A 72,089-nucleotide genomic window follows, 5' to 3' on the forward strand; every position below is an offset into this window, starting at 1 on the left:
GTGCAAAGCTTTGAGTTAGTTAAAAAAAAAAAAATAACCTACCATATATACCGCACAATCTATCCGTATATTATTTGATACGCGGTTATTTGAACTAAGTAAACTTGTTTATATAATCCTCATTTGAGTTAATTATAAGATTAAATAAGTCCAGTGACTGTTATCTTCTCATCAGCGAATCTGATATCTCTATGTTTTTTAAGTGGTTGTGTATAGTTTTACGTGTGTATCATACAGACAATAAGTACTGTGAGTACAAGTATCCAAAGACTCCCTTTTGTCATTTCGTCAGCCAGCGTTTCTCTCCACTTCTGCACGAAAACACTTTGTACGATTTGTGCTTTTAACAGTTGAGGGCAAGTTCACGCTGCTGTGATAGCTACTACCAGGCGTAATTAATATTCGAGCAGGCGTTAGTTGAGTTGCCTATCTCACGGATTTTGTACCTCAAGAATTTCAGTGGCCCGCTGTACATGTCAATAATTATAAGATATTATGTCAAGCTTCCACCTCTATCCGATTTACTCTCGTTGTATATTTTGACAATAGTTATGCAAATAAAGCTTGATAAAGCTTTCATTGAAAAAAAAAAAAAAACAGCAGTAGCATCATGATTATAAAAGTTACAAAAAACATTAAACAGTAATCCCTTGTTGTAAGAAACTTTTTTGTTGTTTACAGCATGCAGTATACTAAATACAATACAAGCGATGCATTATTAATTTTAGGTTTGCTTGATTTGAACCTGAAATAAGAAATACTGATTCTAGTTTCCAAAAAGTTCATGCAACATCAATAATGCATATTTTTTTTACGTAACACATAATAATTGTACATTTATATATATGAAGATAAAAGAATATTAAACATTATTTTCGTAACAAATTATATAACATGCTAAACGGTACCACAATAATAGCTGCCTACCAGATATCTATACTGGATGACTTTAACATCACAGTATTAAACTGTCATCACAAATTACTAGAATTTTGTGGTGTTATGAAAAAAATTTATTGAATTTTGACTGGTTGAGTTTGAACTTGATTTGCTAAATTTGAATTTAGTTTTATTTTTTAGGCAACTAAGGCTTAGGTCGCGCGAGAAACGTAGGTACAAAGACGTAGAAAAGCAGAGTTCTGGCCGTACATCTTTATATGTAACTTCTGAATACTTCTTTATAGTTAAAATCTGATGAGACGATCCATGACCTCAGTGCTTTCTTTTCCCATATTATCTCTACTTTATTCATTAATAAAAGTTAAGGAGATTTTTCTTTTATTTTGATTTTTCGCCATGCCATTTGATTTTTCTTTTTCCGTGATTAAAACATAATTTACTATTTATACTAGCAAGTAAGAAGGTAATAATATTATGTATTTTCTAATTGAAAATTTTAAAAATATGCTAATTAATTACAAGATAATTACTAATTTATTATTTTACTTTTTAGCCCAACGACGGAAATTTAGAAGTTATTCTTCCTCTATGGCTTAAAAAATGAAAAGCCTCATTTACAAACATTCCTCTAATATTAAATTTTTAATTACGTGATTCTTGATTAATTCAATTAAATATTAAATATTAGGCGAGTGTTTGTACACAAAGCTTTGCAAATTACTTTAAGTCGTAGACGAAGATAATCTTAATCAATTTCTGTAGGGTTGGTTGTTATAATTTCCTTTGCTAGGCTAAAAAGTAAAAAATTAAATTTATAATTAGTTAACAATCATCTTGTAATTGCTTAACATATATATCTTTTTACGAGGGGGAGTCAAATGAAAACCATAATTATTTTTTAAAATATGATTTATTGGTCACACAGGGTACAGAAGTAAATCACTTTTCAACATAGTCCCCTCCTCGTTCAATGCAAGTCCGCCAGCCAGTGGCGTAGCACACTTTTGCGCCCCCCCCCCGCAAAGTATAGAGAAGGGGCCCTAGTTGTAAAGCCGACAGAAGTAAGGCTGAAGTTCTACTTCTTTAAATCTTTATTCATCGCAAGACTTCAGGGCCCCCTATACCTCGGGGCCCCCCCGCACTGCGGGGGTTGCGGGGGCAGCTGCTACGCCACTGCCGCCAGCGCTTCGGAAGAACCTGTATACCTGCAGAAAAAAAGTCTTTTGGGCGACGGCGCAACCACTCGTGCACCGCGTTGCGTACCTCTTCATCGGAGTGGAACTTCCTGCCGCCCATTGCTTCTTTGAGCGGACCAAACAGATGGAAATCGCTCGGTGCGAGGTCTGGCGAGTAAGGGCGATGTGGGAGGCATTCAAATTTCAGGTCTTTGATGGTCGCAACCGTTGCACGCGCCGTATGGAGCCGTGCATTGTCGTGTTGCAGCAGCACACCAGCTGACAGCAATCCACGTCGTTTCGTTTTGATGGCAGGCCGGAGACGATTTTTTAGGAGGTCCGAGTACGTAGCACTCGTCACAGAGGTTCCACGTAGCGTGTAGTGTTCCAAGGTGATGCCCTTTTCGTCCCAAAAGAGGGTCAGCATAACCTTCCCTGCAGACGGCTGTGTCCGAAGCTTTTTGGGTTTCGGTGATGAGGAGTGGCGCCACTCCTTGCTCGCTCGCTTTGTTTCAGGCTGATGGTAATGCACCCATGTTTCGTCACCAGTGACGATTCATGACAGGAAGGCATTACCGTCACGTTCAGCACGCCACAAAAGGTCTTCGCACGCATCAACACGTCGCTGTTTCAGTTCAGGCGTCAGTTGTCGGGCACCCATCTTGCAGACACCTTATGAAACTGGAGAACATCATTCACAATATGATGTGCCGATCCATGACTCATGTGTACACATGCTGCAATTTCGTCTATTGTCACACGGCGGTTTTCCAAAACGATAGCTTCAACGGCTGCAATGGTCTCTGGAGTCACTACGCGCGAGCCTGGCCGGGGCGTGGAGCATCGGCCACAGACGTAACACCATTTGCAAATTTCCGGCACCATTCATAGATTTGTGGCTGTGACAAACACGCATCTCCATACTGAACCTCCATTCGCCTAAAAATGTCAATCGGTTTCACACCTTCACTTCTCAAAAACCGAATCACAGAACGCTACTCCTTGCTGGTGCATGTGGCTAGTGGGGCTGCCATTTTGGAACTGTTGTTGTGCCGGTGTTTGTGCATCTGCCGGCTGCTTCCATCTAGGAGACATCCGGCATAATATCGTAAACAGGCATGCCAACTTACAGCTCACTGGCGCCATATGCGGATTTTTATTTCTACTTTTATGGTTTTCAGTTGACTTACCCTCGTAAATTTCAATTACAAAGTTCATAATTGTGTACTTTTTTACTTACAATTATAAACTCTAGAAAATATGTTTTAATTACGGGAAAAGAAAAAAATCACAATGGTGGCAAATATTATCTTAAAGCACATGGAAAATCAACTATTACGATCCTTTACTGTAGTGGAAAGTTAATTTCATGAATCGTTGTTAAAAGTAACATAGGCCTACCAAACTTTGCCATAACACCACAGAATTATTACATCCTATGAAGATTCTCTAGTGTTGAGTAAAGAATGCATTTTAACTGAACATACTTAAAGAGCTTATGGAACAATGAATTTGTTCATGGACAAAAATATCAACTGCTCGGCATGTTCAGGTGTAAGAGAGTGTCTGTGATCTGTCACTACATTACGTCCACAACTAAATACTCTTTCACCAGGTACACTCGTGGCAGGAATGCTCAAATATTTTTTTCCAACTGTGCTAAACTGGGGAGTAGAGAAGAATGATTTTTCCACCAAGTAAGTGGATCTTCTTCCAATTCAGCGTTTCCAAGATTAAAGTATCTATTCATTCCAACGATTTCACTTTGTTCAACACTACCTTGTTCAACTTTTCAAGTAACCTTGTTCCATTTCAAGTAACTTACAAATCCTTTCTTTCGAACGTTTCTTTGAACACTACCAGAATTATCCTTTGTGATCTTTTAATTCTGCTAAAACAGTGGCCTCCACTACATCGATGCTGTTTCCTGCTGGTTCAATTTTAAATCTTGGGTCGAAAAAGGAACAAATCTTAAGAAGGATTCTGATTTCTTCCTTGGTGTCATACCTATCATGCAAAGGTTCTAAAGTTACGGTTTGATATGAACTTAAACATCTTTCAAAGCCAGTTTCAGTATCACTTCACTACCTTCTACTTCTTCTTGAAGAGAATCATAACCAGACAAGTCAGTCTCGCTGGACGTAAGCATTTGTTCATCATCATCATCATCATCATCTGCTTGAAATTCACTTTTTACTTGCTCATAAAGAGGATGGATTGCTGAAGCTGTCACGTACTTTCTTTTAAATGATTCTCTGCCCCTCCTTCAGGTAGTTATTCTTAATGATGGCCATACATCTAAGGATATGCAGTTCAATTTGTTGTTAGGGTTCCCTCGTATAAATGGAAAAGGTACTCTCGGTATTCATTTAAAAAAATATACGAATGGTTTATAAAAAAGGTACTTTTTGAAAGATTAACCAAACAAAAGGGAAGAAGTAGCTCGAATTTCTAGGTTCCAATTTCTGCACCAAAATCACGGGATTTAAACTGAATCACTTATGATTGAGACTTTAAGGATAACCAGATAAAGTTTCAAATCTTATGTGCAATCGTTCACAGTGAACGGATCTAGAGAATGAAACAAACCAGTTGTCGTGAACCAAAGCTCCTTCCTTCAGCATAGCGGAATCAATATCCAGTTTCGAAGCTAAGCTTTGCGCACACCTCTCAGTTCGGGGTAACAGCAAAAATTATTTTTTCAATAAGAAGTTCCGAAATTCCGAAACGTTCCGGAATTCCGGAACGTCTTGAAACTGTGTTCCGATTCCGGTATTGGAATTTCCGTTCCGAAAAATTCCGGAATTAGAAACAGCCCTAGTTTGTACAAGTTAAAAGTCCTTTGTATCATAATAAGCATATAGGACAATGTGCTTTAGAAGAAATAGCGACTGAAATCTCTGTTTTTGGCAACACGTCTGCTACGATAAATGCTTCCATCTAAAACTAGCCTAACATGTTAACGGGTAACGGTAATCATTGGTGTATATCGATATCCCATACATGAAAATGTTTTGCGTGATCCTCTTTACTGTCTTTAGCAGAGTTTTATAAAGCTAAAGTTGATTATTTGAGAAACAACAAATATATCATGGCATGCCAACGGGCAGAGCCGAATTAAGGGAAAGACTTAGGGGAGCTGTAGACCTGGGCTTCTAGGTGGACGGGGGCCTACAGCTACTCATTTTTATTTATTACATTTATATCAGGGATGCCCACAAGGGGGGACTATGACGCAAAGTGCGTCATTGAAATATTTGGAGGGGTTAAGAAATCTGTATAAATATGTTTGAGGGAGTGTAAAAATTAATCAAAAAGAAGATTTTTTCATGGAAGAACATCTACGGGTAGACAATTGGGGGGTGCGTCATGGACATAAGGGGGGTGGGCACCACTGTTTATACAATAGGTTAACTTTGTGTATTTTTTGCGCATTTGGAAAATTCCTTTAGGTACAATATTATCTAATGTATGGCAATGCAGGGGTGGATGCTGGTGGGACTTCTTGGGGGGTTGTAATACTGTTACTAGAGCTACTTTTAAGAGCTCCAAACTCTGAGATGGATTTTATTTATATATATAAAATAAAAAAAGTTTCCTTTTCTGGGGGGAAATCGCCGCCCTGGATCTTCCCCTGGCATGATTGATGTCGTGAACTACGTATATTTCTTTAACTTTCCTACTGTACTTTCACAGAAATGTATTAGATGAAATCAGCAGGGGTAAGGGCGCCGATTTCTCTGTAAATTTGGGGGGATTGAGATGCAAAAGATATATATATATATATATATATATATATATATATATATATATATATATATATATATATATATATATATATGAGGATTTTAAGACAAATTGCATTCACATTATGCAAAATATTGTATACGGTATTCATAAATACAATACGGGGGCCCACATGGGCTTTGGGGGGCCCCGACTTCCAGAATCAGCGCCCTTATCAAGGACCACATATTTCTCCTAGCCCCGGGCCTCCAAATGGATTAATCTGGTCCTCCCAACGGGTATAACAGTGAAGTAAGCTTTAATAGAAGTTTGAGGTAGGAAAATGGTATTAGATGTAAATAATTGAAATTTACATTTGGTAAACTTGATTAATAGATTTTCAAAAGTACGTATCCCATAACTAAATAGATATCCGTATTTTGCAGTGTAGTAAAGAGCTACAATACTGCTTGTAGACGATCCAAGAAAGCTTGAACAAGAGTCTTGTTCAAGACCATTGAAGACTATTTGATGAAAAAGACGTCAGCACTGACGTCATTTTTGTCTTGAATTCAATAGTTTCGTTCAAGAAATTTCGTTTCGGTCCTGTTCTAAACAATCCAATTCAAGAACGTTCAATAGCCAATCAGCGCTCGAGTTGAGTGCAGGAAAATACGACAGATCTATGATGGCGTAGTGACAGAACAGCAATTGTTGAATAAATATCTTTTCATTACACTCTTCCATAATTGTCTGATGTTCAAAGTGTCCTTATAATAATAAACGAAGTCTAATATCTGCCCTGGAAGATATTGTTAGTATTTTTGTTGATAATATACATGATTTATGTAGTTACAGTGCTTGCATGCCCATAACGATTGAAGGGGAAAGGGGGAAAAAAGAAGGAATGTCACAAAACTGCATTTTCGAGAAAACTACGATTTAATATTGAAAACCGCGTAAGAAGAATAGGGTTAGTTACATCTTTTGCCCCTTTTTACATGGACATCTTTACATCTACGTATGCATGGCATATACAGTCAAATAGTACCAAGAGTCACCAACATATAAAACAAAGCACCCAAAAAAGCACATACATGGACATTCCTTGTTTTTTCCCCTTTAGCCTTCAATTGTTAAAATTTGTGGCAATGATATAAGTATTAATTTGAGAATTTAATATACGAGAATATCGGGTGTAGATTAAGAAAGAAGAGTCAATCAAATAAAAAACATATATATGCGACTTTTCTTGCTTTAATCAGACGTTTTGTACTGTTATTAATCTGGGATAATTAAAAAATAATAATTGCGTACAGATTGATAATATGCTTGCAAACTGAAGTACCGTGGAAATGATTAAATGTTATCCTATTATAAGATTAGAATTATTTTATTACGGAATTCACACGTAGCATTTCAGAAGTTATTTCTTAAGATAGGATTTGGTTTCATGCGTGCAGGTTAATTTTACGAGGACTTTCTCGTAATTTACAAATGCGCATCCAGACATATGCCACATATACGAAAGTAAAAAAAAAAAAAAACCTAAAATCGAAAATGCTATTTAAAAGAACCAGGACAGGAACATAGAAAGTGGACCACGCGGGAGTACGACCGTAGGGAGCAGGCGCGTCATCGACGGAGGTTATACTGGGGGGAAACATAAGAATAAGAATAGTGCAACAAACCCTTCACATTATATTCACTCATTTGAACTTAACTATAGCCCTTGTAATGATTTGATACTGGTAACATTAAACTTCTAAACATAAAATACTTGTTTCCTACATTATACAGGCATGTTCCGACAGTGGAAATTATTATACCAAAGAGTCATCTTTCATACGCACTCACATATTTCAACCGTAAAATTACTATTTGTCTGACGGGTTATTCTTAACCACTACCTAATATGGGATAGGTTTGTGAGGAAAATGTGATGCAGATATAGCCGGTAAGTCCAGTGGCTGAAAGAAATATGTTATCATTGCTCCGTTTGGTTTTTGCGCGTTTTCAGCCTTTTCTCTAAATAATCTTCGATATCATAGCATAAATAACATCTAGAGGTTGTCATTGCCTCGTGATACAATTTTGGGAAACAGTTCGATTTTTCTTTTTGAGTGGGATTCTGGCATCAGTAGGCCATTTGAAGAATCAGATTTTTAGAAAGCTTAGTACAGGGATTTTATATCTAAGCAGCACTTTACTTTTTTTAACTTAAGCTAACCTAATCCGCATTTAATGTAAGACGAGCAAAATACTCAGTGAAAATTCGAAGGGGGTTGCTATAAAATCAATTGACCTGTTTTCTAAATGATTGACCGGTAATCTATTAAATTCCAAATGCTTGCAGAATGTTAGGAAATATATGGTAATATTATAGCTATTCATGCGAAGGTCTGAACTACATAAGTACGCAGTTTCGCTTTCATTTGTTTTCATAGTTTCAGTCACTTGTTTTGGACTGTCACCTATCAACAAGTATATAAAACATGATTCAATACCTCTATGATCGTGTAAAAGTTGTTTTAAGACCATTCGGGACTCCTGTTCAAGTGTCTTGAACAATACTCCTTTGAACGTGTAAATTTGAGATATTGAATGGTCTTGTTCAAGCTTTCTTGGGTCGTCCACAAGAAGCATAATAACACGTTATTTTACTCTATCTTCCTGGCCAAGGGCTGAAATCGTTTGCAGACATACCTTTGATGTGGACCAATGAAATTTCGCTTTTTTTCTTTTTTCGCGGAAAGTTTAGACAGTATTTCTCTCTCTGACATCTCCAAATATTAAAAGCGCTTTAAGAAATATATTAAGGTACAGTACATTTCGTATAATTATTTTTTAATTTAAATTTTAAACCTGCATTTTAGTGGAAATCCCCATTAGAATCATAAGCCGTGAATTATTTGGCAACGATGGTTGCAACTCTGATATGTCTGTTTGTATCACATGTTTCAACTGGGCTGGTACTTGGAAAGAATCAGGAGAGAGAAATTAAAATAGGCAAGTTAATAACGAACTTTAATCAGGATGTAATAGTCGAACTGAAGCAGTTATCCAAATACAATGTGTCTGTACTAACTATATCGACATTTAGAATATTTTCGTAGTGTAATGTGATTATGCCACTGGACGATAAAGGAAACTCCAAGCATTCTGCTTTTAAAGTACCAAGGTTGTACAGATTTGCAAAGAACATCGTGAGAGAAGTTTGCACAAATGGAGCGAATGTAAAACATTTGGTATACACCGAATACCAAAGAAAACATAAAGTAGGTAGATGAGAGATGCAAGGTTTTTTTCTGATGCTTGTTATTAATGATACATGCATGTTTACTTTAGTAGAACCACTAACTTGGAAAATTTAGAGATGAAACATTACACGGTGCTGAAAGAAACTCGTGTACATTACGATGAAAATGTTTGTCCGTGCAGGTCAAGTTTAGACACACCGCTCGAAATAATTGTTGAAAAGTTATTTCACTACTTATTGCTCTCCAACACGGATGGCATTTAATATCTCACCCAACTCCTTTCATGGCTCCAGAATTTTTTTTTCTTTTTTTTTTTTTTAATTGTGATAAATGTAGAAAAAACGCCATGCGGTGCTTCTAACCCTCTTCGCTCGCTCAGCTATATTTTGTGAAGTAAGTAACACCAGAAATCTTACATGTGCAGGATTGTGGGAGATACTGAATATCAGCCTGCAAAACATTTGCGCTGGGCGAAATGACAATATCCTATTTAATAGATGAAGTTTAACGGCCAACCAGAAGAAAATGTTAAAAAATTACAGTTTTTTCATTAGTTGTGTATGAGAAGATCATACATATGCCGTAAAATTTAGGGTAAAAGACAGGGCTTGCCGAAGCGGGACGAGCCCGAAAAAACCCGCCGGGTTTTTTCGGGTTGGGCCCACCTAAAATAAAACCCACTGGGCTTTTGAGCTTTTTGTTAGTATATTATTGGTACGATTAAGGTGATCACATTGAAAGTGATTTTTTTTTTTCTCCAGATTTTACTTTCCTTGGGCAAATTATATGCTTTCATGTTAAAGTATACAAAAGTTCTGAATGTACTGAATGGATAAAAAGAGCTTACCTTAGCTTGAGATAATTATAGAACAAATTAATGTATGGTTTGTGTTTATAGCCTGTTTGAAGTAAAATATGTAATTTTATATTTTAGAAAATAATTTCCGTGAATAGTGTGCTCGGCGACGCCGGAGGACGTTATTCCTCATACATCTGACGAGTTTAAGGTCATAGGTGCCTGTACCACCAATAAATATGTAAATACGTTACTAAAACTTTTAGTATTATTCCATACATTTGATGGTAACACAAGTATTCTTTAGTAAAATTTGGTTTTACAACAACAGTAGTTTAGTTCAGTTATTAGTTGCTACTCTTCAAATAAGCATTCTGTAGAAACAACAGCAATAGCGTAAAAATTCTTGTCAAATTTAAGAAGCTTAACGCTCGGAGTTCCGAAGACTATGTAACACTACTATTTCAATTGCTGAATTTAAGTTTTCATACTAGTAGGAATGTCGATATACAGTAAAGGAAGCTGCATTTTCGGGGAAAAGACGTTGTGAAAGAAGTACTCGGGAAACTCCCGCAATTGAACGCACAAAACATCAGAAGTAAGTACTTCAACAATAAAACTATTTATTTTAAGCTAGAAGATAATTTCATTTAAGACATTTCGAAACATTTACTTTATAAAATATGAATTCTCTCTTTGTTAATTCATTAATTCATTGTTTTAAATTCATTTTCGGGAAAGAACCGTCTTGTTAGTGCTAGGGAAATTCCCGTAATTGAACGTCCAAAGTATCGGAAGTGAACTTCAACAACAATACCATTTATTTTACTCTGTAAAATATTTGCCATATAAGACATTTTGAAACAGTTATTTTATAATACATGAAGATATCTTTGTTTTAATAGACTCTATATTTGGTATTCATATTTGGCGAACGTTACTAAGGCTCCTATAATGACTCAATCTACATTTGTCTGCTTGTACCACACATTTTACAGGGTATAACTTTTGATCTTTTAAGTTTAAATTTTCAAGGTACAAGCACGAGACGCACTAAATTTTCTGTATACACTTTTGCGGCATACTAACGTAAAATTTCAAAATGGCGGCTTTTTTTTTTTTTTTCAAAATAGCGGGGGTGTCCACGCTACAAAGCACAAGTAGGAAATTAAATCTAAGCGGCTTTTTTTCTTTTCTTTAAAATAGCGGGTATCCACGCTACAAAGCACAAATAGGAAATTAAATGTAAGTTTTACGTTCCATGCTTATGCCGGCTAGGCTCAAGGAGATGGTGATTATAGGAAATGAATGAATGATGGAATGAAGGAGGTGGGAGGAAACTGAAGAACCCCAAGAAAACCCACGCACACGCCTTTTGTCCACCACAAAGCTCACTTGACGCGAGCTGGGATTGAACCAGAGCTGAACGCTCTAAGGGACAAGTGGGATAGGGAGTAGGAACGGGTTATCTTAAGGTTGAGGAAGTTTTGATCCATTTTCATAAAAGTGTAATCTCTCGTTTCTGAGTGAGTATACGAGTGAGCATTGTAAAGTTAACTCTAATTCTGTCGCCTGCAGAAATTTTTTCCGTATATGTATTTCTTTTCAGGCAGAGTATTGAACTTTACCTGTAAATTTTGCAAAATGTGGTGTGCCTAAGCTTGACAAACACCTTTTTATCGCGCTCAAAAGCCATTGCTGTAATAAGTAGTATCAAATCGGTTGTGTGTAAATCATCATATAATTGAGTGATTGGGGTCTACCAGATACCAAATGCAATTTTACTATTACTTTACAGAAATCGATGCGGTTGGTCAGTTCAGTTTTGGACTGATCCACTGCAGAGATAGTAAAACAATATGTTTTACCTGAAAATTTCCTAAATTTTGACATCTGCATAGTTCAAGTAAACCTTTAAAAAATATAGACATCATACATATCGATCCTAACACATAATTTTATAAGCGTTTCCTTTTTCTAGGAAAAATAAACTGATGCCGTAGAACTGCTTACTTTGTATGTCTATCTATAGCAGCGGGGTTGGCAAAAACCTTGGTTTTTATTGAAAAAAAAAACAAAGAACCATTTTTTTCTTTGGTTTTAATAATTTGTTCTATGTATTTATATCACATATGGACAGAAATAAGTTTGTTTCGTCTTGGTTTTATTATACAACAACCAGACTGTGCTGAAAGGGGTTACATAAGATTAAAGCGGAGTAAAAACTGCTTTTCGGCTTACATCCGAGAGAAATTGTCCTTCATTTGAACTCAAAGCCGGGACTAATTGGCCGTAAATGCGATACGTCTGCCGACTCACTCACGAAGGACTCCTGATAAAAATACGTTGTACTGATCTTTACATACTTGTTAATATAATTGTCAAGATTCATTTCAGAAGGACAAAAAGATAAACAGTTGCAGAATTGAAACCATTATACAGAATTACATATGGACATTTTCAAAATACTGCAGAGTACAGAAGAACTAATTTAGTGCAAGTTAAAGAAATACCACGACTTAATTTCAGTATCAGTAAGAAAAGTGAATAAAGATACGAATTATTTGAGTCTACTTTGGCTTTGACCAATTTATACATAAATAGATATCAGAGATACTTCTGATTTCAATAAATGCCTCTCGTGAGGTTCGTATGACCCCCCTCCCAAAAATGTACGTCATTTCGATGTATTTTATCAACAGTAAACAGTATTAAGACGAAACAATATTTAGAATTTTCTTCGATTGGAATTGCATAACAATAATAACAAACTGTAAAAAATCACAGAAGAAACATTCATAAACTAATAAAAAGAAAACAAGAGTTGCTTTTGTAGTTTAATATTTTTGAGTAATGAATGGGGAATTTAGGTCTGAATATAATACTATAATATACGAGAGTGAAACGTGATAATTCGCAAATTTGTGTTCGTCAAGATTTTAAGAACATTTTTCGTTTTTTGGTTTAAACCAGTTGGGTTTTTTGAAAAAAAAAAAAAAAAACAGCTGGTTTAAACCACCTTGGTTCAAACCAGCCAACCCTGTATAGCAGTGTCTTTTTCCTACCCTTCATTGTGTATATCGGCAGTTAGGTTGATACATATGTGGTGATAAGTATAGTGATCGTTTTATGGCTGCGAATTTAGTGTTCTCTGTGTTAATTTTCTTCTTTTTAAAAGTCTTTTGTAAGAAAAGTTCTTATCTTTAAAACTAATACAGGGTGTCTATCGGTCACGAATTTTACGAAAAAGTCACGAAATCAGAAAATGGTCATAAAAGTCACGAAATTTAGCTTTTGGGTCACTTTTTTTTTTTTTTTTTTTTTTTTTTTAACTGTTCAAATGTAAGTACAGATCGGAGAATTTTGTTCTATAAAACGTCAAAGTTCATCACCATAAATGTCTATAATCAGCTTTAGACGCTACCAAATCGCAAGCAAAGTACGTTTCTATCGCATGGATGAAAATTCGGCCTAATTCGCTCTTGAAAATTTTAGGAAATTTTATGATTCGGTAAAGAAAAGGTCACGTAAAAGTCACGAAATTTCACTTTGGGATTTTAGTAGACACCCTGTAATATGCTAATGCCGTTATGTTTTGTCCAATAGTTACTAGGCTCCATCCTTTTATAGGGGTGCATAGATTTGTAAAATTTACGGAAGAAATGTAGAATGTAATTCCACAAGACTAAGAAACCAACAATGATTATATGTGAGAATGTAAGCTCTGACATTCTTATTACTGTTCTAAAACTTAATGATGTAAATTGTAGTTATAGTCAACTTTCAAGCCACAATGAAGACCAGTACTTATTATAAGGATAACATAAGCTAATACGTCGATCACAGTATCTGTATACTATTTTTGTTAATGCGTGACTCACTTCACTAACTTGCTTGCTCCTTAGGGATGCGCAGGGCCACCAGCATACCCTTGCCCCCTGATTCGGTTAGATACTCTTCTTGCTTTTAAGAGGCCACCTAGAGGCTGATCGATGTTTGCTTTGCAGTTTTTATGGCATATGTCTGCACATTGTACGCTGCCCTTCTAAAGTGGATCTGCACTCACGAATCCACGATTGCAATTCGACCCCAAAGAAACAATTTATAAGGAAGTTTGAAATAATTTCATAAAGAATAAAATGCATAAGTAAGACAGAACATCTTGTCATATGTTTGAAAGGATCCATCATCGCAAGAGAAATATTGTATATTGATTGTAAATTACTTCTCTCTCTCTCTCTCGTGAGCGATAGATTTAGAATTTTGCGTTGTTTGCTCTACGGTTTAGATATCTTAAGCACTGAATAATGAAGATATTCAGCGCGTGACATGCCCTTCGTAATCCCCTCTAGTTACTTGAGAAGCTCGCTGTTCACGTGTGTCGTAAATGATCCCTTTTCCTGAACTCTATGGGGCCTCCCGTAAAACTATAGTGGGAGAATATCCCACAACATTGCACATCCGTTTAGTGGAAATCAGAATGTTTGAGTATTAGTATCCAACGAGGTCATACTTCCTATTGTACTCTCAAATTTGTCATTGTGTGTGATGGAGCATTTTCTCTCAAGAATACGCAATGCGTATATTTTCATGTCGCTTTCTTTGTGCGAGATTTGTTCCGTTCTGCTTAGTAAATGACCAGTGTACCACAGTATCTCTACTCTGTATGTAGTAATTTTAGTTTCTTGAAGTTACGCCAGTGATTGGCAGTCAATCTATCTTTTTCATAGCAGTTGTGAAGCTGTGTAATATTGGTTTATAAAGTGCATACCAGATGTTTATTTTTTTAAAAAAATAACTTCCAAGTATAAATATTTTGTTAAATATTTTCTCGTCCTAATAAGGTTTCTAAAACAATACTGAAATACTATTAGAGAGTATTTTCATGAAATGAGTTTTGAAGTAGGCTGGTGACAACGCATAAGATAATATTATTTGCAACAGAGATCTATTCTAAGTCTAATTGATACGAAATTAAATAAATATACAAGGGCTGGAAAGAAATAAGTACTGAATATAAATCTTTAGAGATCCATTTATTGTACGATCATGAGACTTTTACAGGCCTTCAACGTTATCGCCTACAGCATGTATCCGTTGCTAGATGTGGAGAAGTCGCAGGATACCAGCAGCGGTGCTGTCTTTGTGGATATCTGCAAGAGAGCTCCCTATAGCTCGAAGTATGGCATCCCTGGTGCATCAACGCGCATCCCTCGCAGTGGTTCTTTCATCTTAGTAAACAGATGAAAGCCACATGGGCTCATGTCGGGTGAATAGGGTAGGTGCTCTAGAATCTCTCAACCCGATCATGCAAACAGGTTCCTCATAGTATCTGCGTTGTGACAACGGGCATTGGTATACAGAACAATGGGTGGATCCCTTATGAAGATGGGTCGTTTCTTGCGCAGTGCATTTATGTTGTTCGAGAAACCTGCGGTAATACATTGCATCAGGGTGTCTATCGGTCACGAAAGTCATAAAAAAAGTCACGAAATCAGAAAACGGTCTTGAAAGGCAAGAAAAAGTCATGAAATTTAGCCTTTGGGTCACGAATTTTTTTATCTGTACAAATATAAGTATAGGCTGGAAACTTTTGTTCTGTAGAACGTCAAAGTTCACCACCAGAAATGTCTGTGGTCGACTTTAGACCCTACCAAATCTCAAGCAAAGCACGCTTCTATCGCATGTATGAAAATTCGCTATTGAGCATGTTACTAAATTTTATTGTTTGGGAAAGAAAAGGACGCGAAATTTCATTTTGCTATTTTAGTAGACACCCTGTGCATGTATAGTGATTGGAGGAACTGCATGCTTCACCCATCCTATACATGTGTTGCCAATAGCAGCTCGAAAAAGAAAAAAAAAAAAAAAAAAAAAACGTGCGCGGGGAGAAAACAATATTGCCACTTATTTCTTTCCAGCCCTCGTAAATAGAAAAAGACTATGAAATAGATAGCCTATAGAATGATGTGTTAAGGTTTAGATATCAAACCAAAGGCACATATTTTTCCCGAAGCCGATGACAAATAATTGTGATGATAATTATTTTAGCACATATCACGTATACTTATATCTAGTAATTTTGTATTTACATTTTTTCATAACAATCTGTAATAGAAGTTTATCTGCTTTTTCCAGAATTTAAAAGGTCTGTATGCTCTAGTAGTCCGGACTCTTCAACATGGTCAAGAATTGAGCACAATCATTGACAGGAGTCAGATACTAGAAGAAAATAAGTATTTAGATCCGTGGTTAGCCAGAGTTTTAATCACTGAATTATTATGGGGAACAGAGCGCATTCCGGGAAGTAGCAAGCCTGGGCAAATAGTTCAAAACTACGAACATCGGCTTCGGGAATGCTTGAATGATAATAAAAATGATAATGCTGATGAAGAAGAATCAAAAGGTAATTATAATTTCTTTTAGAATCTTAAAATATACTTCTTTACCTTTCAGGTAACAGGCACAAGGTAAAACAAATTCTTGGAAATGGAATCGCTTCCAAGAGCAGACTACTCCAAGCACGATGACGGTTCAAGCACTGTGAGAGTGCTTCTGACGCTGTTTCTTTATAGTATGGCCATGTTCACACTTCCATTTCTCGCATATTCTGGAACAAAATACATTTTGGAAAGGGAATTTCACGTAGAAAGCTTTACCAGTTCTGTGTGGGGAGTGGTCGCTGCTGTTGTTATGATACACGTGATAATATTTATGTACGCTTACAAAGCATATCATGAGGATGATGATGTGCCACCACGAACTCATAAGAGTGATTTAAACATGAAAGTGGATTAGGGTGAACTTAAAGTTAGTGTTTATGTCTGGTCTTTACAAGTACAAGAATAAGAAAAACATTCCAAGGATTATTATACCTCATTAAGTGTTCAAGTATTACAAATTTTATTTAATAATATGTTACGGTGTGGAATTTTTGTAATATAGTATTATGTAGTGTGTCATACTTGAATTAATTTTTCAGATATGTTGATCGACAAAGCATAATTATATTTTGACCATTAAAATAGCTTTGCTTTAAAGCTTGTGCATATTTATTTTATTTATTTATTTATTATTGATCGAGCGATAAGGAAGTATAGAGAAATTCATATCCAGTCAGCTGTAGGAACTTGTTGAATAATACTTCTTACTTAAAAGGAACCTCAGCATCCACTTCTCTTACAAAAGGTCTATTTTCTTATCCTTAGACAGAGCTTACCTTGAATAAACATAAGCTCTTGTGAATAAACTCTTGTTACTTATCTTGCTTTTTTTTTGTTTTATATATATATATAATATATATATATATGTGTGTGTGTGTGTGTGTGTGTGTCTGTCTGTCTGTCTGTCTCTCTCTCTCTCTGTCTGTCTGTCTCTCTCTCTCCTGTTATGGATTCATTCATAAAAACATTGATCATTGAATTCCTGCCGACTATACGTCAGCATTATCAAGATATAAGTAAAAGGGGGTTTAATGAGGAATGGATAAATAGAAATTAATTACATTGCTTGTAACTGAATACACTAGCATATTATCAGCTGTGAATAAAAATATCTTGGTTTCCAGTGCAGTTTTTTACAGTGTACAGATTTAAATCACTTTTGCTTTTGTTTGTTGATATGATGATGATAATGTCAATGATTCTTTTCCAACTTTTATCTAGTGTCCGAATTGGAGTTTAACCTTGATTATTTCGTTCGAATACAAAGTTTTCTGTCTTTCTCGTATGTACGATTTTACTTTTTGTCATGATCATATTTGTGGCTCGGCACCTGGGGGGAAAATGCTATTACATTATAGAATCGTATATTTTATATATTAAAAATGGAAATACAGTACAATATATTGCAGCGCTTCTCAAACTTTTTTTTTTTTTTTTTTTTGTTTTTAGTGGAAACCTCTTCTATTATTAGTCAGAAGGTTCTGTAGACTACCCTATTCTTGTCCCCCTCAAAAGCAAACTTATATGTATAATGTTTTAAGCCTACTCTCTACATAATAACTGGCTCACAAGCGAAAACAATTTAACGGCTTTGAGGCTACTGCGCAAAATGGCACCGTTTGTGGCACTTTTGGTGCATTGTTAACATAAGTGTCTAAGTTACGTTCCACGATGTTGAGAACGTACTGTCATTCTAATAACTTGTTTCATTGTTACAATTTTTTCTTTTATTATAGTCCTAAGTGGGACACGCTGTATGGGGTGAACCATTTATCTTCAAATGTCCTAACTTTTAAACTATTAGATAAAAATTTATGAAATTTTGTATCATGCAAATATTGGTAAGCGGCATTGTTTGACAGACTACGCAGTACTATCCGATTAATAATGTTGCCAACTCAACATAAAATTAAGTATTTTTTATGAAATAACACCACAGCAGATTATTACATGTTTCAAATGATACCTACAATATCACATTTGTTGTTCATTGTTATGAAGTAAGGACGTTATATTATTATTATCTGCATCAACCACTACTTAAATGAGGTTTTTGTGTTGGAGAGAAGCGAAACAAAGTCTGCTTTATTAATTTAAAGCAGAATTTTGGGAAAACACCAAAATTTCCCAAGCAAAACAGCGAAGCAAAAGAACCGATTTTTTCCAAAACAGCTTGTTTTTTCCCGAGTTGTTGCATATCTACAATTATTACAATACCGTATATTACAGGTTTTATGATATTACAATTAAGAGTACAATATTTTATGTACTATTACAACAATTTTTCAATATGAGAATATTCCAATGTGCCACAATTTATATTTAATACTTAGTGGCATATCCCTTTGGTTTAATTGTGCATCGATCCTCTGAGGCATTAAATCTATCTGACTTGACAGTTCTTCTGATATGGAAGACCGTAAACCATCTGTTGACGATTGCTACAAGCAACTCTCTCATGTTGCTGGGATTTCTGTGCAACACCAACCTCTTCAGCTTTGGTTACAAATTCTCTATTGAATTTAAGTCAGGGACCAGCCTAATGTAATAATGTGTTGATGTCATTAACAATGAACCATTTCTTGTTGTTTCGTGCAGTATGACGTGGTGCACCATTCTGCTGAAAGATGCACTGTTCTGAGTTTCTTTAAATCATATGACGGATTGAAGATAGCAGTTCTGCTGGAAAATTTGTTTTCTGTATGTGTCGGCAATCATGTTACCTTCAAGCACTGCAAGACGCCCTACACCTTTCCATGACATGCAGTCCCATATCATAACATTCTGAGGATGATTTATTATAGCTGTAGTGCATTCATATAAATGGACTTCCCCTAATCGTCGACATACAAACCTCACTCCATCACTGCCGAAAATAGAAATTCTTGTTTCGTCACTCCAAATGACTTGAGCCCAGTCGTCTTCTGTCCAATGTATGTGTGCTAAAGAGCCCATTTCAACGTTTCCATTTCTGCTTGTGGTTTAGATATGGCTTTTTTCGAGGGGTTCTTGCACGTGATTTTTGCATAACCTCTCTCGTCCGGTCAGAAATTTTAGTCCTGTTGCTCTTAATATGCCGGTGATATCCTTTGATGATAACGGTGGTCTTACGATGATGATCTACAAGAGATAGGCGGGAGATTCTGCGGACATCATAGTCATTTTTTGTTTTCTGCCGGTAGTTTTGGGGAAGTTTTTGTACTTTCAGTCTCCTCATACTTTTCTAACGTTTGCATATTCTCCTAACTCCAAAATTTGTGTCGTTATACTTTTTTTTTTTGGGGGGGGGGGGAGGGGGGCAATATCTTCGTAGGTGTATCCGTCTGTAATTGTCTCCATTCTCTTACAAGGTGACCAATCTAAACGTTTTGTCTTTTTTGGCGTCATTTACAACACTTATCACACCACAGCACTCATTACAAACCAGTCTTCTATGAATGCCAGTGCCAAACTGAAAGAATCAAATAAACTGCTTTCAAATTATCCCCTGCAGCACCATTATTGACGATTGTCGATAAACATAGCAAAACAGCCTCATATATACAGAGCGAGAGTATATATATATATATATATATATATATATATATATATATATAGAGAGAGAGAGAGAGAGAGAGAGAGAGAGAGAGAGAACGACTTGCGTGACAATGTAGACCTGTAAGGGAGAAAACATTTGGTATTTGTACCTGGCCAATCACATTCCTTTAGGAAGTTACGTATATATGATTTATATTAATGTACTTACTGATTGTTTTTAGGCATCTATATAACACACAGTAATTACAGTATACGTATTGTAGACGTTACGTAACAAAATGTAACCGAATATCATCCATAAATGAACAAAATGAACACTTGATAAGACATTTGAATGTAAAAAATTATATTTCACAAAAGTGTTCATGATTAATGCCATAGATAGATAGGTGTCCCTACATAAACTTCAGGTGTGAATTCCTGAGGCCCAAAGGAGTGAGAAGCTTCATACGGACATGTTTAAAAGGCTCTGAAAAAAAAAAAAAGATATTGAAGGATATATATATATATATATATATATATATATATATATATATATATATTTTTTTTTTTTAAGTAAATGGTAGCATCAGAATTTATATTGTTCGAACATTGCAATGTGTAACAAAAATATTTCTGTAGAACATGACACGAACAATGTTATTTAGTGTTTTCAGAAAACCGCATGTAAGTTGCCGATCATTTATTGAATTTTAGTGAAATTAATTGTGGATTTTAAAGTACACTTCAGGCTACAAATAAGACCTTTAGGCGCTTACGTATCATAAATGTAACATTTGGAACTGTTCTCAGCGTGTGGGGAGGTGAGTAAATATTTATTTGTTTTGCATTTGAATGTTATGTGGTATGAAAGGGCCATGACATTTGGGCGCGGCCGTTTGGCACGAGACATTTGGCCGCAAAATTCTTTATCCAAATAGGTTAACCTACTTACATATGTTATAATAAATTCCATAACTAGAGTCCGGATGTTTAGACACTAAAATATGAAAATGGGCACTGGAAATTTTTAAAAGCTTCCACAAATAATTTTGCAGAAGCTATAAATAATATCTTGTACACAATAAAGTTTCTGCATCATGCACAACTTGACTCTATCAGTTGAAAAGAAATGGGAAGAAACCGCAGCAAACTATTGACTATCCGGTTTCGATACTTCGCGGCTTAGTTTTAAACGAATATTTCCTTTTAATAAAATAGGATATATCTAATAAGGACATCTAATTTGTGCAAAACGACGTACGTTTTTCGTTAATGTTTAGTTATTTTAAAGATGTGACTACATATTCATACTGCACTGTGTACTTGATTTTTGAATCAGACATTATTCAATTTATCTTAAAATGTGTACAATTCTGTACATATTTTCCTTTTCTATAGTAAATTATTAAAATGCGTGGTACAAAATATAAGAAATGTTTATTAAGTACTGGCCTGTACCAAGAGGTCAGAAGAAACGAATAAGAGCTAGTTTTGGAATAAAAATTGTGATTCAGGAAGTACTATGTAAGTATTTATTGATTTTTTTTTTTTTTTTTTTTTTTGTTATTTGCCTATTAGGCCGGATAGTTGATACTCTATTGTATTAATAGAAAGTTATTTCAGATTTCATAAAAATAGGCACTTATAGACACCAGCTATACATTGAAATAGGAAGAAAATTTACTGTAGGCAGCCAATGACACCACAAAACAAATTTCTGTCCTTTATAATATATTTAACGTAAAGGAAAGATACGATTGGGCGGCATAAAAAGAACAGCATTATCTCCAATAAGGACATGGAATCTGTGTGACAATATGACAGAATTCTTAATGACCAATTAAGAACGAACAACCACGCCGAAGCAGCTCATCGTAGACTACTTTGCGCCCAAACGTCCTGCTCCGGTATGAAAGGGCTATCACATGAAACGTTAAGATGCCATACACAAACGAGCAATTAGGAGACATTCACTACATGTACAACTTGACCGATGGCCATTGTCACCAAGCACGAATGTTACATCAGCAACGCTTTCCACTCCGTCCAAATGTTCGTACGTTTCAAACATGTCTGGTCAGGTATATCAACCACATAAACACCAAGGTTGATCACACCATCACCCTGTGCACCAACAAAATAGGTTTCTACGCTCAGTTGAGAGAAATCCTGAAGTTCGTATTTGACAGTTCGAGCAGCAACGAGAAGTATCACGAATGTCAGCATACTGAATGATCCAAACATGCACCCATTTCACATACAATGTGTGCAAGGATTGGGACTAGATGATTATCCGGCTCGTGTAGACGTCTGTGATTGGTTCCTTTAGCAACGACCCCTCCAGATTTTGAATGGCGATTTCTCTTTACAGATGAAGCAACATTCACAAAGGAGGAATCTTCAACATTTACGATCAACACCATTAGGCTGTCAACAATGCCCGTGTCGAGCAGTCACCAAGTGTAGTTTTCTTTGAGCGTATGATGTGTGGCATCAAGGACATTTCTACCTTCGTTTCCTGTGATATATTAAGCAGCTAGTGTATGAAGAACTCATTTCTAATGTCATCTCTTAAACATCCGTATTCATATGAAGCTTCTCGCTCTGTTGGACCGCGGAATTAACACCTGAAGTTTGTATAGTTTTATAAATATAGGAGTGTTCCACTTAACATTCCTGGCACATGTTTATTGCGATCAGTCTGCCTCTCTCTCTCTCTCTCTCTCTCTCTCTCTCTCTCTCTCTCTCTCTCTCTCTCTCTCTCTCTCTCTCACACACACACTCACACACACACACACACACACACATATATATATATATAATGTGTGTGTGTGTGTGAGAGAGAGAGAGAGAGAGAGAGACAGGCAGGCTGATCGCAATAAACATGTACCAGGAGTGTTAAATGGGACATCAGTAAAATGTATCATTCACAATGTTATTGTGGGGGCAGTTATTTATATATTTCAACAATATACTTGACAAGAAGATAAATACTCGTTGCATTTCTTTATTAATTCAATACCACAAATTATATTATGATTGCAGAAGTTTCCATCGATATACAGGGTTTCTCTCTGTTTTAATAGTTTTCCTTTCTCATTCTATTTAATTTTCCTTCGTCCTTTTTGTGAAAAGAGAAACGACTTCCTTACTGTTCGTATGATATGGAAGTAGTCGAGTAGTAGCATTGTAGATCTATAATTAAATGTTTGTGAATTTGTTTAGATTTGTAATTAAATGTCTAGAACCTCTCACTCCGTTTCTTGATATTTTATCACACGTGATAAAAAACATGGTGCAAAATGAATCTATAAACCAGTTTTTCGAGTTCATGCATACGAATTGGTGGAAAATCAAGAAAATATTTTTGTGAAAACATGGACACTGGTTTTGCTACATACACTCCTTTTAAGAAATGTCAATCAATAACGGATTTGAACATTTTGGATTTTCGCCGGAATTGCTGAAAATACCTACAGAAATTTGTTCTTAAATTTCAGCAGAAGTAATTTTTAAATTATTAATTGACTAGAGCTTTTTCATGTTTGGATCTTAATGTTTTTGCAGGGTCTAATTTTGGAGTGAATCGCTTGAAGTCTTTAGTTAGCTAAACTAGTTAAATATAATTGGATAGGTAGCAGTAGGACAGATAAATTTCAGGCAATTCAAAGAGTTTTTTTTTTCTTTATCAAATCGAAATTGTAAGAATTATGAATCAATATTCTAGAACTGACCAGTGTGTAAATGACTTTGTTAAAGAATTTGGTTCTTCAGAGTAAAATTATTTCAAAGATGTTGTTAAACCGGTCTTTACTTCTTTTCACGAAAATACAAATCTAGGAGGAGGATTATCAATCAAAGCACAATGTGTATCAGACAATTAAAAAGAACAAATTTCAGTAGCACTCAGACTTGTGTAAGATTCAGAAGTTCTTCAGATGACCTTGCGAATAAAATTCAGAATTTATTATGCACGAAATGCTCGCACTCGTTTAGCAGAAGCAACAAATCAGTGACGAGGGGAAGAGGAAAAGAAACAAAATGAACCTGAGGATATGGAAATAAAGATTATTCTGAACTAGTTTGAAGCTAAGAAGTCTGAAGATAATGGAATATATGCGCAATATTGGTGAGGAAAAACATTTGCAGAAGTGAAATGAATCACATAACATTTTTTGTTAATTTTTTTTTCTAAAGATATCTTGTTAATACACCACAACCAGTTCTACGGACATACATATACTCTTTTTTTGGTGAATGTCTTACTAAGACCCTTTCCTTTCATATGTGATGAAACTTTCATCATGTGACTAAAGTTAAGTCAAGTTGCGGGGAAAATATTTAATTTATTGCTTTGTGCAGGAATTTTTATTAGGCAAATGTTCTGTAATTTCATAATAAAATAAATTGTATTTGTTTTATATATACAGTAAAACCTGTCTTTAGCGGAATCGAACGGAACTCGCAAAAATTTCCGTTAAAGATAGGTTTCCGGTTAACAAAGTTAGACTTATGCAAAAAAAAAAAAAAGTGTATATGATAGACATACCAAGATAAAATAACATTCTGTACATACCTGTAATATCCTGTGCCTAAGTCAATTTACTGTATTTATTTCTACTGCGAGTTAATACACGCAAAATTTACAGTGAACAAGAAAAAAATGTACGCAAGTTAACTTAATCTTTTTCCCATAGTCAAGGAGAATGTTCTGTTTACATTACTGCATGGCCCCTCGACTTTCCACAATCAGTTTAACCTGAGAAACCACAGTAAATACATCAGTGTCATTTTGACGTAAACAAATTGTCGCAGTTTCTTTAAACTTTTACCAGCTTCTTTATCCTACATTATTCTTCCGGCTGAATGCCATATTTCTCCTATTCCTCTATCTCCTTTTCTCCTTTCCGCATAATTGAATCAGTGAGTAGGAAAAGGAGAATATTCCCCAACACGTTACTTTTGAAAAACGAAAAGTAAAACTGCTTACCGGATATACCATTGTTTACGTAAAAATATCTGTATGCGAGACTTGTAATGTATGTTAAGACCTTCCATCTCTCAAAATTGCAAAAAACGTAATCAAATTGGATATTTAGTTATAGAGAAATTGTTGTCGTGGAATGTTATCCTTTATTTTTGGAATGTTCTCCTTTTTCTACTCACCGATTCAATTCTTCATTAAGGCATCTATATCCGTTGTATCTGTTTTGGTTTGCACATGAATTATCTGTTTCGCTGACAACGTAGTGTATTATGTACAGAGTGGCCCAGAAGTAGGTATACAGATCAGCATCGATCAAGTATGACATTTTAATTTATTAAGGCAATGAATTTATTTGCTTTGGCGAACTTAAGGTATAAGTGAAAATAAATTAAGATCAGATAAGGAAGAAACTAAGTCAATACCTATATGGATAACAGTAAGTAAATGATACAAAATGCCATGACCGATCAGTACGGGATCCGCGTACCATAGTTTCCGTTTAAGACAAGTTTCCGTTTAATAAAGAATCTGTTATAGGCAGATTTTACTGTACAGGAAAAGTATGTTACTTGTATATCAACGTTGTCATGTTCCTTGGTCTTGTTTTTCCATCAAGTCTGTATTTCGTACTCTGATTGTTTATTTACTATTTTGTTTAGTAATGTGACTTGATACATGTTTATTTCATGTTACAAATTTCTTAGTATCATCCTCCTTTAAACCTATTTCTTGATCAAACCATTAGTGTTTAATTATAATAAGATTATTAAAAAACTTATAAATATCTCTGAGAATTAGCAACAACGTAACTTGTTTCTTTTAGTTGTGAAACCACGATATGTGCGTGTAAACACATTACGAACTTCAGTGAAAGCTGTTATTAAGTTATTCCGGAAAGAAGGTTGGTCATTTAAGAAATATGATGATGGCAGCGTATCATATACTGAGTTTCTTGAGTTAGTGAAAAGCCTGGGAGAAAATGAATTCCTTCAAGATTTTCATATCAAGGAAATACTTATATTTCCTCATGGAACACAGTTTCATGACCATAAATTATATGCAGATTCGTCTATATTGCTCCAAGATAAGGTAAGTAAAATTGTTATAATTTATAAGTCAGAGATTAGGAAGTATATATTACAGTTCAAAAGGTCAGAGACGTCACACTCTGTCTATATTAGGGATTCATGGTACTATAGAGAGTTAAGAAACTAACCATAAGTCATGGCAGAGCATACTTTGATATAACTTAATGCATCTGTAGCCTATTATATTATATTGTTGTATTGCATGAACTCTAAATCCCAAATAAGCGTAGTCCCTTCATTATTGAGAACGACTACTCTGTTACCTTGACAATTAAGAACTTCAATAATTTTCCCTGATTTTCTTGTACAAAAATCAAATTCCCTGGCTTTCCCGATCTGTGGGCACTCTTTACATAGACGTCATATCTTGTAATATTGGAACAACAACTTTTGGACCCCTCCCAACAAAAGTTTCTGAGTGCGCGCTTGCTTCACTGTGAGAAACTGCGTTTTCCATGCTGCAACGAATACGGATAACCGAGCACAATACAATACATCTGCTCGAGGGAGGGATAAACCTAAAAGGTTACAAGTTAACAAAGTTAGCACCAAATTTTAGGGGAAAAAATCCCTCTCAGAATCAGAGGCACTCCATTGAACTACTTGGAAAGTTAGTAAATAGAGCTTAGATGTTTTTAAAAAATTATATTCGTAAAATATTTATATTGTGACAAATCACGAATTTTCAACACTAAAGTTTTCTTTCAAATGGAACGAAATAAATACAGGGTGGTCATGCATCAATGACGGGAAATTTGAGAGGTGAATCTACAGGTAAAAAACAAGCAAAAAATGTCATATGAATATTGGGTGAATGCGGCTTCATTTGGACGCTAGAGGCATCTGAAATGTCACCTTCCGAAGCGACAATTTGCAATATCGCAAGAACGGAGAGAAATAGGTGATGGCGAAACAGTGGCGGCACTAGAGGTGGCACAAAGAAAGTGAATGAAACGCGGGGAAAAGTCAATAATTTACACTGAAAAATTCTGGGAGGGGATGTTACATGGACCATGCAGCAACAAATGTTAATGAACAAAACCAACAATGGCTACGTTGTATGGACACTATGGGAGTCGGAATGTAGGGAATATGTTATCTTTGTCATGGAGAGAAATAGGAATGTCGGGTAAGAAGATATCAAAGGAAACCACATCCGAAGAATCCAATTATGCATGAGTAATTGCGAAGAAGTGGCGGTGCAAGGGGTCACAAAGAAAGTGAATGGAACACAGAGAAAAGTTCTAGCAGAGATGTTGTTCTCGGATGAGGTATTCATAAGGGATGGCATCACAAATGTCCACAATGACCATCGATGGGCACCCAACAACCCGAATGCAATTGTAGAGACGAAGCATCATCAGCGTATCCAATTGCATGTGTGGGCTGGTATTATTGATGACAACGTTGTAGAATAACACTTCTTACCACAGTGATTGAACAGTTTACGCAATATCGCATCTCCAGTTTCTGACCCAGGGCCTACCTATTCTGCTTGAAGACGTGCCACTGAGGACACGACAGTGTATGTTTATGCATGATGGCGTCCCTTCCTATTCATTTTACACTATTCGTGCATATCTGAACGAAACATTTTCACGCAGGTGGATAGATCGTGGTAGCAGACGAGCATGGCTCCCACGTTCACCCGACCTGAATACCCTAGATTTTTTTCCTTTGGGGTTACGTGAAGAATCTCATGTATACACGGCCCGTGCATGACATTGAGATTTTCCCCAGCGTGTATGAGCTGCACTTGCTACACTACGGCAAACGCCAGCGTTATTGCCACCAGTCAGAGAATCCTTACGCCATCGTATAACTGTCTGTCTCGAAGAACAATTAGGACATATTGAACACATTCTGTAGGACGGCATTATGTTGACCACGGTAAGTGCAATACTTCTTGGTTTTACAGTACACTGGTTTTTATTTTCCATACGTGTTTTGTACGATTTGCACGTTTCATCACTAAGAGTGTTTAACAGTTTCTTTGTAACTCCCATGTGCCGCCACTGTTCCGCAGTACATATAATAATTGGACTCTTCGGATGGGGTTTCCTTTGATATCTTTTGACCCGACATCCCTATTTCTCTCCGGTACAAAGATACTGTATTCCTACATTCTGACACCCATAGTGTCCATACTACGTAGCCATTGTTGCTTTTGTTCATTAACATTTACTGTTGCATGTTCCATGTAACATGCCCTGCTACAGTTTTCCAGTGTAAATTGTTCAATTTTCTCCGCGTTTCATTCATTTGCGTACGCCTCTGGCTCCGCCACTGTTTCGCCATCATTTAGGCATAATTGGATTCTTCGGATGGGATTTCCTTTGATATCTTTTGACCCGACATTCGTATTTCTGTCAATTCTTGCGATATTGCAAATTGCCGCTTCAGAAGGTGACATTTCAGATGCCTCTAGCGTCCAAATGAAGCCGCATTCACCCAATGTTCATATAGTATTTTTTGCTTGTTTTTACCTGTAGATTCATCTCCCAAATTTTCCGTCATTAATGCATGACCACCCTGTATTTCAGTAATAACGTATGCAATTGTAACGTGTATAATTTAATATGAACAGTTAACTGACAAGCTAATTCTTTTTATAAGGTTCAGCTTTTAACAATTTCTGTGCAAATGCCTGTTTTTAGAGTATATAACAAATGAAATTCATTTGCAAAAAAGCCCCTGCTCAATGAATTTACTTAGTTTTTTATTAGTTATTCTTTCTGAATTAAGTCAAACTCATATGAAATATTTACTAAGACTGCCAATACAAACAAACCATGTTTAAAATAGGCCATAAACAACAAAGGCATTCATGTAACATGTATTGTCTGTCTAAACCGATTACAATTCTTATTTCTCATTGTAAAGGAGATAGTTAAATAAAGCAGTAGAAGATTTCAGATCTTTCCTTCTTCAAAACTTCGGTTAATACTATTACTCATGTAACTTTCGAACTTTCAATCAAAAGGACCCCGCACTTTTCTTATGGAAAGTGGCTTTCGGCTAATGTTGTTGAAACTTCGCTGGTTGATAGTTCTTAACATGTGGATCAAAAGTCTCAATGGGCACAAAGACCGAAATCCACTCCTTCCCCCCAAAAAACCGCCTCCAAGTAGCTGGGGGGAAGAACTGATTTCAGCATGTAAAACAATTTGTTGTTTTAATCAACTCAACAAGGACCCCAAACAACCACATGTTAGACTATCAAACTACCCCACTTGACACCGCCCTTTGCCCCCCACATATCCCCTCCCCGCGAATTACCTTACGGATGTTCCATATTACTGTAGTTTATAGTTGCGCGTATGTGTTGAAATACCTACAGTTTTGGTCTCACCGACGATATAATGGGTTTCACGTATCGCTGATTACGAATCTGAGGTGACAGCTCTAGAATTCAAGATGGAGGATCAATATGGCGGATCAAAAACACGAAACTCCTGAATGTAGCCACAAATAGCTGTTTACTAGGGTATTTTGGGTCGTTGGTTACGAATCTGAGGTCAAAATTCTTGAATTCAAGATTGCAGATCCAATATGGTGGATAAAAACGTCGAAGCCACAAACCGTAGTAGACTAGAGTGTTTTTAGATCGCTGTTTAAGTACGCAACATTCCTTGATACTTCAGCCACCATGTAGAATTATTCTGCACCCTTGCCCTTTACCAAAACCCACCACAGATATCTTAATGCTGAACGGTGTTAAAATAATTCATCAATTATCTGTTCATTATTTTCATCATTTCGGTTTGCAGCATGTAATGTGGTATTTAGCAATGAGTCATCGGGATATCTAATATTCTGTAAATGTCGTGCATGGCCTAAATACCACAAGACACTTGCAACGTGCGCATATGTACCTAATGTACGAGCACCGCTTTGACATATACAGTAGTAACCTTGAATAACATTTTGATCATAATCCTGGTCATTGTGTTAGTAGACAGAGGATACCGCGATGCAATTCCTTTACTGGAATATTTAGGAATTGATCATAGAATGCCCGCACTCCTACTACCACGTGAAAGACAACTATCAACAGAAGATGCGAATACTTCTCGACTAGTTACTAAAAGTCGATGGATAGTCGAGGCAAGAACGGGGATCTGAGATCTGTTTTTAAGTTTCTAGCACAAACGTTGAATCTGCAACATGCAAAGAAACTGAATAGTTTCTATCGCATAGCTGGAGCTATTTTGAACAGATACCATCCCGTTATTTTCATGCAAGATGCAACCATTGAATTAGCTAGAGAAATAAGAAATACGTCAATCATGCCGAACGTTGTTAAAGCAAGAGTGGAGGTAGATAATCTTATTAGAAGGAACGGTCAATGGGTACCGCTGAATGATCAAGGCCTAATTGATTTCTCTGTACTTAACTTAAACTACTTACGAGATTTCACTGTAGGCACATATCAAGTAGATCTCTCATCCTCTTACGTCCAAGATAAACTAATACGAGATAAGGATGAGCAATTCCAGCTTGACGAAAACGTAACTGAACCGGGATTCTGCGCATACGTCTCTACTCAAGGTTCCGCAATGCAACTAAGCATCAAGTTTTCATAGCATATGTAGCCAATGATGAAGATGACCAGGATTATGATCAAAATGTTATACAAGGTTACTACTGTACATGTCAAAGCGGTGCTCGTACATTAAGTACATATGCGCACGTTGCAAGTGTCTTGTGGTATTTAGGCCATGCACGACATTTACAGAATATTAGATATCCCGATGACTCATTGCTAAGTACCACATTACATGCTGCAAACCGAAATGATGAAAATAATGAACAGATAATTGATGAATTATTTTAACACCGTTCAGCATTAAGATATCTGTGGTGGGTTTTGGTAAAGGGCAAGGGTGCAGAATAATTCTACATGGTGGCTGAAGTATCAAGGAATGTTGCGTACTTAAACAGCGATCTAAAAACACTCTAGTCTACTACGATTTGTGGCTTCGACGTTTTTATCCACCATATTGGATCTGCAATCTTGAATTCAAGAATTTTGACCTCAGATTCGTAACCAACGACCCAAAATACCCTAGTAAACAGCTATTTGTGGCTACATTCAGGAGTTTCGTGTTTTTGATCCGCCATATTGATCCTCCATCTTGAATTCTAGAGCTGTCACCTCAGATTCGTAATCAGCGATACGTGAAACCCATTATATCGTCGGTGAGACCAAAACTGTAGGTATTTCAACACATACGCGCAACTATAAACTACAGCAATATGGAACATCCGTAAGGTAATTCGCGGGGGGATATGTGGGGGGCAAAGGGCGGTGTCAAGTGGGGTAGCTTGATAGTCTAACATGTGGTTGTTTGGGGTCCTTGTTGAGTTGATTAAAACAACAAATTGTTTTACATGCTAAAATCAGTTCAATCCCCCCCAGCTACTTGGAGGCGGTTTTTTGGGGGGAAGGAGTGGATTTCGGTCTTTGTGCCCATTGAGACTTTTGATCCACATGTTAAGAACTATCAACCAGCGAAGTTTCAACAACATTAGCCGAAAGCCACTTTCCATAAGAAAAGTGCGGGGTCCTTTTCCGTACGAATAGCAGACAAAGGTAATGTAGCTAAATACCATACTTCAAACCATTTGCGGAAGTTACTTACACAAAAATTATATTTCAAAAACACATAAATATTATTCGTATCCAAACCTGCTTTTCAGCATTCATTTAATATATATATATGTCTTCAAAATCATAATACCCATTACACACACTTAATACGTTTAAGTCCAAAATACTATAGATTGATTAAACACTTTTCCACGCGTATTGAAGTTCCATTCTTTCAACTTCCCAGTCGTAACTTTGCAATTAGGAAAGCTACACCATTCACCACAAAAATTACGTAAGGTATGAAACTCAGATTACGTAACAGCTAAAGCATCTATCGGCTTACTCTCTCAAAACTATAACCAAAACGCAGAATGAGGTGCTGTCACTTGCGACTTTCCCCAAAACTATTCCAAAAGGAAAAGGACTTCTCACTCACAATTGCATGTACACATTTTTTTTATTAGTTTTTATTAGTTCATTTTTAATTAGGGGCTTGTTACGTACTTTCTGTAATTATTTGCACACCGGTTCTGAATTTGGACACCTGCCCTTGCGAATGTTGTTTATTCTTTTCATTCTTTCCTTTTAACATGTTCTGTTCTATTTTGTCTAGCACAGCATTCCATTAACTCATGACTTACAAGCCTGCTCGTCCAATTTACCTACATATCCTCCTCTTAATCCATTGAGGTTCATACCACTTTTCTATCTAATTTTTCTTTTCCCCCTCCAGTCCTTCTGTTCTTTCCCAATATATTTTATGTTAGTTCATAAGTTGTACTAAGAAAAATGATAGCTACAGAATCAGGGAAAATCATAATTTGTCATGGAAAAGAATCAAGGAATTTAATTATATAAGGTTGGTGTACTGAAACACTGGTCTGAAGGCAAAATTTATTCTAAATTGCATCATAGTGAATTCATAATCATGAGAACAATAACATATTCTTACAACCGAGCGAAGTAGCTCAAGTGATAGAGCGTTGGCTTCGCATTCGGGAGGTCGCGGGTTCGATTCCCGTTGGCGACCATCCTGACTGGGTTTTCCAGGGTTTCTCTCAGTCCTACTAGGCAAATGCCGGGATGGTACCTACTAAACAGGCCCTGGCCGACACCTTCCCAAATCCTTTCCATTGTTGTTGTTGTTGCTGCTGTTGTTAGATATTCAGTATAAAATGGCCTCTGAACTGTATCTGGTGATTGTTAAATAAATAAAATATATAATTAGAAAATGGTGCATACTGATGCCGTATGGGATCAATGCAGAACGTTTACTACCACACTATTTCCATCTAGTGGTAGAGATCTCGCTGAGAGCACATTAAGCACATGGAGAAGAACAAAGCGTATATGCTTTTGATACTTGTAGAATAGATCACAAATCCATCTTTTCCTTACCTTACATCAAAATTAATTTGTTTATAATCTTTCATAATACATGATTTCTGCTGAGATTGGCACCAAACTTTTCTTCACTATTGTAACACTATGATGGCAAATGGCATCCATCTGGTAACTGGATACCGCCCAAACTATATTATTTACATTTACCTGTGTAATGCATTAAAGAAAGAAAAAAATCAGCACAACCAAATTAATTCGTACATTAAAGAGTTAATTTGTTACATGAAATTGGAACAAATCACTCATTCTCAATATGTTAATTCTATTATTGAGTAAATATGTAAATATAGTTCTTTTCTTGATAGACAAGTTGTCTTGCCTCTTGGCTTCTGTCACCTGAGCCAGGAAGTGTGGTTTTAGACATGTGTGCAGGGCCAGGAATGAAGACGGCACATTTGGCTGCTTTGATGGGAAATAAAGGGTAAGTTTTTCAAAACATTATTTATTAAAAAAAAAAAAAAAAAAAAAAAAAAAGCAGAGTAAATTTAGTTGTGATAATTTATTAGTAGTAATTTCCTCTTGGGATCATGATAGTTGATATTGAAAAAGGGCTTATAGAAAATGTGTTCGATTCAGGATCGATTTTCACAATCAAACATCCTTGTAATCATGTTCATTTAGTCCCAGTAAGCAAATACTGGAATGTTAGCGTAAATCAAAGAGAATATGATGCTTACTTCGCACACAAAGTAATACTGTATGAAGTAAGAATTAAATGGACTTGTACTATTGTAAATTTTATTATCTATAAGGTATAGTATTTGCGCTGAAAATAATTTCAGGTAAAATTCACATCATCTTTCATTTTTTTCATAAAAACTTTTAAAGTAAAACTATAAATTTTAAAACAGGCTGTCCTAAACCTTAAAAATGTTATAGGTATCTGGTAAGACTTCCGGTCGTATTGTTTACAATTGAGATAAGGTAAAATCAGGATATGACATTATAACAGGTAAGTGTAATCGTGACGTATATCTCAGTCGTAATTCTGGTCTAAGGACATTTACCTGTCTAGTACCAGAAGGTGGGTGGGAAGTAAATTTGTAATTTAAAAATTTTGTGTATTACTTAAAGTGTGTAAAATTAGAAGCGCATATTTTTTTTTCACATGTTGTTTATTGCATATTACTTTTCCTAATATATAATTTCAATATTTTTAGCAATTCTCTAAACAGACAGGAACATTTTCTACGGATTTCCGAAGGACATTTAAATAGATTTGAAGAATAATTTAAACAAATTTATTAAAGTCAAATCATTCTATTAATATTCCTGTCCATTGAAAAGAAAACAAAAAATAATTTCCCATATAAATGAAAAGGCTAAAAAGCAAAGATGGAGGTATTCATAACCGCTTATTGTACTTTTTTGAAAATTACAAAATCCATTTACTTATATCTTGATCAGTTTTTACCTGATGGGCCTGCAATTTTCACGTGCAAAAACAATATCTGGGTTCGTAATTTTTGTTGTTGGAAATTGTTCATTATTTTCGGAAACGAGGAAAGTATAAAAGACATTGCAAAACCATACTCAGATATTCTGTCATTCTTCTTACAGATTTCTGTAATTCCTAAATTTTTATAGCTCCAAGCTTTCGACTCTTTCCTGGAGTCTTGGTCACGGAGATTAAAAACAAGAAGAAAAAGAATAGAAACATTAAGGAATAAAAAGGAACGGACTTAACCAAGGGAAGAGTTGTGTTGTACAAAAAACGCGATGCCCAGTGCGTCAGATGATTAAAATACAAAGGCTTTGAACAACAATTTTATATCATAAACTTTATGAAAGAGATCTAGTTAACTGATTTATTTAAAATACTCGTACTTAAAATGTTTGTCTCTGTTAAACGTGAAATCACACACAACCGTAAATAAAAGATTTGAAAGGCATAGTTATACGTTGGAGCTCGGGCGCTTTTAATTGCTATTGTAGCATTTTAATAGATAGACAGTATCGAAATATGTAACAGAGGCCAAAGAATTAGTTTTCAGAAATATTAACCGAATTATAATGAATACAAATTTTTGTTAAATTTGTGGATGCTTAGTCGCAAACGTAAACTGTGATTGTAACTGTTAATAGTTGGCAATACTTTCTAACATCTCCTATATGGTGCTAACAAAGACGAAATGAGCGTGATAGACAGTCTAGTACTACGAGATTTTTCCTACAAAGAACTACTTAGTCATTTCTTCAGTTTTGTATGTAGCTAAGTTTTTTTTTTTTAATATTTTTTAGCTTGAGTAATTATTTTAGATATGTATTTTTCTGTGTCCCGTATTGTGCTAGAACTTTCGTTAGAGTAAAATGTAGTAAAATATTGTGGGTCGTAAGTAATCCATCCCCTCTTCTGCAAAACTCGAGATTTTGGGTAACTCGATACCCCTTTTAGTCCGCATTAGGTCGAGTTTTCAGGACCTTACCGTATTTGCTAATTGATCCGGAAAGAAGGTGCACTTTTTAAATTCAAATAAGTGTCAAATGTTAAGGTGTGGCTTAAATTCGCTATCTTACAAGAAATTGGCTTTTACTAGCACGTTCCTTTATATTGTATGCTCTTCAGAATTGTGCTGATTTCTCTTTTTCCATCCTAACTCTCGCTCTTACCGTATACTTCTTGTCTTTCCACACACACACATCACACTGAGGTCATGTGGACTCCAGTAAATTAATGCATAGTATTTCAAAAACTTTTTTTTTCTTCTCATAAACAATTATAAAGTCTTAAAATCAGAAAAATCACTTTCTCCAATTTTAGTGAGCAAAATGCAATATTTTATTGATAAATAGGTAATACGTATTCAAAAGCTGCAATTTGATATAAAGCTCCAATTTACTACATCTAATAATATATCATTATCACAACATAGGTTTTTAACTGGCAAATCTACTGATTCTGCATTTTCGATTTTCTTAGTACTGTTATGCACGCGATAAGTAGTAAAAAGTGGGCAATTGGACTCTTTGTTGATCTTACTAAGGCATTTGACACTGTAAACTATGATCTCTTACTTAAAAAAAAATATACTAAAGGTTCTAAAAGCTGAAGAAACACACAGTCTGCTGTAGGAAGTAGTAGTTTAAGTGTTATTTAGGAGCATCAGACACAACACAAAGAAAACAAATATTGACGAAGCGTCTCATGTTCAGGTTTTTTCCTTTTGTCCTTTTTCTCTTTGAATTTTAAAGGTGCGGCATATTTTGGGACCAGTACACTAGTCGCATAGAGTGGCACTTCATTTGTCAAATCTAAAACAGTAGAAATCACACGATATCTGAAAACACACGCTGGATTAAGGATCTCACATTACTAAAATTATTGTAAATTATAAAATAATAACATTATACAATTAGAATCTTTTGATCGTTCATACTATAGTAGTTGCGGAAGATTTGCTTTACAGGATATTTCATACATACACATATGCTGAGATAGACCCATTTTCGAAGTTGTAATACGATATTCCCCACGTGAGAAGCTTTACGATCTCACAGTATCTTTCTCCAAAAAGAAGATTCACACTAACATAACAACATTTATGGGAAGGGCAAATTGCTTTCTAAAATTTTCTAAACTTTTTAAAAAGGGGAATTGGACGGACAGACTCCGTCATTACGTATCGTTCTCAGCGTCTAAAATATATACCAAGCTGCAATATCATAACTGAGCTTTTCAAGTTTTCTCCTGTAAAACTGAATTTATTTATTACCGCTTGATACCAGTTATGATATTACAGCTTGGTATTTATTTATTTATTTCAACAAGATTAGTAATATGATGTAATTCCATTTCAATACAAGGAATATGTGTCAATAACTATGCTGGATGTATAAAAAACGTATGTTATCTTGTGTTATTTAAAGTTCTTTTGTAATACATAATCTGTTCGTAATTTACATACTTAATTGTACCGTGGACGGGGCATCAGTTAATAGCTCAGATTACAACTACTAAACGCTAAACTAAGGGATGTAAGACGTGGGGATGAAAACTTATGCCCTGCATGAAACTTAACTGTTAAAGGTTATGTTTGAATGTAAATAAAATTCAAATGATTCAATTTTGTGAAAAAGGGACTAGTTTGAAAGGTAAAGTGAAATGAGAAAGATATAGATTACGATAGTAAAAGGATGAGCACTAGCCTGAATAATTCCTGGGTGACTGGCATTGTCCTTGTTGTTTGGAATGACAAATGGATCTTTCCTGCGTCTTCCGCTGTCTGGTAGGAAACTGAAGAAATCGAAACTAGCTGACATCTGGAACCAAATCCTATCAATTTGGTAGGGTCGTTGAAACAAATCTATGGTGAACGTTGTTCTTCATCTCTGCATAATGAATCAGGTGTTCTGGAAAACTGTTTCATTGATGTACCTTCAGAACTATAACTCAAAAGGTATGGAGCAAAGCCGTCCCCAATGGTATTGTATGCTTCTCTTCTCGATGTAGCACCTAACAAATCTCCATAACCAATGTTCGAAGTGTCAAAAAAGCAGAGGCGGTATGTTTCATTACGACTTTGACTCGACATACCTGCTATCTAAATGTTGAAATACAGTGAGGGTATGTTACCTAAAAGATTGCATTTTTATTTACTTAATGACTCAAAACCATGGGAAAGCTCCTCCGTGGCTAAGCGGTTAGCGTACGCGCCTTTGGCGTGGGAGCCCCGGGTTCGATTCCCGGCGGAAGCTCATGTGGTTCGGATTCCACGTTAATCATTAGGTCCACGTCTCATATAGCCTCGCTGCTGAAAGGGACGCTAAACTAAAATCAACTCAACTCAAAACCATGGGAAAGCATCGCCATAGTTACGGGGAGCATGAAGATGCTTTCCGAATTTCTGAGAAAAAAAAAATATCCCCTTGTGTTGTATTATAGAGAACTATACACGAAAATGTTTAAAAACCGAGTTCTCGTTCTAACAATTTTTAAACAATTCATCTCTGGAGGTTGGATATTACTTTGGTTCCGTTTCATTCTGTTGACATCATCTGCGCTTCTGCTTCCCTTTCCAAGCCAGGATTTCACAAATTTTTCTGACTTAAACTCTTCCATCAGACGAAGAGTTTCAAGAAGAATAGGCTATTTACAGAAGGTACTTAAAGTCGATTCCTTACAGTTAATAATATGTTGTTCATAGCACTAAATGATTTTGCACATTCAGCTGTTGATATGATTATAGTGTCTATTGCTGCCACAAGCAGTTTCAGATCATCTGGAATAATGCCGTTATTCACATACTATCTAAACGCTGTAACATTTGTTCTCGAATCGATTCTAAACTTTTGACAAAGAAATCTGATTTTCCCGTCGTCAAAGGAAACGACTCTGTTCGCAGCATCAATCCCTTTTTTTTTCTAATACTCATGATACAGTGAAGCATATGTATCAGATTTGAATGAAGAAGATTTAATACGTTGAGTAGTAAGCATTCGTTTTTCCATTTCTCCTTTCAGATGGGCATAAAACGTCTTTCTGTCTATTATCTGCACTCTATTTGGGCCATGTAGCTCAACAGCTTTTAATATTTTACACTAGATTCCTTGTTTTTTCATTTCGAAATATTCACCAGAACGAGTGTTCAATGAGTGAAATACTTGTATTTTTTGCTTTATGAAATTGTGAGCTTGAATAATAGTCATCTCTCAGCTTTGTAGCTGAAGGGATAACTTCTATTCGCCTAGTGCTTCCAACATCAAACTCATATTCTGTAGAACATGTACAGGATATATTCTGTACATCTGTTATCCTATCCAACAACACTTTGTACTGGTTTCTTTCTTTGGAATTCTTTCCAGAATCAGTACAAGCAAATTGAAAATGTCGTACGAAAGCGGGAAAGCCAGTTTATCATTGTAGACACAAAAGAAATCCCGGCGAACTCATAACGATGCTTTCCGATTTCAGTTTAAACGAGTTGCCTCAATACACTATCTTTTGTTTGGATTGAACCCATGACTCATTTGTTTTTGTCATGTGATCCTTATCTGCAACCATACCATAAACACAAGTTCTTACGTAGGAGCAAGGCGTAACTTGGAAAACAAAAGGTAGGAAAAAGATAACAAAAATGTCGGTGTTGTCAGCTTACAAAGTATTTCTATATAAGAAATAAAATCTTTGACGTGCAAAGCTATTCGTCAATTACTGTGTAAAAATGGATTTATTAAAGTTATATTGGCATTCACTTTCCAGTGATGGTATGTCTCGTTCACTGAAAAACCAGAGGCGGTATGTCTTCATCACTGAAAAACCAGAGAGGGTATGGCATACCACGGCATACCGCCTCACTTCGACCACTGTCCATAATGATTACCGCTTGAAAACATGTCCTCTGCCGTTTTGTTTCATCGGAAGAATAACTCTTGCGTACAATGAACCAGGAAGTTCTTTGCTAGGCGGAAGGGAAACTAGTCTTACATTTATTCGTATCTTTTGCAATGACAATAAGAATATACATGTTTACTCGAGCTGTCTGAGAATGTACAACATAAATAAAAGTTTTGTTTTAACTGAATAGAAGATTTCAATTATTCTGATATGTTTTACTTGAAGAAATGAAAATAAGCTGATTAAATGTTTATGAATAAATTTAACAATTTATAACAGAAGTACACATAACTATGGGTTACTTCACATAATTGTTACGTAAACATAAATTTTGTTTTAAACCCTAAATGTACTAATAAAATGTACATAAGCATGAACAGTTCTTAACTTTATGAATTATTTTTGCAGAAAAATATATGCCGTAGAGAAGAATAAATCAAGATACGAAGAAATGTGTAAAATAATAAGTAATGCAGGTGCATCTTGTGTTGAAACTATTCTGGGAGATGTAACAGAAGCGACCATTCCAGACCCTGACAGTATTAATTATATTCTTCTGGATCCGTCTTGTTCCGGATCAGGTGTGTGTTTCAATCTTAAACATGATTTACTTGCTTCTTGTCTCTTGAAATTAATTGCTTCCTATCATCCTTGCATTGCAAAATCCATTTTAAAACCGTATAGGCTTCATTTTGTTCCGAATGATAATCTCCACTCTTATGTTTTTACCTGTAAGTTGCATACTAACTTGTATTTGAGCTATATGTCTCCTTTTTGAACTATAGTACTTTGAGAAGAAAGAAAGAAAAAAAAAAAAAACGAGCACTACTGTTATCTGAGCTCGTCTGTACGTCCTTGAACTTATAACCAATCTACTAATGTAAGTAAAATATAACCAGGTTATGAAGTATTATTGTTTTCATAATTGAGAGTTCTCAGATAACTAAGTTTTAATTTCACCTTCAGGTAGCAACTTAACACGCACAGAAATGTTATCAGTGAACTCAGGTGAAATTCTGATTCCTTAAAAAACTTTGCACTTTTAGACTTTCGACTCTCCGCTGGAGTCTTGTTTATGTGGGATGAAAATAAGAGTAAAATAAATAAAAACATACGAAATATAAAAGAGTAGACTTACCGGAGAAAAGCAGTGAATATGGACCTTGCCAATTGCTCTTGTTACTCTTAAAATGGTTGTGTGGCTCACTGCGGAAAATAAATAAATTAAAAATAAAATAAAATAAAAATAAATAAAATAAAATAAAACGGGCAGAGGGGGGGGGAAGAAGCTTATAGTTTGAAAGTTCAACTATTTTCCAGGAATCAGAACATAATATTGGGAGTACAAATTATTTCGGTCCGTTTGTTTGTGGTCAAAAATGCATTTATTTCAAAACAAAATGAATGAACAGATTAATCAAAGTATTGTCCATCGCTGGCTACTACTTTTCCCCCACCTATCGGGCAATTTTCGAATTCCATATTGATAAAATGTTTCGTCTTTGGAGGCGATCGAAGTTAGGAGCAAATTTTCGATTTCTGCAAAAGAAGTGAACCGGTGACCTGTCAAATCGTGCTGCATCCATCGGAACAACCAGTAACACTGCTCAACAACGAAAATGTAAATTGAACAAAATCAGCTAATTCTTATGGATTTTGTGGTGCTGATCACGAATTTGAAAGTTATTTTCGAATATTAGCTCTACTTTTCGTTTTACAGGCATGCCTAATAATAACGCTTTAAAAATAAAAATATTCGCTTCGTTTGGGGTAAAATGTTACACTGATCCGGCAACACTGGAGAAACTATATAAACGCTTGGTTTCATTGTGTTCCTTATCTCAGTAGTGTTTTGCTATTGTTAGAAAAGAAAGGTTTAGTGCAGTTATTAGCGTTTTGGGTGTGACGTTTGTGTAGTGCAGGACATAAAAATACAACTACAAGTACGCAAAAATACTTGTATTTCGAATGTATATTTTTAAATAGTTGTCGGAACTATTTCAAGTGACATTTTGAGGATTTCAATAAACAAAAATGCCGCGAAATTGTGTAAACAGTGCGGATAGCTTCTGCTACGTGTGTGGGGAAGTGACATTTTCCTCACAAAAGCAGACTATAACACCACTAATAAGAAAAGCCTATCAATATTACTTTGGTTGTAAAATTGGAGACCAAGATAAATCTTGGGCACCCCACATTGTGTGTAACACTTGTGCCAGCAATCTAAGAAATTGGATTAATGGGAAGGGGCGCTCAATGCCTTTTGCAGTGTCCATGATTTGGAGGGAGCCAAGCGACCACATCAGAGACTGTTATTTTTGTATGGTTCCTTCCGTCAAGAAGGGAATTTCCACGAAGAAGAAGCGGGCCTTGATCTATCCTAACATTCCTTCTGCAATGCGCCCTGTTCCACATGGAGAAGGACTACCTGTTCCTGACCCACTGTAATGTGCCATTACAGTCTAATGAAATTATGTTTTTAATAGGAGGGTGCCCGAAATTTTTTGCACCGACTGTACTTGATGTTTAACAAAAAATTTCTGGCTGTTCATATAATTCGTAATTTTATTTGTTATTCTATTTCAAATTAACATGAAAAAACTGTAAAAAATTCATTGGGAATGGTAGTTTTGGGAATCAATATCTTTATTTATATTTTAAATTAGTTATAAGTTTTGTATATGGATATGTAAATGGATTATTACAATTCTTACGGTGTCAGTGCTATCCGAAAATATAGATCCACTATTGGACGGAACTTTCCAGATCAAATAACCAATCTAAAATTCGACAGAATTTTCAGGACCACCCTTCACCTCTCTTTTAGATACCTAGGTCCTTCTAAAAAACTAGTTTAATCCAGATTTTACCAAATTTTATTCGTTTCAAAGCCCCACCGCCAAAATGCTTAGTTTTGATTGGCTGATAAACCCACGCTATGATATTAGGGCGCAATTATTCCATTCCAAGCCGGAAAATCTTGCTGACAACAGCCAGATTTCGATCGTCGAGCTTAAAAGGTCGCAACGGAGTGAGAAAAACTGCAGTAAAAGGTAAAACTAATATAATAGTCGAATAACTACCAAGCAGGAAGCTACGGAGCCATAATTTGTTAGTTTTTCCTAGTAAAAACCGGACTGAAGAAATAAAAAATAGATGACGCCATGTTGTGCAGATATTGTTAGTTATGGACAGGCTTTGTAAAGTGCATCAGTTTGCGAGTTTTCTTAGGAATCTATAAACAGTTTCGGAGGAGTGGTGTTTTCTCCCTTAAAATATTCTTATCCTTAAAATTATTCCTTCTCTAGTTACGTAAGGCCTGCCTCACTACCGTTTGTGTTCGTGTATGTAGTGGATGTGATTTCTTTTTGTATTTATTTATTAGTAACATGGCGGTATTTAATTTTGTGGTAGTCAGTCCAGTAATCACAATGCACGTGTAAATTTCAATAAGGGCTCCTATCTGACTCCCAAATTGGGAGTACGGCTTCCAGCGGGATGAGTTGAACATTCAGTTTGTTCCGGGTTCCTGCCCCTTCAGGGCAGGGGTCCTATTGCTAGCTAATACTCCGATATGTCCCCTCAGGGCATCGATTAAATAGGTCGAGTAAAGAATATGATTTAGTAAATATAAGGGCCAGTTGGCCCTGTTCATTTCTTTCCTTTCGTTACCTTTCATAGAGCCGATTTAACATGGTGAAATCTGAATGATTTCTGTGTATATTTATTAGTATAACATGTATTAATGTAGTGTGTAGTATGAATGTGGCATGATGTGTCTTGTAGTTCGAGTAGTATGTGTATATTTGTAATGTAGTATCAGTGATAGTGATAATTAAGTGATGAAAGAGTGTGTTGGACAGTGTAGTATTTACTATGCGATAAATTTTTATTACTCCGTCATTAAGTGAACGTAATATAGTATAATAATTCCGTGTACAAGGTCACATTCAGTTGTTCAAGGGTTCATTATATCGTCGCTAGCCCTAGTGTCAAAAGTCAGTACTAACCGCCATTCTTCCGTCGAGGTGCTTAGTGATTTAGTTTTCATGAAATTGACCTTTCTTTCCGAAATAAAACCTAGAAGGTATAATTCACAGCCCATATGAATGTACAGTTAGGTCAAGTGACCTAAAATTAATATATTCTGAAAGTTTCAACATTCTGCATAGTCTAGAAATCTAAATATTTAAATAAATAAACAATACGTAAATTTTTAACAGAAGTCGGGCGATATGATGCTAGTTCTTCGCTTTGGAATTATATTAGATGTTCATTTTTCTTCGTGGCTGCAGAAGTCAATTGTTGCTGCAGAAATTTCGTAAACATTAAATATTATCGCGGATAATTCTATTTTCAGTGAACATACGTAGGATTTTTTTTTCTTTCTTAATAAAGCTACCAAGTATTACATAGTATTGTGTGTGTGGTAAAAGAGTCTTGGGTTCGAGTGAGGTTGTCGTGCGGTGATCGGAATGGGAAAATGTTTGTAGTGATTATAGATTTTAAAGTATTATGATGAAATGTGTAAATAGGCTGGGCGTAGATAGAGGAAACAGGGTGTTTGTAGAATATAGCGTCGTGGCAAATGAATATTAATGTGAATATGAATATTAATAAGTATATGAATATTGTAGTAAATGAATATAGAATATAGGACACCCATATAGTTAAATATATAGTAGCCCAGTGAATACTTCGCCGCGTGTTGATATATAGATATTGAATAGATACGTGTAACTACAAACATCTCAGGTTCTGACCCCTGCACCATAATATCACGCGGACCGGAGGGCGATATATAGTCGGACTACGGTAATACTTTGTAGTTTATGTGTCATAATAGTAATCAACCATAGTAATACCATCTGATAGAATGGGTAGCATCATATAATCGCTGACTAGACATATTGAATAATAAATTATGAAAAGACAATAGTAGTTAGACAACAGGGCTGTAGTGAATCATATCTTCTGGTCGGTTTTAAAAATAGAATGTACCACTCCGTGAGATTTTTTTTTTTCCTTCACGTTACCTACTCAGGCTAGCTTACAATGTTCATGGAGGCAACAGCTCTGACTGGGTACAGAATCAAAACAATTAGTTATTGAAATTTATTTTCGCGTACCCGGATGTCGACCCCTAGTCCCTTTAAGTATTTTCATTTCTTTTCTTAGTTTAATTAGACGAGGGAAATTAACGACATCCCAGACTGTGGCGTGTCTGCGCAGGGTAGCTATCGGTGAGGTTTGGAATAGAAATCACCGATCCAAAATTCAGTTTATTTAATTTTTTTTTTTTATTTCGGCAAATCATTAGTTAGGGATATCTTAGATAATACTTCTATTCTAGTTTCATTACTGTCCTCGAACCTTCTTAGTTTTTCTAAGGGGTCGAATATTTTTTTTTACTTAGAGATTTCAAAATTGGGGACGCAGTTACCTGGTCCCTTTCCCCCCCTCCTTTTTTCCTGCTGGTCTGGGCCGGATACGGGGATCGGATTTCAATCTTACAAGCCAACTCTTGTGGGATTGGGATCTGATGGACACAGAACTTGCATCCTTGGCAGCAGGGCGCCCCTTGAGTCTACGTATTTGAGTAGACCACCCTTTTTGGCATATTAAGAATATTTTGGCTATGGATTTTGTTGAGAGCGAAATTCGACTTCTAACTTTGTAGCGTTAGTTATTTCTCACTTAAGTCTTTGGCGCCCCTATTCTTCGTCTTCCTTCTTCTCTATCTCTCTCTCTGTCTTCATTTCTTCAAGTTTTTTTAATTTTTTCAACCTCCCCCCCCCCAAGATTTTGAACTTGTTACTTACGATTTATTTAACGTACAACTCTGATCTGAAATTACCAGCTGAGACGTTGCAAGACACGATTCATGGATAAAGTAGATAGTGATTGGGTCCTCCATCACATTTTGACCTATCGCTGAAATGAACAAAGACTTCGTAGTTGACGACACTTCGATTACGTTCTTTCACCGTCGTCCCTCTTAAGTTTTTCTTTTTTAAATCCGTTGGTCACTTTCCTTTCTGTTTTGGTTTTCGATTACTTTGTAGTTAATCTGGGCCCAGAAATTGTATTTTGATTTACCTAGTTATATCTAGAAATGCTCTGTGTTACGTGCCTGCCTCACAAAGTTTTTTTTTTTTTTCTCCTTCATGATTTAAACACGAATTGATTATATAAAGTTAAAAATTTATAGACGCGCGGTATCAGATAAAATTTAATTTGTTTCCAAATGTAATGTTGGAAGTCATTTGTTTTCTTGGACAATGTTGCAACCTTGTAAAATTTTATTGTTGGGGATGATTAATTTAAATGTGTGCGCATTTATTATAAATATATATATATATAGAGAGAAATAAATACTTCGAAATGTATGTGTAATTAGTATGTGAATATGATGTTAAAGTAAAAGTATGATATTAAATGTATTATGAATATATGTAAGAGCGCTCGTGTCTGTCCCCCTAGACGTGTATTGGTTGCTATAGTTTACCAGAAGTCTTCCGACGAATTTAAGAATGTAGATTTTGTTAAGAATACCGCCGTGCACTTAAGTAATTTTCCTTTTCTTCTGAATCAATGTAAGTGATAACCTCTGTAATTATATAATGGCATGCATTGAAAAAATATCGGCAGGTCTAAACGTAACCCCCATCATAACAAATATTATCCCTGGACAATTAACCTAAAACCATTGTGGAAAGTGCACCTTGAATCCTTCTCACCTACATGTGTATCCTGTGACTTGACCAGTTTTTTTTTATCCTCAATTTGAACCATCATACTCCGTACACCTGTGGAAGATCATTTTTTTTTCTAATCCGAACCATGTATAAACATATACGAAAGTGATCCTAATGAAAGGTCTCGTGAAGTGTCCCAGTGTTGGATAAATAACTTGAAATTATTCGATTAATAAATTTGGAAATAGACCGTCTAAGAGGAGAAACTTCCTCTAGTGAAAGTTATTTTCTCGAAATCCCTAGATGGGTATAGACGTAGCAGTGTGCGATTGCAGATATAAACTGTTACCAGTTACAAACCAAATATAGACGACGAATGGTTTTGTAAACCAATAGATATATATATATACATATAGAGATATATATAAATGACCACAAACTAAGTTAAATGGAGCGAAACGTTTTGGACACTACGACTAGTGCGTGAGTTGTGATTTGGACGCTCGAAATTATTAATATTTTAATATCTCGACGTGAGGTAGAGACTCATATAAGTTCTAATACACCAAAAAGTTTTTTTTTCTTTCCTCTTTGTCCAATTTTTTTTTTAAGTGAAATAAGTTTTTTTTCTTTTGCGTATGTCGCAAATCATCATTTTGCTTTAGCATGCCTAAGATATGATACGTGTAATTATTTTGTTTTCCTTTCTTTTTCGTTTGTCAATATGATTGAATATATAAAAAATTACTAAAATATAACACTATGTACTCTATTAATATATAACCAAGAACTTGTGCTTTTAATATTTTCTTCATAATTATTTGTTTTGTCCTTTTTTTTTTCACTATGAATGTAATAAACTATTTATACCTTTGTAGTTAGTTGGTTTCCTTTAAACATATATACACTGTCCTGAGTGAGTGAGCGTGTGAATGCATGATAGATTTAATATAAGTAATTTTAGTGATATCATTTGTCATATTAACATCTGTAATATATGTGTCATGTTTTAATATATGTGTTAAGGTAAATAATATAGGTCATGAAGGACCGTCACTAATGGTTTAAATCGGCTCGAGGAGTGAAGCAAAAATAGCAAGAATAAGCCTAAATACGACATCTTTCTTCCAGGAAGTTGAGACTTTTATTGATGCGATACATAAATTTATATTGAGTTGATAAGTGTGATTTTTTTTTTTCCTCGGCTAATTCATATGTGTGGTCGATCCTAGAGGACAGAGTTCAGATGCTGGATAGTTATCAGTCACCGGTCAGAATAACTTTACAAAGAATTAAATTTCACTTTTCTCATTTCCAGGTCTAGGTCTGGGCAACCCCATGATCGTGGTGCCTGGAGCTAGGTCTGGGTGGTATGAGGGAACATGTGTCTATTCCGAAGCATTCCAAAATTGATTAGTTGTTAATAACGTTTAGAATGATTCGTCTTTCAACGACTCTCCCGACCTTTTACTATATTTCCGGAATTATCCAGTAATCTGTTTCTCATTAAAATACCCTATCTCTTTTCTTTCTTCTTTACCTACCTCCTTCTTTTACCCTTCTACTTTCTTCTCTTTCTTTCCTATTTCTAAATGAAAGAAAACGGAGTCATGATTGAGAGTAGTCGCTATTGGCACGGTCAATAAGTTGTTTCGATGAGTTTTCTTCGGGAGTCCGATATGGAATAATTAACAATAACAAAAGGTTTATTGGAAGTTACTCTATTGGAAAATAATCTGGATTTCAATTAGTAAGTGATCTTTCGTAATCGTCCTCGTTAAAGAAAATTAATTTTAGCGACTCCTCTCCAACTCTACATTAGCTCTTTTATCTTCGTTAAATTTTTACGTCTTCTTTTAAATTTTGGCTAACCGTGACAGGACCTGTTGCCCTAGAAACGACGGTTTCTATGGCAACGGACAGAAGTTTTTTCTTTCACCACCTAAAGAATACGATCTTTTTTCTGATGATGGTCAAGAAGTTAAAGCTCCTGAATCAAGTACTTCGAAGGACTCTACGTTTGTTGTAGAAGAACCTCCATGTGAATCACATAGACTTACTCAAGAGGAACTAAGTGATCTAATTAGAGACTTGGACCTCTCGAAAAGCAAAGCCGAAATTTTAGCGTCACGCTTAAAGCAATGGAATTTATTGCAGGAAAAAGTAAATATTTCAGTGTATGGGAATAGGGAGAAGATGTTCACTTCATTTTTTACTATGGGAGACACACTTGTGGCATGTACAGATGTAAATGGTCTCATGAGGGCACTTAAAATTAATTACGAACCTACGGAGTGGAGGCTCTTTATAGATTCGTCCAAGGTGAGTTTAAAGGCAGTGCTTTTACATATCGGAAATGAACTTTCTTCAATTCCTGTAGGTTACGCAGTTCATATGAAGGAATGTTATGAAAACTTGAAACGTTTACTTCAAGCCATTAAATATTACGATTTTCAGTGGCTCATTTGTGGTGACCTTAAAGTAATAGCACTGTTGCTAGGTATGCAGTTAGGGTATACAAAGTATTGTTGCTTTATATGTGAATGGGACAGTAGAGATCGTGGATCTCATTACCGCAAAAGTGATTGGAGTACCAGAGAAACTCTTCAGCTGAGAGTGAAAAATGTGCAGCATGAACCACTGGTAGATCGTAACCGAATTTTGCTTCCCCCTCTACATATTAAATTAGGTCTTATGAAAAGATTTGTTAAGAGCAATAACCAAGAGGATGAGGCCTATAAGTACCTAAGAGGACAATTCCCTCGGTTAAGTGATGCCAAAGTTAAAGAGGGTGTTTTCATAGGGCCACAGATTAGGCAACTATTCAAAGATCACAAGTTCGACGAAATTCTCCAAGGTGAGGAGAAAGCTGCGTGGGAAAGCTTGAAGAGTGTTTGTTCACAGTTCTTGGGAGGACACCGAGCAACAAATTACAAACAACTGGTAGCAAAGTTGTTATTGTGCTACGAAAATCTTGGTTGCAATATGTCTCTGAAACTCCACTTTCTTCATTCACATCTAAACTTCTTTCCCGAAGATTGTGGAGCAGTAAGTGACGAACATGGTGAGCGTTTCCATCAAGATATTGCAGCCATGGAGAAGAGATATGAGGGAAAGTGGAGTTCTAACATATTGGCCGACTACTGTTGGACTATTGCAAGGGATGCTCCAGATGTAACCTACAAAAGGCAAGCCAAGCGAAGACAAATAATAAACATAATCCTGTACAAGGGATCACTTGAAACTTTTGTCTACATTGCAGTGTAGTTCTTGCACAAAAAAGTATTTGTACATATTTTTCATGTTTTGATGTTAATACTGATTTTTATTACGGAATTGTTAATATTTAACTTGATCACGGTTACTTTATTTTCTGTATCGCTGTGAAACTGGTATTTGCGCAATTTTGAAAAAGGAAGTACAAGGGTATAGAAAGCTATAGGTTAGGGTACTTCTTAACTCCCCAGCTTATCACATCACAGTGAAATAGATAAAAAAAAAGTTAAATGTAGGTTTTTACAAGGATTTTGCTTAAATGTTCTATAAATATTAATACATTTGTATATATACAGCTACTGTTGTACAAGGGCGTTTTTTTTCACAACCTGAGCTAAGAAAATTCTTCTATTATCATTTCCTTTCATATTATGCTTAAATGAATGTAAAAATCGCAATTTCAAAGAATTTACATACTTTCGATCAAAATTTGTTGAACAGTATAATTAGAAGGAACAATGTCTGACGAATACGGTGGGTGCGGTAAAATATCTCACTTGAGCGTTTCAAAATATTTTTTACAACTTTTGCGACATGAGGCCGATAACTTTGTCATGTCTTCGCTCGTATTCCGGTCGTTTTTCTCGTAGTGCAAGGCTTAAAGGAGCAATTGTAGCCTATACCAAATCGCCCGTATTGGAATCGCCAAGTTGTGGCAGCTCATAGCATACAACACCCTTTTGGTCCCATCAGATACACAGCATGACCTTCGAACCATGAATATTTGGCTTTGATGTTGATGTCTATGGCAACGACTGACTGGGCATAGCGTAGTATTTTTTCTTCTTGGGGTTGTCGAAGAATATCCATTTCTCATTCCCAGTCACAATCCGATGTAAAAACTCTTTCTTTGTTTCTTTTGAATCAGGTAGTCGCAATTGAAAACTTGCCATTTAACGTATCTCTGTTCCAGTTCATAAGGCACCTAATTGCCTTGCTTCTGAATCATTCCCATGGATTTCATTAGTACGGAAACTCTTTGTTGTGTAATTCCCAATGAATCTTTTTTTTTTTTTTTTTCCTGTCCAGAGCGAGGCTTGTCTTCAACGTTAAAATCACCATTCTTGAAACGTCGAAACCATTCCCTACATGATTTATCAGTTGGAGCATTGTCACCATAAACTTCTACAAGCATTCAATGCGCTTCAGCTGCACTTCCAATTAAAGCAGAAAACTAAAACCTACCGCAAATGCTGCTTAGTTAACACAAAGTTTGTCATATTCAACACAGTAAAAATAGGGGTTTTGTATGAAATTCAAAGCGATATAAACTGAATATTATTGACAACTGTAATGAATAATTTCATTTGAAATTTCAGATGAATAAAAAAGACGACTTTCAAGTGGTTAAGGCCATTTTTATCATTAACTTAAAGGCCCTATGCTTATATTATTATATTCAATTTTCCATTTGTCATATTTATTTGCAGAGAGTATTTTCAATGTTTATCTGAAAATACTCTTAATTTTGATATCGTAGGAAACTTTTATGGAGACCGAGAAAATATATAAACATTGCAAATACTTTGCGGAATGTGCGCGTCAAGACATTGATATTTTTAGACCTATTTTTCTGAGAACTTTTTCAAAGAAATTTTTGTATATTAGAGATATCGGAAAGTAACTGATTATTTGTAAAACATTTTGAAGATCAAGTGTAGTTAAGAAAATATAAATATTATTTAATGACATAATTACTATTGTTAATTAGAACATTTTTCCAAAAATAAACTGCCTGCCTTTGGACATCATTTTGTTAATGCAAGGTTTTATATCTTATGTTGTGTTCTAAGGACCTGAATAAATGATAGTCAGTAGGGGCAATACAAAGGATTTAACTAAGGTATAAAGTAGCTGGTATGTCTATATTAACATAATGACGAACACGATACACAAAGAGTAAAAAAGTGCATGACTGGAGGGGGGCGCGGTGGCTCAGTGGTAGATGCTCACCTCCGGTGCTTGGGGTCCCTGGTTCGATCCCAGCTCGCGCCGTGTGGACTTTGTGGTGGACAAACACTGTGTTCGTGGGTTTTCTCGGGGTTCTCCCGTTTCCTCCTACTTTCTTCATTCCACCATTTCATTCATTTCTCATAATTACCGTCTCCTTTAGCTTAACCGGCATAACCGTGGGACGTAAAACTTAAAGATTTTTTTGCATGACTGGGCCGGTACTTGAATCCGGAATCTTCGGCGTTACCTTGTCGATGCGTTAACCACTACGCTACCCAGTTCTCTTCCACAACAACCATGTACTAACTCACTCTTGATGTCAGTGTTCCTTTCCTCAGACCTCAGAATAGCATTATCTCTACAAATGTGAACTATGTTGTTTATGTCAATTGTATAATATATACGTCATAGAATACTGTATATGCATCAATTTTGTTAGAAACTTGAAACTTGGAGAACATTTCCTATTACATAATGTCTACGAACGTGTTTCTGTCCCAAACTGACAATTTTCTGCGAACATGGAGGGTTTTGGACAGCGGCGCAACTAGGCTAGTTGTCACCCGGGGCAAGAACTCGCCTGAGCGCCTCCCCCCTGACCAACCAACAAAAATGCTTCCCAATTTACCTGATAATGGCATCACACACTAATTCTTCTATTCCATTTTTTCTTCAAGTGGTAAAGCTTGATTTCAAAATTGCAGTACATAATTTAATTTTTAGTACAAGATAAAAGATCTATTTGATTGCCAAATAATCTGAGAGTAGCATGTTTGACATATTCTTGTAGTCTTATCATAACTTCAAATCAAAATATTTTTGGAATTATATCGGAATTTGCATATGTGTAAAATGAATCAGCAGTCTATTGCTGTAGAATAGAATATTTAATTATGACAAAAGTGGAGCTGTTGTCTCGAGTATTATACTCCGACATTTTGCAAATCTCTTAAATCGATGTAAGCTAAACGAAAACACAAACAATGAAGTTAAAATTCAGCGGGCTCTTTTGGTTGCAAAGGTTTTTACAGTGTCCTCATAAGATAGCTTTGAAGCTAACTTACGCTGTATGGATATGATCCAAAGGTTGGTGAGTCCTGTTAATTTTCTGAGGTATTTTTTAATTATCTTTAGTCTGCTAAAGCCCCTTTCCTTGCCTTATAGTGAAAATAAATATTTTCCCAATTTTAGAATTCCCCAATCCGGCACCCAGGCCACAAGCTCCGTTCCCTCCCCCTCCCCCATTAGTTACGTCATTGATTTTGGATTTGAAACATAACGGGTAGTACTTTTCCATGTTTACAGTACTAGAACAAGTCGGCTATGAAATTAATATTTGAAAAGACTGATTTGTGTTTCATTTACGCCACATTTTGTAAAGTATCACCCATTGTTGCAGATATAGGTTACTTCTTAACTAAACTTGCATTTTGCGTAAAATTTCCTTTAAATTCATTTATATGTGAAATGAAACGTGGACCGCAACTTAACGTGAGATCCAAACCACATGAACTTCCACCAGAAATTAAACCTGTGCCTTCCTCGCCAAAGACATGTACCCTAACCATATAGCTACAAGAAGTTCACGGTACCTAGGCATTGGAGATGAGCTACCTAGGCGCTTGGCACGCAAGGAATGCGTATATCATGCATATGGATGTAATGTGCTTCTGCCTTTTTCAAAATATCTACAACCGTATGCCCATTTTGTACAAATTAAACACGTTTACACAATTACATGGCACGTCAGTATTCTTGTTTCTATTTCGTCACAGTACTACCGCTTTGTTTCATTGTTTCCATTCACACTTTGCAGTATTGTTTGTATAGTTAAAGAAAAACGCAATCCGTGTTTGGATTTAGACACGGATCAGGCTGTTCCCAGCCACGTATCTTTCCTGTACTCCACGCCAAACAGTTGTAACTTTTCTGTGTTAGACACTTATCTTGTAATGTGCCATGCAGTATTACCACATCATCATTTCTTACCGGGCCCTACGCCCGAAAGAAGGCCCCGGAGGTTGAAGGTCATGTATGTTACCGTCTTCTTTTTACATCTACCCTCATCCCCGCTGAGCACAAGCACGACTTTTAAAGTACCTGATATACATGTATGAAAACTCCCTTAACAAACACCTCTCAATAATGGACACCTCTGTAGTACGGACAAACTTTTTTGTCCCAACAAAAATATATTTATTACTAGCATCGATTACCCGCTTCACTGGGTTAAAATAAGAGTTTTAAATGCACAACTCCTAATCTCGTGTGTTTGGTGCCCGTAAAATAAGCTGTTTTTGTTTTTAGTGGCGTGGATTTAAACCGCATCGGAAGTATCAGTGTTCATCTCAGTGATTCCGAGTGGATTCGACACTAATATCGGTCATTTTCGATATATATATATATATATATATATATATATATATATATATATATATATATATATATATATATATATATATATATATATATATATATATTGGTCTAGGAATTAATTCGTGCGGTTGGTACGCACACATTGAAGCTGTAGTACAAACACAAAATACATAAATACCTTAAGAAAAATATTGTCCATCGCTAGCCACCACTTTCGCCCATCTGTCAGGCAATGTTCGGATTCCGTGGCGAAAGAAGTCCTCATACTTGGAAGCGACCCAGTCAGAGACCCATGTTTCGATATCTTCTGAAGAAGTAAACCGCTGTCCAATCAAATCGTTGTTCATGCAATCGAACAAGTAGTAGTCCGAAGGAGCAACGTCTGGTGAATACGGCGGGTGGGGTAAAACTTCCCATCCGACATTTTCTAAATAGGTTTTGACCGGTTTTGCGACATGTGGGCGAGCGTTATCATGTTGAACAATAAGTTTATCATGTCTGTTCTCCCATTCTGGTCGTGTTCGGGCCAGAGCTTGCTTCAAACGCATTAATTGTCGTCGATAACGTTCTCCATTCATAGTTTCACCCGGTTGCAGCAGCTCATAGTACACCACACCTTTCATATCCCACCATATGCACAGCATAACCTTTGCACAGTGAATATCTCGTTTTGGTTGTGATGGACCTGGTTCACCTGGTTTCACCCAGGCCTTTTTTCGTTTAGGGTTCTCGTAATGGATCCACTTCTCATCACCCGTAATAATTCGATGCAGAAACCCCTTTCTGCTCTGTCGTTGAAGCAGCAATTCGCAAATGGTTTTTCGTCTTTCAACGTCTCTGTCTTTCAGTTCATGTGGAACCCAATGTGACATCTTTTGAATCATTCCCATGGCTTTCAAGCGTTTGGAGACTGTTGTTTGATCAACGCCTAATGCTGCTGCAAGTTGTTCCTGCGTTTGACACGAATCCTGCTCGAGCAATGCTGTCAATTCTTCGTCTTGAAATTTTTTTGGCTGTCCAGCTCGCTCTTGGTCTGCCAAGCCGAAATCACCACTTCTAAACCGTGCAAACCACTTCTGACACGTTCGCTCAGCTAGAGCATGGTCACCATACACTTCCACCAAAATACGATGACTTTCAGTCGCACTTTTCTGCATGTTAAAGTAATGCAACAGGACACCCCGCAAAAACACTTTATCAGGCACAAATTGCGCCATGCTCACTTAACTACAAACTGGTGTTGTTGACGCTTTAATCCACTGCCCTATACTACGAACGATACGCGATGACAGGGGTTTGCAACACATGTGTGGATACACGGAACTGTGGGACGCTCCGTTCGTTGCGCCATCTCTTGTCCACCCGCACGAATTAATTCCTAGACCAAATATATATCCTCCCCTCTCTCAAGTTGCGTGGCTGAGTTTGGATTTAAGTGACATCGGAAGTGTTACTGTTCATCTCAGCGACCCCAAAAACTATGGATTCGACGCTAATATCGGTCATTTTTAATATCTCCCCTTCCCGAACTTCATCTATGTTGAAAATTTGATCGAGATCGGTCAGGAGGTTCAAGAGTTATTAAGTGACAAAAACAGTCACTTTTATTTTCATTATATATATATATATATATATATATATATATATATATATATATATATATAGGTTGTTTCAGATAAAACGTCCAGTGCTTATAAATCCGAAACGGCTGAGAATAAAAAGATGAAACAAAAACTGAGATAGGAAAATGTCATAGGGCACATCACATGGTGTAGTTGTGGTGACCTCCAGGGCCCACCAAGGGGGCCTAGGGGCCAACTTCGAATTTTCAAATGGGAACATGTATTGAATCATACCTCATTCAATAGTCCTTGATAAACGAAACAATTTTTGTAGGAAACAATTTTCGATTTGGGCCACCGTTTTCAAAATGGCCGCAAAAAGTGGTTCCTGTATCATAAAACGTCCAGTGCTTATAGGCCTAAATCAGAAACGGCTGAAAATAGAGAGATGAAACAAAAACTGAGATATGGAACGATGATAAAGCATATCAAGTGGTGTTGTTGTGGTGACCCTCAGGGAACTCCGTGAAAGGGGTCCAGGTGTCAACTTCAAACTGATACAGAACATTTTGCGGCCATTTTGAAAACGGTGGCCCAAATCGAAAATTGTTTCCTACAAAAGTTGTTTCGTTTTTCAAGGACTATTGAATGAGGTATGATTCAATACATGTTCCCATTTGAAAATTTGAAGTTGGCCCCTGGGCCCCCGTGAAGGAGGGCCCTGGGAGTCACCACATGTGCCCTATGACATTTTCCTATCTCAGTTTTTGTTTCATCTTTTTATTCTCAGCCGTTTCGGATTTAGGCCTATAAACACTGGACGTTTTATGATACAGGAACCACTTTTTGCGGCCATTTTGAAAACGGCTGGACGTTTTATCTGAAACACCCTATATATATATATATATATATATATAATCTTTCTATTCCTCTCTTCTACATTGCACCGTCAAAGTGAAATGAAAGCCATCCCAGACCCAAACTTCATCTATGTTGAATAACGGACAGGAATTCTCAGCTCATAATACTTACATATAACGCAGATAATGCTTCAATAAATTTTCTAGAGTTTGAGAATAAATCTTCAATTGATCTGTTCAAGTGATCAGCAGTTACAAGCGAAGTTCCATTAGAAACTAATGTCCAGGATTACATGACAGCAACTATTGAAGGTTTTTTTCCCCCCGATAAATTTATAAACTGCCGTAATTGGTTAGCTCTGTCCACAGTTTCGGTATTTAATATATTTAATAATAATGTTGTGTGTTCTTATTGAGTTAGTTGTATTTTTAATACAGTCAGTAAGCGAATTAAGGGACTTCTATAGAGGTGTTATGTGTATTTCAGAAGAAAATTACCACAAACTTATTATATCATGCAGTACACGTCAATATAAACACATACCCAGCGATAGGTATACTTCTGTTTCTTTACAGAGAGAGACTTTTCCCTCGAACAATGAGTACAGTATTTCGATATTACAGTATTTCGAGTCTTCAGTGATCACAGAAGCTCGCTCACTTCGTTCCTCATCATGAACATTTGGGCAGCCTTCTTTAAAGTCACTAACTCATTTCCGTACCATTCCATCGCTCATAATGTTTTCTCCATATACTTACTAACCTGGCGATGGATTTCGGCCGCTTTCAAACTTTTAGCACTAAGAAAACGAATCACAGTGCGTGTTTCACAGTCGGGTGAATTCTCAATCGGCAGAGGCATTTTAACTACTCGCAAACAAACGTAACCACGGTGGAATGTTTCCGTAATGATGTCACTGGCTTGCCAACAGATGTAGGTACACAGCGCATATCCTCTGAATACCGACTACAGTACTGCAGCAGCCGAATTTCAAAACGTTACTTACTTAAAAAGCACGATCGGTCGAAAACTATCTCTCTCTCTCTTACATATATATATGGACCACGCGGTTCGAGCACAAATCTTTTTCCGAATAATTTCTCAAGTTTCCGATAATTTTTTCCCACAGCTTACGTACAATATGTTGGAGTACCAACGCCCATGGGTCAACTGTATGCCCATGTAGTAATATAACACTATGTTATGAATTAGTGGTAATAATAAGTTAGTTTGAAAATAAATAGTGTGCTGTATACTTTATTTGTACTACACTGTACGTGTACAGAATATATAAAATTATAATCCGAGAAAGCCTCAACCCCACCCAACTCGAATTACCAGGACACTACTGTAGTGGGTAAGTTGAGTGATATTTACACCAATGGTGAATGGTATTCAATATGTAATGTTATACAAAAGAAAAACTTAGTTGATAATCTGGATCTCTGTTTTCCCCATTTGTGGTACTGCTAATAAGTACTAGTTTCATTTAATCAGTTAAACAAGCAAACATTATTATGAAAACATGTCTGACATGCTGATGTTTGTTATGCTTGTTTTCTTGTTTTCCAGGTATGGTGAACCGCATTCCAGTACCAGACCAGGATACAGATCTCGAAAATCGTTTATTCCGATTGCGTGGCATGCAGGTCTCTTTATTAAATCATGCACTCTCGTTTCCTAATGTGAAGAGAGTAGTGTATTCGACGTGCTCACTGTATTGTCAAGAAAACGAACATGTAGTTTCAAGAGCTTTAGAGAACTGGCAACATAGATATCAGGTAGTGAAAGTGTTAGAGAATACGTGGATTAACAGAGGATCCGAATCGATTCAATATGGGTCAGAGTGCTTGTATGCGAGGCCAGAGGTCGATATGACTAACGGTTTTTTTGTTGCTGTGTTTGAACCGATCGGAAAGAAGAAAAATAAAATGAAAAAGAAGAGAAAACAAAAAGATGACGAGACAACGTTAACAGGAGAGAATTTAGGTGGAGAGGAAGTACCAGAAAAGCACAAAAAGAAACAGAAGAAACGGAAAAAAGAAAAAGAGGGATCAGCGTACGAAGCATAAAACTAAAGCGAAGCAATATGATAATACTGTGTGCCAGAATTTGTATGAGTTAAGTTTGTGAGGTGATCTTTTTAATAAAAATAATAAAATAAATTGTTAACTCATTATTATTTAAAGCTGCCTCATTTATTATGCATTTTAAGATACAAAATGTTGTAATTTAAGTTCATAGTTGACTTTCGATTACTTAGTTTTAAAATATAAAGATTAAACAAAAGGTAATAACAATAATTTGTAGAGATTAATTTTTATCCCCTGTCAATTTGCTCTTTTCCTCAACTTTGTAGCATAGTATGTTTTGTAAATAACCAGCTACTAGAAAAGTTGTTATATTGAGGTATGTCTGTTTTCTACAGAGCCAAGAAATTGCTGAAAAGTCTATTTTCTTATTAATTAGCCTAAATATTAACTAGGTAAGCCTTATACTAAGACAAAAAACACGAAGTGTAACTTGTTTTGTTAAATTTACATTTGTGGGTTACAAGAGAACAGTAAAATAGAATGAAATATCTAATAATCTTCAACCTAGAAACCTTTTATGACCATTGTAATATTTTCGTTGACCTGCCCATAGACTACTTCGGTAGTAAGATCTTTTTAAGAAGGTGAATTCGTCAAGAAGTGGAAACAGTAATTTAATAATTGAAAATTCAAGTAAAGCATAAGGTAAGTACTTTATTTACAAAATTCTAACACTACCTTCAAAATCTCGTTGTAACATTCATTATGAAAGATGAGATTTTGTTTTAATTACCTTAACAAAAATTGTATACAGGATGAGTCAAAAAATCTCCTACCACCCATTGTAAATTGAAAGCAAATGTAGATAGTCGGAATTGGTAATTGTAGGAGCAGGTTAGGCCGAGGGGGAACCTTTATGGGACGTGTCAGGTGAACGACCGCCATCTTGCTGTCCGCCATTTGAATCGAAAAAGGTTTGAATGGGAAGGGGATCATGTAATATATGAAACAGGACTACAATTTTAAGAGAATCTCAATGGCGTAATCAGATATAACATAACTGTAATAATTCTGAAACCATAATCACATGAAACATTTATTTCTTATTTCCAGGTGCTGAACTATGCCATTAGCCAAAGCCGACCGCATCGAGATCTTCAAGATGTTGGGTGGTAGAAGTACCTGTGCTGTAGTTCATGATTTCAATGAAATGTATTTTCCACATACTCGTGTTTTGCACGTTGCAGTGGCACAGTAAGTGACCAAGTCCGAAGAGACGGATACAGTCGAGAACAGGCCACGCTTAGGTAGGCCCAGAACTGCCACAGGCGAAGGCACAGCTACGGCAGTGCTTGCATGGTTTGTTGTCTCCACAGCGTAGCACTGGAATGACAGATCAGCGAAACTTTCATTTGCAGGGTGGCATTCTTACAAGCTGCAGCAGCATCTTTCTGAGGATGACTCAGATGAGAGAGTTCAATTTTGTGAGTGGGCAGTGAAACAATTGAGGCATAACACCACTTTCCAATGCAAATTTTGCATACTGATGAAGCAGATTTTTGTTACAACAAACAAAATCTATGCTACTGGTTTCCAGATAACCCGAAGTGGACAGATCCGTGTAAAATAGTTGGTGCAGGGAAAATTATGGTGTGGGCAGGAATCTGGGAAAAACGTATCATTGGTGCATTTGTTATTCCTGACACCTTAACTGTAAAGCGTTACTTGGACATTTTAGAACAACCCTCAGTGTCGGCCACGGATTTTTATTTTACCAACATGATGGCCCGCCACCTCATGAACTGCAGGTTCGTCAGTATTTGGAAGAACAATTTTGTGGTCGATGGATTGGTTAACGCGGGCCAGTGGAATGGCCTGCCAGATCACCTGGTTGAACACCATTGGATTTTACCTGTAAGATTACCTAAAGGCAGAGGTATATGGCGAAAAGATTAGCGACCTGGATCATTTGGAGTAACGGATACAGGATGCATGCACTAATCACACCTGAGACATTGCTGTGTGTTCATACAGCTGCTTAGGAGACACATCTGGAAACATACATAGGGAAACATGTTCAGCTCATTGAACATATTTTGTAAGAGATAATCTGAATTCCATGTGATTATAACTTCATAGTTGTTACTGTTATTTTAAATCTGGAATTTTCTTAAAATTCTAGCCCTGTTTCATACCTAATCTTGTCATAAATACTGTCTCAGGAAGAAGCAGTCCCAATGTAAAGAAGACAACAGATTCAGAGAAATAAATTTACTTGCAAGAAGTGCATATACCACAGATACAACATGTGGAGAAGTTACTTAAAATGACCACCATGCGCTTTGACAGAAGCCCTTCAACGGCGTGGCCAGTCATCAAGGCTGTACTCACACAGTCCATCGGAAACGTGTCCACTAGTGTTGTCAACGGCTCGAGCGGCTCAGTCACCACCGAGCCAAGCCGAGAAGTGAGACGAGCCAACAGCTTACCCAACCAAGGCGGCTCGAGCCCTCGACTCAGTTGGACCGAACAGAGCCGAGCCGATGGCTCACTCCAACTGAGCCGGCTTGAGCTGATGGCTCACTTGAGCCGAACCGAGCTGGTGGCTCACCAGAGCAATATCGAACCGAGCCGATGGCTCACCTGAGTCGAGCCGAACCAAGCCGATGGCTCATCTGAGCCGAGCCGAGCCGGTTGGGCGCAACATCGTCCTGATTAACAAGAAAGTAAAAAAAAAAAAAACAAGTTCTCTTAGAAATATTTTTCAGTTATTGATAAAGAGATGGAAGTAATAAAACAAAACAAGGATACTAGATAAACACACAGGTTGCCTTGAAAAAAACTATATAGATGCTGTTATACGACCTTAACAATAATAGTTGTAGGTGTACTCGAACTTTTACATATTTGTACTATTATTTCATTAGTTTTTCGAATGATCTATGTATTAAAATGCTACAATATAGAATTCTGTAGTAGAGCTCCAACCTATAACTTTGGCTATCAAATCTTTCATTTGCGGTTATATGTAATTTCACATTTAGCAGAGACAAACATTTTAAGTGTGTGTATTTTAAATAAATTATTTAAATACAGTACATCTTTTTCATAAAGTCTATGTTTTAAAATTATTGTTCAAAGCCTTTGTATTTTAATAAGCCTTCTCCAAAATCAATGCAAATGAACTGTGCTGCCAATTTTGGAGTTCTTTTAAACTATATGTTTGTGGACGTTTATATGTTTGTGGCCAATTCTTTCGACAATGAGATCTCGGAAACTACAGGCTCTAGAAAGATGACGTTTTCACTGATCGATTGCAATTTTAAGTAGATTGTCCAGTTCTAGTTGAATATTAAAAAAAAAAAAAAAACCTGGCCATTATTTCATTATTACATGTTTACGGATACACTGGAAGTGTTGAAATTAAAAAAAAAAAGAAAAAAAAACTAAAGCACCATATCCTACGTATTATACATTCCAACACCACATAGTTGTATATGTATCAGGCGTTTCTTTCATGGCCAAATAATGAAAAAGAAAGGATAACCATTTCTCCAGTCTAAGATGAATCTTTATTTTTGGAATGTATTGCCCAATGAACACCATATACAACTGACATTAAAATTAATTGTGTATGTAATGTATTTGCTTATTACATACTGCATGCAAGAAGAAAGAATACACTTATACATGAAGTAGAAACTTCAACCGGAAGTAGGCTCAAATCTTGCAAACGGTCTGAGATATTGAAAAAATAAGCGAAAAAAATATCCCTTTTATAGTATCCTTTACGATTTTTATCACGACGTCTTTAACTTTTGTCTGTAAAGGGATATGTACAAATGTTGTGAGGAATGGCAAGGAGATTCATGTCCATATGCGAATGGTGCTCTATGTGGAGAGCGCAGGTTCAGCTAGTATTTACAATAGAGATCAAAGTAGTGCCCACTGATTTCAGAGATTGAAGTCGAGTGGAGGTTGAAATCGAACCGAGTGAACTAGTGTTGTTGATGGCTCAAGTGGCTCGGCTTACGACTCCGTCATCATCGAGCCGAGCCGAGGGCTCACCTGAGCTGAGCCGAACCGAGCCGATGGCTCGTCGCAACCAAGTCGGCTCGAGCCGAGCCGGTTGACATCACTAGTGTCCACTGCTTTGATGAGGTCACGTTTGAGAGACTCCAATTTGGGGTGGCGTTTGGTACAAGCCATGGCCTCTAATCGAGACCACAAGGCATAGTCTAGCAGATTGAGATCTGAACTAGTCTAGGGCCAATCACTGGTAGCAATGAAGTGCGACACATTCGTTTCCAGCCATGTTTGATTCATCTTAGCTTTATGGACCGGTGCAGAGTTTTGCAGGAAGGTCCACGGCTTGTTGGCAAAGAGTGTGTTGCCTAAATGTTTTACCGCTACTTCCAAAGTGTTTTCAAGATACACTTGAACACTTGTTTTGACCCCTTGTTCGCAGAATTGCAACTTTGTGACCCCGTTATACGACCCCCCCACCACCACCAAATCATCAACGAGAACGGATGGTGACCTCGCTGAACTTTTTCACAATTTGAGAAGCTTCTCTGAATATGTTAGCATATACCCTGTCATTTTGTTTCTTGAGGTGTTCTTCAATGTTGAAAATTTCCTAATCAGAAGAGAGAATTGATTTGTGTCTTCCATCCACGTACCTCTGAAGCAGGGCCTTGCATCTCACCTTCCTGTTTGCTTTCAGTGAATGAGTTAGGAAATGTCCCGTTGATCGGCGAAGAGCACCTATCTTAAGGTCACTTCTGAGTATCCTTGACATTGTTCTTTGCGGGACATAATTGTTTGCTTCCGAAGCGGGTTTCGACGAATTCTGTGCCTGACAGTCTGGATGGCTTGTGGAGTTCTACTGCTCAATGGTCGGCCTGGTCTTTGGTGGTCACGTATAGAGGAAGTCTCACATTACCTTGCTATGGTTTGATAGACGAATTTCAGTGTGATTTTCAGAGGTTGGAGAAGTTTCAAAATCTTCGATGCTTTGTGACCACACTTGTATAATGCAATCACAGCTACACTGTTCTGTTCCTGACCCCACTCCATCCTTACAATTTCACGGACCGGCAAAGAAACTCCTGACCCCACTCCACAAACAACTGACAGGAGTTAATTCACTAAAGTCTTTGCGATATAAACGCTCGGTTCTGATCTGAAACTTTTGTGACAGTATTTATGGCCAGACTAGGTTTATCACATGACCCCTTTTCCATTTAAACTTTGTGAGCAAGATTCAAAATGACGGAAAGAAGATGGCGGCCTTTCACCTGACACGCAACATAAAGGCCTACAATTATCAATTCCAGCTATCAACACTCGTTTTCATTTTATGAGGGGTGGTTAGGAACTTTTGACTCGTCCTGTATAATATTTGATCGATCTTTAGATAATCCTGAAATAATTGTAACAGTTGTATTTAATATTCCTGTTGTGTTCTTTAATTCTAAATTTCAGCAGCGACGTTAGAAATTCAACTTTTAGGAAGGACGTGTACTAGTACGGTTTGAAATTCCTTTTGAAGGAAGTGTGTTTTATTATTTATTTATTTATTTAGTATAGCTGTACAAGGGAAGCACCTTTAGACAGTTTCAAGAATGATTTGGATAGGTTACATACTAGTTCCTAAATAAAGTCTTGACCTGACTACGGTACGTCCCATAGTATTGGAGCTATGGACCTTTAAAGTTCATCTTGTGATGTTTTCGGCAAGCTATAACTCCGAAAGGAAGCATTTGTGCACCCAGGTTGCTCTATAGTTTTTGTCTTATCTTGGTGTTAGGAATCACCTCGCAAACGTCGGTGTTGTTTCGAAACACCATATATATATATATATACACTGGCCTCTCTGGCATGTAAAATTTGTGGGGACATCAAAGAAAGTGATTTAAATGGTAGGTCTACCACCTAGCCCAACCTGTTTATTATCTTCGATTCCATTTGTTATCTTTCTACTTACCTTCACGGACCCCCTGAGGTATATCAAGAACTTTGTTATAGTCGTTTCACAGCCTAAATATTATATTTCAGATAAATGTAATTATTATTATTTATATCTTACTCTGTCGTTAGTAAATAAAGTAAATTAGAATAAAATATTGAATATTTTGTACTCCAAAATATTGGGGGGACGCGTCACCCCGAGACGCTCATATATATATATATATATATATATATATATATTGTAAAACTTTGTCCCATATAAGTTATAGGTAGAGCGTTAATAAAAAGAGCGTCCGGAATCGACTCCCACTACCGGCTTTTATTATAAAAGTTTAACTATAAAAGTATTTTTACAAAATACTATACAAATAATCTCTCTAAGTTTGCAAGGTTAGTTACAGGTAGTCTTTGACCGTAAGGTCGCAGACAGGATCTCTACAGAGCCCCGAAGCAAGCTAAACCAGAAGATAGGATAGTCGTAGTCCCGAAGCAGACTAGATGCCCTAGGTTAGGTTACTCCTAATGTTCCGTGGTAAACAATAGGAGGGGCACCAGTGAAGTGGTACAGAATTGCCGTCGTCCAGCCAATTTATAGAGGTCCTTGGGTGGCGGTGGCGCTGCTGCTCCGTTGATATCGTCTGCTCCGTGGGAGGGGCCAGAAACCCGTCGTCTGCAGGTGATAGTAGATCCATCTGGCGTAGAATCCTCTTGCTAAACCACATAGTGGTGTTTGTAAACACTGACGTGTAGAATTGTTAATACCCAACACCATGTGGGACATTACAATATATATATATATATATATATATATATATATATATATATATATATATATATATATATATATATATATATATATATAATAGAGAGAGAGAGAGAGAGAGAGGTGGGTATGTGGGTGTCTGGCGTTGAGTCTACACAATTCTTCATGGCACGCTTCGCCATTGGTTTACAACCTATGAAATTCATTAACAATCGCTTTTTGTTGTATTATTTTTCTCTTAATGGCTGTAAAAGAATTGTCTGCAACTAAATTCCTTTGTTCTTATTACGTTAATATATATAAAAACATCCTACATTTCTTCATCACCCATAAGGGGTTTATTTGTGATATCTTTAAGTTCTACGTCCCACGGTTATGCCGGTTTGGCTAAAGGAGACGGTGATGATGAGAAATGAATGAAATGGTGGAATGAAGAAAGTGGGAGGAAACGGGAAAACCTCGAGAAAACCCACGAGCACGGTGTTTGTCCACCACAAAATCCACACGGCGCGAGCTGGAATCGAACCAGGGACCCCAAGCACCGGAGGTGAATGTTCTACCACTGAGCCATCGCGCCCCCAGTTTATTTGTGATGTTTTCACAGTTGCTATTATAGCAAGTGCTACATGTCGCTTTGCAATCAAGACCATATTTCTTACACGTACATTTACGTGTGATACATCCACATGAACAGCTGCAGTGAATCGTTTTTAGAAGGCTGTCAGGAGCATATTTCAGTTTTCCTCCATTCATTAATCCAACCTCACTTAGTGCGCGTTTGTTTTATCTTGGCACACTTTCAGCCAATGCACTTGTTTGGCCTTTAAAGTATTTTCTGCTAGCACTCACGTGAATGTTTTAATCCAATAGACGTCTTATTAGTTTTGTCGTGTAGGTGACGTTAGTTGTCAGGCAGCCCATCAGATGAAGTCAGTGCTATTTGGCGGGAAGTTGAAGTGCTTGGTTGCCACATGCGAACAAGTGTGTTACAGTGATTTGTGAATGGTGTGGTTTTTTACTGTCTTTCCTAGCGTATTGTAACTCCCAACTTAATCGTGGCGTGGGAACAATGCATTACAGACAGACCCGTCCTTTAGGCGGGAAGCGCACCGAGATAAAACAAACGTACTCTAGTAGCATCCATGTCTTGACTAAGACCCATCTATGTCATGACCTGAAAGTAAGTTCGTTTTGACTAGTATTTTGTAGCAGAAGTTGTGGGTGGAAAGCGCTCGGGTGATACAAATGAATTAGCATCCGCCACTTTTTTTTTAAGTAGATATACAGCAATTATTCTAATGTGTTGGATTCTTGCCCATTGAACAAAGCCAACATTGCCCTACACCCGGTAGTTTTCACAGTTTTTAGATCTGTGTTTGGAGAACAGAAAGTGTACACTCACGCAAAATATTTTTGTTAATATTTTCAAAACTTTTTTCCCAATACCAAAAATGTGAAGTATATCTGATGCAGTGAAGGTATGTGCAAATAACAGGCTTGTAATACATCTTTCCCCATCAAGGTCTTCAAAGCAGTACTGTTGTAAACATGAGCTTTCCCTTTGTCGGATCGTAGATACAGACCCTTGTTATCTGTATAGCCATAATAGAGAAGCAATATTAGTAGAACCGTATCTTCTCCGACGATAATTGTTGACTGAGTGACTTAGCAACTGCAGCTTTTACATTGTCAACATCTGCATCTCCCTCTGCTTGTATTACTTGACACCCTTTCGATCTCAGGCGCACAGTAATCATTTTTATAAATAATTGTTGATTCCATTGGGGAGAAAGTCCTCCTTTTTCTCAGCAAATTTTGTTGCTTCCGTGACATTGACTACTATTATTGTAGTTGTCTTCCTTTGCTCACAAGTACTGTCCTTTGGGGCTTTTCCATATCGTTCTGCAACAAAACATGCATAGTGATCTGCAGTGAAACTGTAAGTACTTCCTTGAGACCAGTTAAGCCTATGTAAGAGGGAAACTCCACCTCTAACATATTGCTTAGTATGAGGAAAAGGCTGAAGGATGGCGCCATTCGTAAGAGTACCATGCTTTCTTATGGCTTGCTATATAAATAGTCCAATGGTTAATTTAGTATTATCTCTCCGAAATAGGTTAGATACAGCATGTTTTTGTTTATGCTATGTGAAGGGTAACAAAATCTAGCGCACAAACGCTTTGCAGAGGCCACAAACAAATAGCATAAATGAAAAGTTTATAGTGCATGTAATCATTGTTCTAGTTTACAAGAAAGGCGATATAATTGTAACAATTTGAGGTATTTCTATTCTGTCAACATACTTTCTAACACCCAAATAACAAGATTCACCCTATACACAAATGAAATTATTGGAATTGTAAGTGAGGATTTAGGTGAAATCGATCAAATATTTACCATTAGGCAAGAGCTCGAAAAGAAATGGAAATATATTAACCCGGTACTGAATTATTCGAATGGCCTTCGACTAGGTTAGGAGCGAAAACGTACAGCCACCAGCGTAAGTGCTCTAATTCCATTACTTGGGGTCCAGCTCATTTGCAGTTTGTAAAACGCATGGACAAATGCAACCCAACTTACACGTTACTTTTCTCGGCACTGACAGCAGTTGGTAGCAGTGAGTCAGGTCTTTATGCACGAAACGGTTCTCAGTTCTGAGATGAATCTCTATGATTCGGATCGTGTTGTCCAATGAGACCATATATTAATCTAAATATTGCTGTGTATATATTATTTCATTATATATACACTGTATGTTCAACGAATTAACACTGACGACGCGTGAATCAGAAAATGCTTGAAAGTAGACGAAAATATCAAATCTAGAACAACTGCTGAAAATAAGTTTGTAAATTATTGTTTCCACTGACAGAACTTCTCCAATTTTCCTAATTCCAACATCTTTTTCTTTCTGGAGAGATCTTGCTTGTCACACTGAGTATGCCTCAATGTATCAATTCAAAATTGAAACATTTGAAAAATTTGAATCGGGTCTCCCGAATAGAAGTTTAATGCGCTAACCACTTATCTACCGCGTCACTACTTAAATCGTTTCGTGGAGTTAGTTGATTTTATTTTAGCGTACCTTTGATCAGCGAGGCTATATGAGACGATGACCTACTGATTAAAGTGGAATCCGAACCACATGAGCTCCCGCCGGGAATCGAATCCGGGTCTCCAACTCCAAAGGCGCGTACGCTAACCGCTTGGCCACGAGGGAGCTCAATCGTTTCGTGGAAGACTACACACAAGACACTAATGTTCGTATAAGGAGACGTCGACAATGACTTACTCGAGATTTCCTTTAACAAAAAACAAGTTATATAGATCTTCCTCAATTGTAATCTTGAAAATGAGGGCAAGTAATTTAGAATAGCAATGATGGTAATTACGAAGTTAACTTAGTGGTACTTCCAGATAGTTAAACAATGGGTTCATTTATTAGAATTATTTACTTCTTACAAATTACAACCATGCGTACAATCACATCCACATCATTGCATTAGGAAACTTTTATTCCCTTCATCGGAATCCCTCATCTTAATAGCTGTAACTTCTTAAACGCTACACAACATATATATTGTCACAGTCTCACAACAGTAAATTAACTTTTCTTTTGATTATCCCATTACTGGCACTACACAATAGATCATTATATGCCGGTCAATCACTGTCACTAAGTAAACTGAATTCACCTAACAACATTTCCTCTTTTTTTCATTTTAAAATTCTTGAGTTTAAATAACTTTTTCCAAACATGACTAAAACTTCCTAGCTATATATTTTAAGACTAAATTTCACTCAACAATAAAATCCAATACAGATAGTAGTCTTTATCACAATTCTGCAGACTCCGCAAACACCATTATGTTAATACTTATAAGCAGAAAAATGAAACTTCCCCAGAAGTGGACATTTTTGTCTCGATGCTTTTCTTCAGTCGGTGTTCTTTCTTCTCCTTGTATATCACTGACTCATTTTGGGCAGCCTGTGGTAAGAGCTCATGAACTGGAACAACCACTCGAGATTCAGTTTCCTGGATAGCATCATTTCCTTGTGTGGATCTTTTTGTTAATTGATTAGTGGTTATAGTCAAAATGGAGTTGATGGCAATTTGCTTGTGATTCCTTCTTACAATTTTTGGACACTCGACAAGCTTGCTTTTCAGATGTTGGTAAGACCTTCTGCTGATTTTGCCTGTGCTGTACATTGTTACATACAGAAGTTGATTTGTTTACAAGCGTCTGTTCCTTGGCCAGAAATGGACAGACATATGCAAAGTGTCCTTATACATTTCAATCAATGATATCTTGCCTATTTTGTTAATAATGTTGTGCTATCTTTCAGCAAGCTGCAGAATTCCTCGTTCATAGTAGGACCTGCCTTTATCAGCGATAAACTGAGGAAGGTGTTAATATACAGCCTCATAGGACTCAAATGTTATACCACACAAGGACTGTTGAAGAGAGCGAAACAGGTGGAAGTCTGTGGGAGCAAGGTCGGGCGAGTATGGTGGGTGTGGCAGCACATCTTATCCAAGCTCTGAAAGTTTTGACGGGTGACCAAACTTGTGTGTGGTTTCGAGTTGTTGTGATAAAACTCGACTCCTTTACAATTAACGAGTTCTGGTAGTTTCTGGATAATGGCTTCGTTCAAAGGGTTCAATTATCGATAGTACTCTTCAGAATCGATTGTTTTGTTAAGTAGAAGCTCAAAAAACACGATTCCTTTAAAATCTAACAGCACTGAGAGTATAATCTTTATCTGATGAATGCTTTCCATCAGTGGCGGCTCGTGCTTTGAATTTTAGGTGGTGCACAATGGATGACCTCTCCTTTTTCATTATTATTATTATTATTATTATTATTATTATTATTGTAAATAATAATAGTTTAATAATAATAATGATATAAATAATAATAATAGTATAAATCAGGGACGGATCCAGGATGACTTCTAGGGAGGGCGGTGGGTTGTAATACTGCTACTTAGACCTACTTTTTAAAGCTCCAAACTATGGGATGGGTTTTATTTATATATAAAATAAAAGCTTCCTCTTCTGCGGGGGGAAATTGCCCCCTGGCTCCGCCACTGGTATAAATAATAATAGCGATTTCTTCATGACATGTTTCAAGCATGCAATGGAGAAGCTGGTTTTGTATGATTTTTGACGTACTGTTGAAAATTATTGTGTTTTCTAAATGACTCTTGAGAGAGCTGTCAAATTCTGCACCGAAATTAATTAATCTACGGAATACGCCTCGATTTGAAGAAGAGTCTGTTTTTCATCATGTCCTCTTGAAGCCAATTCGAAGGTGCCACAAAACCAAATGCAATTGATGATTATATTGAGCACGTACCTGTTTTGCGGCACTTTTTGATTGTGATTCTTAATGGACCGCCTATAACCAACATCTAGTTCAGCAGCAATATTCACACTTCCCAACACAGTGTAATTAGAACGTGTCGTATAGGAGTTGACGAATTTTCATGTTATTTATTTTGTCGTGCAGATGCTGGATATCCGCACCTTTTTTTACACCATGCATCTTCTCCCGCCCCGAACAACAAGCAGGGACACAAAACAAAGCATTTTTAATTTCAAATTCACATAACCACATATGCTGTTCCTACAAGTTGAGATTAAACTTCCTTGTAAATGTTCGTTTCTGACTTCTAATTACTTGCGTTATATTGAGAGTCGGAATCGGTCTTCCGATGTTTTTCACAAGTAGGTTTGCTTCTGAAGTTCTTTTCGAAAACGACTAATTCAACAGAGACGTTACAGAATTCATTGCTAGAATAGTTCACATCACTAGCGGATCCAGAAGGATCATTTGGGAGGGGCGGTTCGCTTCCAGGAAGATGAGAGTAGCCTCAAGATGAGAAGAATTTTAATTTGCAAGAATGAGACGGATATAAATCCGGGGCTGGAGGGGGCTGGGGTGTAAACCTGATTCTCAGATTCCATTTTGGGACCCGAAATTCTAAGAGTTAATAATATTAATAATAATAATAATAATAATAATAATAATAATAATAAACTATATTCTTTCTGTAGATTTAAATTAAATACGCACTTCCATTTCGGAGGCGTGGTGATGTCATGATTTACTTAACACATAGTTACTGCAATATAACTAGGTATCAGACGCACTGTCTTACACAGTACTTGCACAAAAAAAATACTGTATTGACGATAACATTCATTTTAACGAAAGAGTGTACAGTTTCCTCTAATCATTTATATTTTGAATAACAATGAGGGACAAAAGTAGGAAGGAAGACAGACTCAGTCTACCCATAAATAGATAACAAAAGTTCTATATGCATAAAAATAATACAAAATTCATCTATCTCTATATTTCTGGATCCACGAAATATAGTGTAATTACAAATGTGCTTACAACAACAATAAAATTATATTATACTAATCTTCGCCTAGGTGGAACTTTGTCCCGAGATCCCCAATTTGTCTGACATACGGCCTCGCACAATATAGCAAATGCTCCTACATGCGACTGTGGCACAATAATTCGCGTTCATCCTTCTACGTCTTTCATATATAAAGGTAACCAAAAGGTTCTGTCGTTTTTTAGAGGTCTGTGTTCAATTGGCCGTCACACCGTGAGTTGAATGCGAATGGAGATAAGGCGAAGGTCAGTTGTTGGTGTAGGTACATCCAACATATCTCCTGGTTGTGACAGTTCAGTTACACCGTGAACTTGCGTAAGGACAGTGAACATGGGACCTCCACAGGGCATCATAAGGGCGTGTATGCTGTACATGTTCAAACTGGGATCTAACACCGTAGCAGCGAGGCGGAAGATATGCCAAGTCTTTGGTGAAGGTATCGTGACTACGCAGACAGTGCAGCGGTGGTTTAACAAGTTTAAGGACGGTGACGAACACTCGAAGACATACTACTTGCCGGAAGACCAACAAATGTACGCGAGCAGACACCTCTCTCATGTGAGGGATTAGCTATTTCTGGACAGGGTGTTGACATGTGATGAGAAGTGGGTCCTGTACGAAGCTTCACGGCACCATCACTGCACCAAAAGAAAGTCCTCCTGTGTATTTGGTGAACTGCTCGCGCCATCGTGCATCGGAAACTACTACCAGATGGTCAGAGCATCAATACAACTGTGTGCTGTGAGCGGTTGAGCCGTGTTCAAGAAAAACTTAAAACTCTGGAGCCTGCACTTCTGAATCGCAAAGGGGTCCTCCTATTACACGACAACGCTAAGCCCCATATGGCTAGGATGACCCGGGACACTATTCTATACCTTGGATGGGAAACACAATTGCATCCTTCATACTCTCCGCACATTGTACTGTCCGATTATCACCTGTTCCATTTTTT

General features: G+C 36.6%; 1 protein-coding gene across 1 annotated transcript; it reads left to right on the forward strand.

Annotated features, from left to right (window-relative positions):
- Positions 1–8,723: 8,723 nt before the first annotated feature.
- On the forward strand, positions 8,724–58,122 carry LOC145671275 (28S rRNA (cytosine-C(5))-methyltransferase-like). Its single transcript, XM_081740216.1, has 6 exons — positions 8,724–9,079; positions 15,996–16,263; positions 25,630–25,895; positions 33,200–33,315; positions 39,637–39,809; positions 57,527–58,122. The coding sequence occupies exons 1-6, from the start codon at positions 8,930–8,932 to the stop codon at positions 58,024–58,026; spliced, it is 1,473 nt and encodes a 490-aa protein (XP_081596342.1). The 5' UTR covers positions 8,724–8,929; the 3' UTR covers positions 58,027–58,122.
- Positions 58,123–72,089: the final 13,967 nt, after the last annotated feature.

This window comes from Thermobia domestica, chromosome 15 (genome assembly GCF_964235325.1).
Source record: "Thermobia domestica chromosome 15, izTheDome1.hap1.1, whole genome shotgun sequence".
In the NCBI taxonomy this organism is placed as follows: Eukaryota; Metazoa; Arthropoda; class Insecta; order Zygentoma; family Lepismatidae; genus Thermobia; species Thermobia domestica.

Coding starts and splice junctions, on each gene's coding strand:
- LOC145671275 (XM_081740216.1), top strand. CDS start 8,930: ATGCCACTGGACGATAAAGGAAACTCCAAGCATTCTGCTTTTAAAGTA. Junction 9,080..15,995: donor AATACCAAAGAAAACATAAA/GTAGGTAGATGA, acceptor TGCTTTTTCCAG/AATTTAAAAGGTCTGTATGC. Junction 39,810..57,526: donor TCCGTCTTGTTCCGGATCAG/GTGTGTGTTTCA, acceptor CTTGTTTTCCAG/GTATGGTGAACCGCATTCCA.